This window comes from Rhododendron vialii, chromosome 13a, assembly GCF_030253575.1.
Source record: "Rhododendron vialii isolate Sample 1 chromosome 13a, ASM3025357v1".
Classification (NCBI taxonomy): Eukaryota; Viridiplantae; Streptophyta; class Magnoliopsida; order Ericales; family Ericaceae; genus Rhododendron; species Rhododendron vialii.
The window spans coordinates 12,962,706-13,034,085 of NC_080569.1; the positions used below are offsets into that span (position 1 = coordinate 12,962,706).

The 71,380-nt window shown below is 38.2% G+C and overlaps 5 protein-coding genes across 9 annotated transcripts in view; 2 read left to right on the forward strand and 3 right to left on the reverse strand.

The window, feature by feature from the left end:
• The first annotated feature begins 658 nt into the window (after window positions 1–658).
• Window positions 659–5,576, forward strand: LOC131313887 (uncharacterized). The gene is made up of 8 exons (XM_058342383.1): window positions 659–1,488; window positions 1,588–2,347; window positions 2,549–2,876; window positions 2,970–3,409; window positions 3,476–3,670; window positions 3,821–4,530; window positions 4,627–5,155; window positions 5,484–5,576. The coding sequence occupies exons 1-8, from the start codon at window positions 659–661 to the stop codon at window positions 5,574–5,576; spliced, it is 3,885 nt and encodes a 1,294-aa protein (XP_058198366.1).
• Window positions 5,577–25,201: 19,625 nt separating this feature from the next.
• Window positions 25,202–32,435, forward strand: LOC131312616 (alcohol-forming fatty acyl-CoA reductase-like). Of its 2 annotated transcripts, none has more exons than XM_058340499.1 (10): window positions 25,202–25,377; window positions 25,466–25,572; window positions 26,281–26,486; window positions 29,114–29,214; window positions 29,317–29,509; window positions 29,670–29,831; window positions 31,020–31,101; window positions 31,165–31,443; window positions 31,695–31,822; window positions 32,141–32,435. In XM_058340499.1, the coding sequence occupies exons 1-10, from the start codon at window positions 25,236–25,238 to the stop codon at window positions 32,292–32,294; spliced, it is 1,554 nt and encodes a 517-aa protein (XP_058196482.1). In that variant the 5' UTR covers window positions 25,202–25,235; the 3' UTR covers window positions 32,295–32,435. The 2 variants fall into 2 exon arrangements, with proteins under 2 accessions (XP_058196482.1, XP_058196483.1); XM_058340500.1 differs by having other exon boundaries at window positions 25,242–25,370; window positions 32,141–32,331.
• Window positions 32,436–33,164: 729 nt separating this feature from the next.
• On the reverse strand, window positions 33,165–38,048 carry LOC131312615 (proteinaceous RNase P 2). Its single transcript, XM_058340498.1, has 6 exons — window positions 37,132–38,048; window positions 36,399–36,500; window positions 36,101–36,273; window positions 35,742–35,862; window positions 34,246–34,314; window positions 33,165–33,751 (listed from the first exon to the last, which is right to left on the reverse strand). Exons 1-6 carry the CDS (start codon window positions 38,020–38,022, stop codon window positions 33,485–33,487), a joined length of 1,623 nt encoding a protein of 540 aa, XP_058196481.1. The 5' UTR covers window positions 38,023–38,048; the 3' UTR covers window positions 33,165–33,484.
• A 1,296-nt stretch (window positions 38,049–39,344) lies between these two features.
• LOC131312614 (alcohol-forming fatty acyl-CoA reductase-like) lies at window positions 39,345–51,322 on the reverse strand. Its single transcript, XM_058340496.1, has 10 exons — window positions 51,126–51,322; window positions 50,936–51,039; window positions 50,366–50,568; window positions 50,138–50,238; window positions 46,867–47,059; window positions 41,863–42,024; window positions 41,580–41,661; window positions 40,648–40,935; window positions 39,755–39,882; window positions 39,345–39,674 (listed from the first exon to the last, which is right to left on the reverse strand). Exons 1-10 carry the CDS (start codon window positions 51,202–51,204, stop codon window positions 39,521–39,523), a joined length of 1,494 nt encoding a protein of 497 aa, XP_058196479.1. The 5' UTR covers window positions 51,205–51,322; the 3' UTR covers window positions 39,345–39,520.
• A 10,134-nt stretch (window positions 51,323–61,456) lies between these two features.
• The window catches only part of LOC131312617 (protein HIRA), a 14,539-nt gene continuing 4,615 nt past the window's right edge, over window positions 61,457–71,380 (reverse strand). For all 4 annotated transcript variants that reach the window (XM_058340502.1, XM_058340501.1, XM_058340504.1 and 1 more), the window contains 6 exons: window positions 70,270–71,233; window positions 68,451–68,661; window positions 67,423–67,663; window positions 65,050–65,172; window positions 64,670–64,787; window positions 61,457–62,408 (listed from right to left, as the gene is read on the reverse strand). In XM_058340502.1, coding sequence (XP_058196485.1) covers window positions 61,980–62,408; window positions 64,670–64,787; window positions 65,050–65,172; window positions 67,423–67,663; window positions 68,451–68,661; window positions 70,270–71,233 — 2,086 coding nt within the window. In that variant the 3' untranslated portion in view covers window positions 61,457–61,979. The remainder of the gene's footprint in view (window positions 62,409–64,669; window positions 64,788–65,049; window positions 65,173–67,422; window positions 67,664–68,450; window positions 68,662–70,269; window positions 71,234–71,380) is intronic.

Genomic DNA, 71,380 nt, shown 5'->3' on the forward strand with positions numbered 1-71,380 from the left:
TCGGATCGAACACGATGAAGTCCCTCGGGAAAAGGCCTATGAAGGACGAGCAACAAATTCAGTCAGCGCTCGGAGGCTAAACCGTGAAAGAAGTGTAAGTGTCGTCGTTCGGCAAGACGATCGCCCTAGCCGATGAAGAGTTTACCATACCGAAAATCTTCCAGAAGAAAACTACGGAAAGATCCCCATAGAAAAGAGGGAGAGGGGATTCCAACGTCGGCAGGATGAGAACGAAGGAAAACAAAAAGAACAGGAATGCCGAGCATCAAAGAAGTCTCGAAACACTCGGGAAGGTCTTCCCCCTCGGCCAACCCACGAGTACCAATTGAAAAAGCTGACAGAATCACCCTTCTCGGCAAAGATCCAAGCCACCTTGCCGAAGCTAGGTCTACATCTTCCAAAATTCCAGAAGTTCGATCCCAGCACGACCGAGGCATACACCCATCTCATCAGCTACAGAAGCACCATCTCATGCGTCACCGACGATGATGCCATCATGTGCAAAGCATTCCCCTCAAGTCTTGGGCGCCTCGGCTTGCTTTGGTTCAACCAATTGGAGGCTGGATCGATCCATAGTTTCAAAGAGCTTGAAAGAGCTTTTAACTATCGGTTCATCACTAGCAACAAGCAAGCTAAGGAAGAAGATGCCTTAGCCCAGATGAGAAAGAGGCCCGGCGAGACGCTTCGGAAGTATGCCGAACGTTACTGGCAGCTATTTAACGAGATACCCGGTGTTGATCAATACTGGGCGGCAAGGAATTTTAAGAATGGTTTGGAAACTGGAAGCAAGATCTTGGATGAGCTAGCAATAAGGGCGCCTCATGGAATGAATGAGCTAATGAGGATGGTAGAGCAGTTCTGTTCCTACGAAGAGTTCCTTGCCGAGCGAGAACTTCAAGGAGGACAAAACTCAATTATACCTCAAAGCCTTCATGTCCCCACGCCCCAAATCGCACCACCGAAGCCTGTGGTCGCTGTCCAGCCGAAGAAGCAGGTCAACACAGTCAAGGTGGCAGACAAAAAGGGGCCGAAAGCTCATGACTATGTAGCTGAAACCACAGTTTTCAAAGAGCCAATTTATTTCCTCCTCCGTACGATAGAGAGGGAACCGTTCTTTGTCTGGCCGAACCCTCCCAAATTGAACACCGAAGAAGGAAACAACAACAATCGGAAGAGATGCTCGTATCATAATGAGCTCGGGCATTACACCACTGCTTGCGCTCCCTATAAGGAACTTTTGGAAAATCTGACGGCACAAGGACTTCTTGATGATCATATCGATTGGACAAAGACGCCGAGAAGACAGCCGAACGCTGTCGGACAAAACCTTATTCCGCGTCCAGTCGGAGTAATCAATGTTATTCATGGATCAACAACAAAGGAGGCAGCAAGACAGCTTCGGCAAGAGCTTGTCAAAGCTGAGAAAGTTACCCAAATTTTTTCCATCAATCGCGCTCCAAAAAGAGTCAAAATGCTTGAGCGTCCTTGGTCAATCACCTTCACCGAGCAAGATTTACAACGTGTCCAAACACCCCATAGCGACGCTCTGGTGGTCACAATCCAAATCTCAACTCACTCTGTCAAAAGGGTGTTGATTGATCAAGGAAGCTCGGCAGAAGTAATGTACCTGTCTCTCTTTAAGGAACTCAAAATTCCTGAATCGTGCCTTCTCCCCGCTGAAGTCCCTCTGATCGGATTCAGTGGCACTCCCGTTTGGCCTCTTGGACGGATTACCCTCCCTGTTGTTACAGGCTCGGTTGCTTCTAATTTGGAGTTTGTCGTTGTGGATGCCCCGAGCCCATACAACGCGATCCTCGGCCGAAATTGGCTTCATTCAATTAAAGCCGTCGCCTCAACCTACCACCAGGTGGTCAGGTACATCGGCGCCAACGGCAGACAAGAAGACCTATTTGGAGATCAATTACAAGCCAGACAGTGTTACGTCTCGGCCATTGGAAAGTCATCATGCACCAGAAGAGTACATTGGGTTGAAGTCCCTGACAAACCAGTTCTTGAAGACGTCGGATCTCTTCCTGAAGAGAAATCAGTTGAGGATCTTATCAAATTCCCTCTTAACGAAGATGCATCACGTTATTTCATGCTCGGCGCTGGCCTATCCCAAGCCGAGAGTGAAGAAACCTTGCAGTTCCTAAAAAGTAACATCGAAGTTTTTGCATGGACACCGTACGAAATGCCAGGCATTGACCCAAAGCTTATCCAGCACTCCCTCAAAGTTTCAAAATCAGCAAAGCCTGTAATTCAGAAACCTCGGCGGTCAGCCAGCATTCACGCCGACGCAGTTAATGAGGAAGTCGGCAAACTCCTCGAGGCGGGCGCCATCAAAGAAGTACAATACCCCACTTGGCTCGCAAACCCTGTGGTGGTGAAAAAGAAGAATGGAAAATGGAGAGTTTGCGTGGACTACACCAACTTGAATGATGCTTGTCCGAAAGACTGCCTTCCCCTTCCAAAAATTGATCAACTGGTAGATGCAACGGCGGGTCATGCTTGACTGAGTTTCTTGGATGCTTACCGAGGCTACCACCAGATAGCCATGGATCCCGACGACATGGAAAAGACGGCATTCATCACACCCAGGGGCCTCTTCTGCTACCTAGTTATGCCGTTCGGCCTTAAGAATGCTGGTGCCACATTCCAAAGAATGGTATACTTGTTGTTCGGAATTCTCATCGGAGAAATCATGGAAGCTTATATCGACGATATGGTGGTGAAAAGTCTCAAGGCTGAGAATCATCTCTCTCATCTTGCCGAAGTCTTTGCAATCTTGAAAAAGCACAAGCTACGGCTTAACGCCGACAAATGCGCCTTCGGAGTTAGCTCAGGGAAGTTCCTCGGCTACTTAGTTACTCGGCGCGGTATCGAGGCAGATCCGAACCAGATCTTAGCTATTCAGCAATTAAAACCACCATCCACTCCTCGGGAAATTCAGAAGCTCACTGGGATGGCAGCGGCTCTCAACAGGTTTATCAGCCGCTCGTCGGATAAGTGCCATGTCTTCTTTCAAACGCTTAAGAAGCAAAGCCGACGAAGTTTCAAGTGGACGGAAGATTGTGATGCAGCCCTTGCCGAGCTGAAATCTTATCTTAGTTCGGCCCCTCTTCTTGTCAAACCGGTAGCCTTCGAAACTCTTCATCTCTATCTAGCTGTCTCTCCGCACGCTGTGAGCTCGGCACTTGTCCGAAGGGAAGGCCTTGAGGACCAACCAATCTACTTTTCTAGCCGAACCTTGCTCCCGGCACAGACTAGATATCTGCCGCTGGAGAAGCTTCTTCTAGCATTGGTTACAGCAGCTCGGAAATTGCTCCCTTATTTTCAAGAGCACCCCATCATAGTTCTCACGGAGTTTCCGCTTAAGAACCTCTTGAGGAAGGCTGATCTATCTAGCAGAGTATCTCAATGGGCGGTCGAATTAGCAAATTTTGATATCCACTTTGAGCCTCGAACTGCAATCAAGGCACAAGTATTGGCAGACTTTATTGCTGAATTCACCCCTGGAAGCCCGGACGAGGAAACACTGGTAAAGCCTAATTACGGTATGCTGGAACAACAAGAGGCTCGGAAAGTTTGGAACTTATTCAGCGGAGACGTTTGGAAGTTGCATGTTGACGGGGCATCCAACAGCAACGGCTCGGGCGCAGGGGTCGTTCTTGTAAACCCTTGTGGCGTCCTTCATGAAAGTGCTATCACAATCAACTTCCAAGCTACAAACAACGAAGCCGAATATGAAGCTCTGCTTGCTGGTCTCCGAGCCGCGGCAAATTTACAAGTTGAAGATCTACAAGTATTCTGCGACTCTCAGCTGATCGTCAATCAAATAACAGGTGATTATGAAGCTCGGGACCCAAGAATGATTAAGTATCAAGCTACCGCTCTAGAGCTAATCCGAGGGTTCAAAGGATTCCAAATCGAACAGATCAACAGAGAGAACAACGCTCATGCCGACGCTCTTGCTAGTTTGGCCTCGGCAAGCAAAGCATCTGAATACCGACATATCAGCCTCGGTGAGATCCACGAGCCGAGCTTTGAAGTATCGGAAGAAGTATTCAACATTTCCCTCGGCCCAAGTTGGATGGATGAAATCACCTCATTTCTCAAAGATGATACTCTTCCCTCTGACAAAAAGGAGGCCCACCGCGTACGCAGCAAAGCAGCCTACTACTGGATCTCTGAGCTCGGCCAACTCTACAGAAAAAGCTTCACTGGGCCATACCTTCGGGTTGTTCACCCAACCGAGGTCCCGATTATTTTAACCGAGCTCCACTCTGGCAGCTGCGGTTGTCACTCTGGCGGCCGTTCCCTATGTCAAAGAGCTCTAAGTCAAGGATACTTTTGGAAAGGAATGAAGAAGGATTGTGAAGAAGTGGTCAGAAGGTGCAAGCCTTGCCAACTTTTCTCCCCCATACCAAGGCAGCCCGCTCAGTCTCTCAAACCTATCACTAGTCCATGGCCCTTTGCTCAGTGGGGTTTGGATATAGTAGGCAAACTTCCAACTGCTCTTGGGGGCTTCAAGTTCTTGATCACTGCAACGGATTACTTCTCAAAATGGGTGGAAGCCGAACCGTTAGTCACAACTACCGAAACTGACGTTCGGCGATTCGTTTGGAGGAACATTGTCACAAGGTTCGGCGTGCCTTACGCTATTGTATCGGATAACGGCTCACAATTCGTCGGTAAGGAATTAACTGGACTCTGTGCTGAGTTCGGAATTAGATTCTTCAATTCAACCCCATCCTACCCCCAGGGCAATGGCCAGGCCGAAGCCACTAACAAGACTGTTTGCGCTGGCATCAAACGTCGGCTGGACTCTAAACGAGGAAAATGGGCCGAAGAACTTCCTAGGGTCCTCTGGGCCTACCGCTCCACCCCCAGACGCTCTACCGGCCAAACTCCCTTTGCAATGGCCTTCGGCATGGAGGCTGTCATACCACTGGAATCGAAGTTCCCGACCCTGCGCACCGAAACCTTTGATCTAGAATCTAACAATGATGCAGTGGCAACCGAGCTAATCTTAGCCGAAGAAAAGCGAGACGATGCTCAGCTCAAGTTAGCCAACTATCAGCAAGAAGTCGCTCGGGGCTACAATCGAAGCGTAAGGCTTAAGAAGTTCAGAACCGATGACTGGGTCTGGAGGAAGGTTGTCCGAGCCAATCAAAAGACAAAATTCAAACCAAATTGGGAAGGACCCTACAGGGTGATTAAAGAGGTCGGCAATGGCTCGTACAAGTTAGAAGACAAAGATGGAAGGGAAATTGAAAATCCTTGGAATGCTCTGAACCTCAGGAAGGCCTACCTCTGAACACTCTCATCGGTCGCACTCTATCACACCACCTATCAAGTCTATTACTTTTCCCTTACCAAAGTGCTGTACTTGTCTTGGCAGTCTTTTTAATGAAAAGTATCTCCTACTTCTGAAGTATCAGTGTTCTTCATATTTGATTACAATGATTCAAAATTTCAATCAGTATAAGCTCAATATTCTAAACAGTTACAGCTACGTTCGGATTTCTTTACTACAAACACGATTATGGCTCGGACAATTCGATTTCCAGCCATAACTCGATTAAACAAATTGGTTCGGCAATGACCACCCTTAGAACATTTACTTAACATATTGCCTTGGTACAAGGCTGGCATTTTGAGCCGAGCCTTATACCAAGCATTAGGGCTGTTTCAAGTAAATCATAAACAACTCGGACAACTTAAAGTCCAAACAGAAAGCAATAGATGAACTTGAAAGTTTATCCTTAGTACGGCTATGTTCATAATTTGACTTGAACTAAATGGCCACATCAAACAATTACTCTACCTATTACCTTGGCATAAGACTGGCATTTTGAGCCGAGCCTTAAACCAAAGTAGGGGCTATCATGAGTAACTATCAAAACTTTCAAAGCAAGCCAAGGTTGCTTAACCTTCGGCAGCCAAAATCAGAAAATATTTCTAAGGCATGAAGAAATTTTCAGTGCAATAACAAAGTTGAAAATTTTTCTTAGTCATTCAAACACAAACTTGAACCTGAAATTCAGAATCTCCTACCAAGAGGGCTCGGCTTAGTAAAACGTTCGATGCCGACCCCCTTTAAACTATTACATCTGGCATAGCAAAATCCCAAATGTTCGGTACCATCCAGTCCAAAAGCATAGTTCAAAATACTTTGAAAACAAAATAAAAACCTAGGGGAAATCCTAAACTGGGGTATCTTGAGCAGCCTTGTCTTGAACCTCGGCATGGCTCTCATCTCCTCCAGCCTTCTCCTCAGAATTTGCCACAGCCGCTTCAGCCATCTCTTCATCGTCATCTTCAGGAGGCAACGGTAGGCACTCATCCTCGGTATACGGAAGCTCCAAATCAGGCACGGTCGGCTCCGGAAGTTGCTTTAGAAAGCCAGAATCGGCCTGAATGGCCATTACAGCAGCCATCGCCTCGGCTCCTGCAACATAACCCAGCTTGAAGAAGTCAGGAAGCCGAGCCTCGAGCTCGTCATTCACCATCTTGTGAGCAATCTGGGTGTACTCCAGCGCGGCTCGGTTTATTCCGGCCTCATAGCCTTTGGCGTCGGCAGCCTTGAGCTTCTCTTTTTCCTCTGTCCTCATCCGAGCAACATTGGCCTCGGCAGATGCCTTAATGTCGGCAAGCTCCTTCTTCAGCTTTTCCACCTCTGCTTCAGCATCCTTTGATTGCTGATCAGAGATCCTCCACTTGGTTCGGTAGGAATCTCGATCAGACCTGTATCGCTCTCGCTCGGCAGTAACTTTGGTGGCCTTGTCATATGCTTTCAAGGCAGCTTGCCCAGCCTGGCAAAAATACAGAAGAAAAGACTTTCACTAAGAGGTTCCACTGTTAGTTGACAATAAACAAAACAGAATGCAAATGATACCTGCACCAGATGAGAACACATCTCACCAAGACCCGGAAGAAGGTCGGTTGGAACTTGATCGTAATCCCTCGGCAAAGCCAGCCCTCTCAGAAGAGTGATAGCAAGGTTCGGCTCCTCCTTAACCGAGTCATTGTGAAGCAGAACCCTGCCATCAGGCATAGTGTATGAAGGGCTGAATTGGCGAAGGACAGCGGCCTCGGTGGCTGGATCAGTAAGATCAATGTGGGGTTCAACCAAATTCCCCTGATCCTTTGTTGAAGGGGCTTGAAGAGTGTCAAGAGGCACGGGTTGTGAGATGGTCGGCAGAACAACGTCCTCTGACGTTTTCTGTCTCTTCTCCCTCTGGCTTTGCTGCTCGGAAGAACTTCGGCTTCGGCCAGGATTAGCCGTCTTCGTTGGAATCGCAGGCCTTGGAATGTTCCTTCTTGACATATCTTCGAAAGAGGGCTGGGGAAGTTCGGCAGAATCAAACGGAGTAAGCCACTCCTCTGCTGTAAATCCGATCTTCGGCAATCTCACCCCTCCTTGTTGCCTCTTCTTTCGGAGTCCGACAGAAAGGGAATCTCCTCTCTTCTTTTGAACAGCCTCGGCAGCGGGAGCACTGGATGTCTTCTTCTTGCTCTGAGCTACCTCCTTTCCTTTCTCCTTCCTCCTCAGCACACCTTTGTAGGAGGGTCGGTAATCAAGAAGGGTCGGAGCGTGTCGACAAACCTGGGCAAGCAGCGTCTCGTTTTCCTTCTCCCGAGAGTTGGTGTTGAGTACCTTGGAAATAGGGCCGAGCTCTGCAAAAAAAACGTAGCAATTCAAGAAATACCCAAAGCAGAAGAAAAGAGAAAGTAAAGCGTAATAGATAACTTAAACACGTTCGGTCAAGTTACCTCTTGTATCAGCCACTTTTGGAACGGCGAACCGACGAAGACCGTCGCCGAACTCAAAATTTCCATGCACTTCAAGGTAAAAGTCAGCCCATTTGTCGGTGTCCGAGAGACCGTCTATCAGAGGCTGCTTTTTGGGACGCGTCGACAGATACCGACGGCCAGATTTCCCGTGTCTGGACATGGTATATGTGAAAAAGAGGTCCGTCGGGGTAAAGTCTAAATTGTGACTCTCGATCAAGGCAATCACCGACATAATGATTCGGTAACTGTTGATTGCAAGCTGGTGGGGTGCTAAACTAAATTTCCAAAGAATTTCCCTAAGGAAGGGGTGAATTGGGAACCGAAGCCCGGCCTCACAAATGGCCATTAAAGGCACGGTTATGTGTTCGGGACGGTGATCCCTATGGTCTTTTATGTCTGTGCTTCTGACTCTATGAATCAGAACATCCTCTGGAATGTTGTATTTCGTTCGGAAGGCGGCATACTCTCCAGGGCTGCCGCTGAAATAATGAGCGTAGGGACATAGCAAGCCCTTGTCGAAAAGGTCGGCATCGCTTACAGCCGATGTCGAAGCTTCGGCTCCTGACATAAGTCTTGACTTGGCTTCTTGACCCACTTGTGGCTCGGTTTCGGATTGGATTTCTGGAGAGAAGCTTATCTCGGGCTCCGTAAGGAAGTCGTCGGCAGCATACTCATAATCTCGCTCGGCGTTAGAATCGTCAGATACTGGGGAAGTTGCCGACATCCTTGTTGAAGAAGATACAACCGCTCGGCTATTCCTCAACCTACGCCACTCGATAAGTTCGCTGAGGAATTGACGATCGGATTCGGTCTCCGAGCAGTCCGAGTCTGATGACACGTCGATGACCTCGTGAGCCAGACCTAGGAAAAGAACAAAGGGGTATTAAGCTAGTGAAATCTGCGTCGGCAAAGAAAATCGTTTGGAAGTTCGGTTCATCTTATCGGCTCACGAGTCATGTTCTAACCTATAGTGGGCTCGGTACTCCTACAAAGACTCTCCTACGTTCGGCAAAATAAGAAGGCTGGGGAACGTTCGGTAATTTATCCCCAATAAATCAATCGTTCGGCTGAGCCCCAGATGTCCTATGGGGGCTCGGAAGAACAGGATGAGTTCAGGAATGAACATCATCGTTCTCCCCAGAAATCCACTATTCATACAGTACAAAAAACTCGAAAATCATCCCAAAAACCCAGAAAATAAGCATAAAAAGCGAGAGAAAGACTAAAACGACAAGAATCGATGACATACCTGAAGATTTCAGTTGATTTGGGGCTTGAAGTTGAGGATTTGGATTCAAGCTGAGCTCTGGAACGGAAATGAAGAGAGAGAAGGTCTAAGCGCTAGAGAGAGAAAGTGCAGAAGAACTTTCTCTCTCCTCCTTCACTGGTATTTATAAGCAGAGCAGGCCTTTTCGAATTTCCCGCCCATCATTTCACCGCCGAACCCCTCGCCAACCTCTACGCGACACGTGGCGACTGAAGCCCTTGCCCATGCCAGCCGTCTCCTCGTCTGCCTAGATGTCCTTTCAACTGACACACCCGTTCGAATACTCGACAGCTGTTACCCAATGTGGGGCTCGGATTCTTCTTCCGAAGGTTCAAGCTCGGCCAAGTTTTGAATCAACCCATACCGAGTGAAAAGCTTCGGCATGGGTTGAGGGGCTATTGTAGCAGGCCGAGCAGAATGACTTGTTCCATTCCGAACGTGATCTAGTAACCATAGCCGAGGGTCAGCAACAGTGGCCGAGGGTTCCTGTTGCCGAGGGTTCCTCTAGTTACATCTCCTCTAATACCCCATTCCCTATACTTGCTCGGTAAGGAGGATATGATCATTTTGACAGCCGCCGAAGGTCCCGCAAAATGCTCGGTGCCGAGCAAGGCTTGCCCGACGGTCCAGTCAATCCACATCAGAACAGTGACTATGGTTATGACGATGTTCGTGACGTCATCCGAACGGTTATGAGAATAATGATGGTGGCACGTGAAGGTGCCAGCTCATCATGAAAACGGTTGCAAAACCCTAAACGTGATGCAATAGTGACATCAGCCGACGCGTGTCGAAGCGTTGGTGCAATCTTGGAGACCAAGCGAAGGGTTTCCTATAAATATCCCATTATGCCTCCTTGGAGGAGGTACGCTCAAACAAAACCCTAGCTCCCAATCTCTAATTCTTCCGGGCAAGAAAACTGACTCTCACACCGGAGGGCCATCCCGGAGAGCCTCCGGTGTGGTCTCTTAGTCGTGCTTCGTTTTGCAGGATTGGGCAAAAGAGATAAAAGCTATCCCCAAAGCACCATTCAAAGAGGACGAACCACCCAAAATGGAGCCCCACAAATAGCCATTGACGATTGACTTAACTAATATGATGATCAGTTAATGTGCAAAGCACGTGCCCAGTGTTAGTATCCAAAACAAGCGATAGTCGAACTGCAAAAATCCCTCCTATCTACTTCTCACTGTTTTCCGTGGATACGTGTTGGTTCCTTGCAGCCAACCCTAGATGAATTAGTCTCATCCATTTGGGTAGGGGTGTGCACAGGTCAGGTTTGGCCAGAACCCGTCACTTGACCCGACTAGGTCGGTTAGGCCATTTTTTGACACGTAACCGGTCCGTGTAACTGAAAAAACTGTCGAGAAAATCAATTCTGTATTGTGGGTTGGATCGGGTCGGTTGTTTGCGTTGGGCAAAAACTAGAGGGAAAATGACTGCCAATGACGTGTTTTGATAATTAATAACCGCCAAGGACACTTTCAGTATTAACAAATGTTCTCAGCATGTCCTTGGCGGATATTAATTATTAAAACACGTCATGGCCGTCATTTTTCCAAAACTACAGATTGGGCTTCTTTAATTAGAATTTTGTTGTTTCAAATTCTAGTTTTCATATATATATATATTCTGAGCCCAATGGCCCCATAAAGCCCATTCTTGTTTGGGCTTTCCCATAAAACTTACCACCTCCTTTATTATTCAATTGGCCCACTAAAACTAAAAACAGGCACTTCAACAAAGCCCAACCACAAGTAATTACAAAAAATTCAAGCACATTCCATCAATAATAAAACCAATTAATCTCTTCATCAGACATCCACCAATCTGTCCATTATCCAAATTCCGAAAGCATTCCTCCATATCTTCATAATTCATGCAATTCAGAATCCAACAAGCATTCAATAAAAATAGCAAATCTAGTCCAAAAAAAACTTCGGATAAAAAAAAAAAGAGTCCACAAAAACTATACCCAGCATATCATTTAGTCTCAAACTATGCCCCACTTAAAGACTATACCACTTCAAAAAAACTGTATCCTCCAAAGTTATACCATGTCAAACCCACTTTACTAATTTAAAAACCATTATACCACCAGTCCACCATCCTTAAAAATAGCCACAAAATTAAAGTTCGGCTGCAAAAATATCCCAAAAAACCATTATACCACCAGTCACCATGCATTCTCAAAAAATAGCCGCAAGGAAATGAGGTATAATGAAGTTTAAGTAAAAGGTTAAAAAATAAGAGTATATATATAATGAAGCAATGCAAATGAGGTTTGAGGCAGAAATTTTATACCAAAATCTATATGATGATGATAGTTAATAAACTTGGACCGAGGCTTTAGATTGAGGTTGATCTTAATCCGGTAAAACTAACAAGGAAAAAAAATGAAGATAACTTGAAGTTTGAAAATGCAAGTAATACACTATGCACCTAACAAAACAACAGCATAAAATTTAAAATAATTACTCCCTCCATTCGGATTTAATAGTCCATCGTTCAAGTCTAACCGGATTAAAAATGAGTTATATCTTTAAATTAGTAATGAATTTTATATCTAATACGGATTTTGTTTGATAGATCTCGATTAGTTCTATAAGACAATATTTTTAAAATTACATAAAACATTATAAATTACAAGATATAATCGATTGAAAAGTGACACGAACTCTCAAAAATGACTATTAAATCCGGACAGAGGGAGCACCTAACTCGTAGGATTCATATTGCTCAATCTCAATTGCGGGAGAAAGTGTGTTGCAAAAAGGATCAAGTATGCTTCCTCCTATGCTTAAAGCTGACTTAGATGCAAGTATAAAGACGGAAAATGCTAACACATCACGAGTCACTTGTGACAATACATTATACCTCACAGAATTGTTCTTCCAACACACCAAAATGTCAAAATTTCCGGCTAAGTACTTATCCACTTCAGACTTCGACAAAATTGTTGCTCCATATAAGAACAAAATTGAGTAGCTAAAGCCATATGGGGATCATCAAAATCATCTTTAAGAGTCATAGCCGAGGCCTCGTACACATTAGGCACTTCCACACTATTCCAATCATGTTTAGCATATCCCTCAAACAAACGTGTCAAACAACAATTTTACCTTTCCCGCCATTTCAATAGCCACAACTTCACCATACAATTTTTTGAAGCAAAAATCTACACAGCCTTCTTCCTATACGATCAAGAACCACATCAACAAACAACAACAAATTGATTTTATCTCCCTTCCCTTTTCAAGTTTTGCTTTCATACTCATTGTCATTGAAGGCAAAGAAATTCATTCTTCCTCTACAATTTCTCAATTTCCAATTGAATCACGAACATGTCTTTAAAGAAAACATCGAAAGTGACGTAAAGGGAACCTAAAAACCTCTTTGTTGCAATATAGAAAAGCCTTAAGAAATGGACAAACATTCTACAATCACCGTAATCCTTCTTAGTTGGCTTCGTCTATTCCCTGAAATTTCTATTTTGCTAGCAACCCAATAATTAAGCAGTAATAGGAACAAAGAACAAACGATGAACACCGGATATACGTGAAAACCCTAAACAGGAAAAAAACCACAATAAGACATTAGGCACTATAAAAACCATTGTGTAGTTACAAACAATCTTACCCTACAATTTGAATCATTACAATCGCCCTAAGACCTACTTGTCGAATTCTCGTTCACCACACCCAATGCTTGATTGTCGCCGCCTTGAATCCTCAAGTCTTTCGATTACCCTTCCAGAAATCCAACGGAAGAAACTCAACTGCAAATATTGAATGTACCTTGTACCTCTTGGAGATTACTTGTAAGAGTATTGATCATTGAATCTTTGAATAACTCCAAGATACAAAGCCCACGGAGAATTTTTTCTCTATAACGAACGTTTGGGGGCTGCCAAGTATGAAGCTCTCGTTAGGTTATATAAATCATTGGAAGCAAGTATTTATATGTCTTGTTATTCAACCAAGTCAACTTCGGTCGACCGACTTTTCAAAATCCCATATGTCCCAAACTGGAAAACAACTTTCGATGAATGCCGGATTGATATCCCGATTAATCCATTCCGATTTAGCTTCTTCCATTTGCGAAGTCTTTTTGCCTATAGTCATTTGATTCACTCTCTCTTAATTACAAATAAAGATTCCTTCCATTCTAATCCTATACAAACTCGCTACATTTAAAAAAAGAAAATTACAACTTGATAAAGAATGAGATACAAGAAAAAATGCGTTTTGTCAATTAAATTGCCAACCAAAAAATAGTGCCTCTTTTTGGAGCTAACATTTTCCATTTCGTCCATTCCCTCCATTTCCCCCATCCATCTCTCTCTCTCTCTCTCTCTCTCTCTCTCTCTCTCTCTCTCTCTCTCTCTCATATATATACTAGTGTAATTCTGCTCTGTCGTGTGCTCATTGGGGTAGCTGTTCATGTATGTAAAATAGTTCAACTTAAGATTTAGTTATTATGGAAATAAAGAACTCGTAGGAGTAAGTAATTGAATGAAAGGTCATTTTAAAAAAGAAAGAAAGAAAGAAAGAAGATAGTATTTTATAAGCAATGCAAAAGGAGTTCTTGTACAAAAAAAAAAAACATATAGAACACTATTTTGGAGTACCAAAATATTTTTAATTTTGTAGACTCAAATAATTAATTAAGGCTATTGTAATTTCATAGATCATGCAAGTAATTTAATCCAACTATGCACTAAAACTGAAGAGAGTCACAAATAGTTCAACCTTGTTAAGAAAAGGATTATAAAGAACGGTATTTCTGATTCCATTAGGACAAATTAAACACTGCATAAACATAGATCAAAGAAATGTCTTTGGATTAAAATATAAATTCCTTCTCAAACAATAGTAGCAATAATCAAGATAATGTCATGGATTAAATTCTAAAACTGTGCAAATAATGAGGCTTTTTCGTCTGTTTGTTTTGGAAAATAACTATAAAACATTGCTGCAAGAGAGCCTTTCTCCCAATATCAAACAATATTAGAGCTCGATTTGCTGAGAGCGCACAATAAACTATCAAGCATTAATGCTGAAAAAGACAACCATAAAAGTAAAACAATTAGAAAACCCTAGAAAGAAGAGACCACTCAAAATACTTACGATTTGAAGAAGTTCTAACAAAATCATAGTCTAGGGTTATGAAATCTAAGAGAATCTGACCACGTAGTGTCTTTCTTCGTGTGTTCTTATCTACAATTGAGAAATTGATGCGTCTATCTTCGTTTGAATTATAGAGGGATCGATGAGAGAGGGATCAGGGGAGATCTAGGAGAGAAAGAGAGAGAGAGAGAGAAGGATTTTTTTTCTTTCTAATGGTTAGACTGACAAGATATATAAAGTTTTTTCTTCTTAACAAAACAAAGAGGGAACTAAAATACCCATGAAATGCCTTTTCTTCTTGACTAAGCAAAAAAGAACCTAAAATACCTAAAATACTCCCAAAAAGCCTTTTCTTTTTGACTAAGCAAAAGATGACCTTAAAAACCTAAAATACCCTTGAAAAAGCCTTTTCTTCTTGACTAAGTGGGTGTTTCCGATAACAAAAATCACAAAAAACTTAACGTATTTTTTCATCTCGTTTCCACTAATAAAAAGCTTTCAGCATTTTCACATGTCATGTTCACTAACAAAAAACTTGTCAACAAAAACTGTTTTTGCTACAGTTACTCTACTCACAAACCATCAACAACTTATTCACTACTGGAAACAACTTGACATTTTTCAACAACTTATTCACTACCCGAAACACCTAACAACTTCTCAACCACAAATAAAAACCTACAAATTTTTCACTACCGAAAACACCCCTTAAGCAAAGTAGGGCCTAAAATATCCTCAAAAAGCCTTTTCTATTTGACTAAACAAAGTAGGACCCAAAATATCTAAAATACCATCGAAAAGCCTTTTCTTCTTGACTAAGCAAAGTAGAACCAAAAATAACCTCAAGACATCCAAAAAAAAAATATTTGAAAGACGAAATCTACTAGGGTAATTTTGTCTTTTAACATGGTAGCTTGGCTTGCCTTAAATTAAGGAAAAGAAAGATTTTTTTTTGTACCTATAAAAAACAATATCCCTTAAATTAGGGGAAATAAAGATTTTTTTGCACCTCTTTTTCTTCTTGACTAAGCAGAAAACCTAACATTAAAATACCTAAAATACCCTCATAACTTAACTCCATCATTGACAAACTACAAGGACAAATCGGTAACTTCACATTGTGGCTTGGCTTGCCATCCTACATTCTTTTAGATCTTTCTTTTCAAACAAGGTGAAATGACGACCATATCCTTCAACTCAAACTACAAGGGTAATCTTACGAGGGGTAATTTCGTATTTTCACGACTTGCCTTGGCTTACCATCCTATATTCTTTAATTACAAGTGTATTGATATATATATATATATATATATATATATATATATATATATATATATATATATATATATATATATAGGGGCCAGTTCTAGGGACAATACATTTGACAACACTTTTGACAACACATTTTTCAGAGCCCCACGTGAATAATCGGAGCCGTTCAATTTGTTTAAAATATGTTTTTAAAGGTTCTCATAAAAAATCAACTCATTTAGATATCGACAAGGGCTTGATCGGCTCATTCAATTTTATCCTGTCAAATTTGATAAAAATCAATTAAATGAGCCGATCAAGCCCTTACCGATATCCAAATGAGTTGATTTTTTATGGGACCCCTTAAAAACATGTTTTAAATATATTGAATGGCTCCGATCAATTGTATGAAGGTCCCACGTGGAATTTTGAAAAATATGTTGTCAAAAGTGTTGTCAAATGTATTGTCCCTAGAACCGGCCCCATATATATATATATATATATATATATATATATATATATATATATATAGTCCAGATCCAGTCAGGGATTCCGGATTTGGGCTTTGATGCGGACCTTGCTCTCAAGCGTTGGATTGTGTTTTTAATGGTTCGGATTCGCAGACGATCTGTTCGCGCGAACAAATTGTCCGCAAATCCCGACCATTCAAAACACAATCCAATGGCTAAGGAAAGAAGTCTGCACCAAAGCCCAAATTCGGTATCTCTAACTAGATCCGAATTGTATCTATATACACACTAAGGATCAAGTCAGGATGCCCTGATTTAGTGTTAGGTCCAGACTTTTTGCTCTAAACCGTTGGATTGTGTTTTTAATGGTCCGGATCCACCGAAAATCTGTTAGCGCGAACAGATTGTCCATGCATCCAGACCATTGAAAACACAATCTAACGGCTGAGATCGTGGTCCGAAACTAACTCAAAATCCGAACGTCCTGATTGGATCCGGACTCTGTGTGTGTATATATATATTGCAACAAAGAGGGAGTGGGGGAAACAGATATCCGTTTTCGCTTATGATTTCTTCAATCAACAAGAGAGTAACCAATGGCTCAAATCTAAATTCAAGTAATTAAACCTCACAATGGATGTCAAATTGGAAAAGATTTGAGAGGATTGAAACTTTAATGTTCAAGGGTTTTGGCATAAGTTAGGGCAAATTTCACTGACCTCCCCTGAGGTTTCTGAAATGACACTATCCTCCCTACCTTTATCTGACAATACCAAGGGACCCCCCGCCGTTACCTGTCCGTTAGAAAATGGATGGAGAAGGTGATGTCATTGTACTATACTTTTTACAATACCTATACTACCCTCACCAGACTTTTTACCTCTCTCATTTATAAAATATAAAATACAAACATCTCTACACTTTGTGCTCATTTCACCTTGAGATTTTGTCCTTATTTAAAAGGATTCATATTTGTTAATTTTCTGTCAAGCTTTTGTGAATTATTGGTTCATCTCGATAAGAGAAATTAAAAAAAGTAAAAAATTAAGACTTTTACCAAATATTTTGAGAAATTCAATATTTTGGGTAAAAGTAATAATTTTATACTCTTTTGATTCCTCTCGCTGAAACAAATCAATAATCCACAAAAATTTAACGCAAAACTAGCAAATACGAAAAAAAATTCAAATATGAACAAAAATCAAAAAGCCTAAAAAATCCCACAAACAAGCCCGCACGAAAAAAAAAATTGTGTTTAGTTTTTGTTTATATTCAATTTTTTCATGCAGGCTTGTTTATGTGATTTTTAGGCTTTTTGATTTTTGTTCATATTTGAATTTTTTTCGTATTTGCTAGTTTTGCATTAAATTTTTATGGTTTATTAGTTTGTCTCAACGAGAGGAATCAAAAGAGTATAAAATTATTACTTTTACTCAAAATATTGAATTTCTCAAAATATTTGGTAAAAGTTAATTTTTTACTTTTTTTCAATTCCTCCTATCAAGACGAACCAATAATTCACAAGAGTTTGACAGAAAATTAACAAATATGAATCCTTTTAAATAAGGACAAAATTTCAAAGTGAACGACCACAAAGTGTAGAGATGTTTATATTTTATATTTTATAAATGAGAGAGGTAAAGAGTCTGGTGAAGGTAGTATAGGTATTGTAAAAAGTATAGTACAATGACATCACCTTCTCCATCTATTTTCTAACGGACAGGTAACGGCGGGGGGTCCCTTGGTATTGTCAGGTAAAGGAGGAGAGGGAAGTGTCATTTCAGAAACCTCAGGGAGGTTTCTGTTCGTGTCAGAAACCTCAGGAGAGGTCAGTGAAATTTGACCCCATAAGTTATGATTCGAAGCTAGAGCAAAAATGGGACAGCTGATTATTTGACAAGGAGAAACTATGAAGATTTGAATGAATACTTGTGGTTAGAATCATACATCTGGACACATGTTTGCTAGCTTCTTCTGCTTATAGTGCTTCTGGTTCGTTACCTTCGAAGAAAAGTGCAGTAGTATATTTTAAGATGTTAATTTGTAGCGTCGTATGAAGTCGCACGTCTCCTGATTGTTTTCAAATACTTCCTCCGTTTCAATTTGTTTGTTCAATTGTCGAAATACGTGTCTTTCAAAAATATACTTATATAATACATTTTATAATATTTTTTATGATTTTGAAGATTTTGTATAATAAAACTACTTGAGATCTATCAAACAAGATCCATATTGCATATTAAAAACATTACGAATTAAAAATTATAGGCAATTCTTTAAGAGGTCAAACGTTATCAAAAAGTCAAAAAGTGGACAAACAAACCGGAACAGATGGAGTAGCTAGAAGGGCCCATGCGTCTGGACTATAATTTATTCTTCTTCTTCTTCGTACAGCCAGCTAGCAGCTAAACGATGCGAAGGTTAGAAAGGGTCAGAGATCAGTTAAGGATATTCGATCAGGAAAGAAGAGTGAACAAAATTAATATAGCTAGATGAAGACGTGGAGGTGAAATGTGCTAGCTTTTTCACTTTAATAAATATCCCCTTTTTTGCGGTTATACATTATAATTGTTTACCTGTATATGTTTGTGTTCTTCGTAGATTCCTGGACCTCCTACTTTTGGAGCATTAATATATATGTATATGTCTCTATTGATCTTGTCGAAGAAGTCAAGAACATATTTTCACTTTACTTATCAAAAAAAAAAAAAAACATATTTTCACTTCTAGCTTTTTGTGCAAGGCTGTAAGCATTAATCTGTTGGTTGCTCTTTTAGTATGCATATGAAATGTTCGTAAAACACAGCTAATTCTCGATCCCTTTGCTAATTAAACTAGGCTTACTAAGAGCTTGTTCCGTTTGGGTCTCAAAACACTATACACGGATTCTAATCTATCTATCTCTCTCCGGTACTCATTACTCTAAAAAACCTCTCTTAAAACACAAACCGAACATGGTCTAAATGTAAACTCTGGTGCTAATCCAAATTCGTTAAAGAAATGGATTTGATAAAACTGTTCATGGGTTGGTTACGGAGAAAGCTAGGCCTGTCAAAGGCCGTGATGAAATAAAAGGTGTGTGTGTATATATAGTGCTTAACTTCATGATCAATAATTTTCTCACAGTGGTAGTTGTACTCTTATTTATAACGTTTCATATCACCTTTCATCCATTGCGTCTATACTGCTGGATATGACGAGGATATCGATCGCGCCATGATTGCTTTGCAATTTACAAGGTTAATTGCACATGATATCGGGACCAAACTCTATGGAGCTACCTAGCTAGGACCTCTATTTTTAATAACGTTGTGCAGTTTTTTCTTTGCTTTGATTGCAATCTTAGTACCATTTATCAATCAAAAAAGTTCATTCATTGATAAAAGTAACCATGGCTACAATAGCAATGAGCACATGGTTTCGTGACGCATGCATGCAGAACTCACAGCCTTCAAGGCTTTCCGCATGAAGTAGTTGCCGACACTTTGGAGAATTATCTCGTGTACATAGTGACAAAATCAGGATTTTGTAAACGCAGAAGTCGAACTATGAACAATAAAATTTTGAAATTTCAAGATTCGAAAAATCTAATAGTTTGTCTGATTTGAATTTTGAGGGAGATTTATTGGGTAATGAGTTGAGAGATAGAAGGAGAAATGAGATTAATAATTGAAGGAAAAGCTTATGGCAGACCGTGAGAGAGAGAGAGAGGGGTTGGGTTTAGGGACCCAAAAAACGAGCATATTCTTATGGGCAAAGTATAGATTACCTCCTTGTATTTTAGACCCTTGGCACATCAACTCCCTCACATTTTGCAATGACTAATTCACCTCCTCATGATTTTGGACTAAAGTGCTACCATTATCTTTTCTTTCCAAATTGACGGAAGGAGTAGTTCACACGCCTATTATGATAGTTGGTTTGAGAAAGACAAATAAATAAAGTTCAACTTTTATGTTAAAAGACAACATTGCCCTTCTTCTTCTTCTTTGGGCGCCACCAAGGATGGAACCAGGGGGGGTCTAGTGGCGGCGGCCGCCACGTCAAGAATTTTAGAAAATACGATTATTATATGTGACAATTTTTTTTATCCCCAACTTATATAGTCTCGCCACTGCTAGATTTTTTTTCTTATTTTTTATTATATTCTAGTCATAAATCTTCTTCTTCTTTTTTTAAGAAATGAGACCTAAAAAAGTATTTCAAAACTAAATTCAATGGGCCAAAGTAAAATAATATAAATGATGATGTGTAATTAAGAAAAAAAATTCCACACTCAAACCCTAAAACAACTTAACCTAAAAAAATTAAGGAAATTAATTATTATGCCATTATCAATGCCCAAAATTAAAATTAGTCATTTTTCATACTCCATGTGTAAATGACAAACATCATTTAGTTTAGTTTTTGTTATGTTATTTTAATTTTTTCTGCAGCCGATGACTATTAATATTGTAATGCATTTTTGTATTGAGGATCAATCTTTATGAACTTTATCTCAACTTTAATTGAATCCCCACTAAGAAACAGTGGATGAGATCTATCTCCAAATTAGTCGTTCTATTAGGTTGGATATCGAGTAATGCAGAAAGATACCCCATTGAGTCTTCAAGCCAGTAAGGAAATTAATGAGTATATATATATAGACACACACACAGAGATTTTCCAGTGCTTCGGGAACACAACCACGTGGATATTCTTGTATTCTTAATTTATTTTACTTTTGCTTGAACCCAATCAAATCTACAACTATGACTATTCAACCAAAACTAATGAGCTAACCAAGATTAAGAGTGACCAATCTGATTCAAATATAGCTAGGTGATAGACGCGTAAATGTTCACATTAATGCCCCCTAATTTATCTTTATTAAGTCCCATTTATTTTATTATTCAGAGTTTAATGCTTAATTTTTGTGTTGTAGGTATTTGGAGAGTTTGATACAAAAAAGTGCAAAAATTGAAATATTGAATGGTGTTCGAAGTTGGGTCGTTTGAGTTTAATCTAGTGGAAGATCTAAATTGCAATATGGAGTTGAGAGATACTAGCACTGAAATTAACGGGCATGAGTACCAAGGAGATGGAGCCAAAGAGAAGACTCTCACTGTAAGAAGAAATTAAGACTTGGACTTGGACTTGGACTTGTATTTAAATGGTGGGCCAATGGTTAGAAGTTATACATGTTTTTATAGTGGCCCAAAGGGCTACTATTCATTAGATATTATTTTGACTTGGTCCAATTAGGCCTGGCCCTCGACTTGGACAGGCAGTAGAATAATAGGGTTATATGTTTTAGGCAGCAACAACGAGATCTTGATTCCCACGCACGGATAAAAGAGAAAAAAAGACGAGGCAGCCGATTTAGAAAAGAACGAGGGTTGCCGTGATATAGTTTTATTCCTTTTAAGTATTTTGAAGTTTTGTTTAATTACTTGCATTCCAATAATTCATTTTAATTTCTGTTCTTTATAAAAGTTGTTCGTTGGTACTTATTTAACATAGATATTTCGTTTATTTTCATCTCGCATAATAGAAGCATGATTCAAATTAAGATTTATTCTTTTTCATGCATAATAATCAGTGAGTAGTTGCATAGGTAGGGTTACGGGGTGATTAGCATATCGTGGCTAGTCTGGACACTGTTCCTATTTTCAAACAACGTAAAAATGATTTAAGATTGAAAAATACTTCCCGCGGACGAACCTGGGCATTGTCGGAGCCCATGTAAACGGGAGAATTGGGGGTCCAAAACTCATTCTTCGCTGCCCATGGGTAAACGGCGACCATAGAGTCTTGCAACTTGCAGGGTATCTTTTTCAATCTAAAATTGAATGTTTTTAAGAACACTGATTGGAGCAGGTTAATCTAGACTGGTTGCGAGTGCTATGAACCCTACGACCGTACCTTCCTTTTAATTATTTGAAAAAAACAATCAATTTCGCAGGGTTTAGTTAATCTCATTTAAAATGACAAGGGGTGGCTACCTAAGAGCCCATTTAAATTAGTAAAATCCGAGTTTTTAGTCAGCACACATCACCGTCTTTGTGGATTCGACTTCGGTCTTATCGAATATTATGCTGCGTCGGTCTCCGCCCTACGCTTGGGGCAACCCATTATTTTAGGATTAGAAAATCGTCAAGCACTAGGTTCATTAGAAAACATTATTTGGAGACAGCTGCATTCCTTACTTTTTATAATCACGTATATCTCAGTGTCTCGTGCCACTTTTAATTAATTAGTTGGAGATAGATTTCTTAAATTATCTTTCAAGACTATTCCAACTATAACATTCACGAGATCGAGAATTAAGAACCAAGTCAGAAGTTACTATGGGAGGATTTCTTGACCTGGGAATTATCTTGCTGACAACTATGTATGTGTACTATTCAAATAGTCTTGGTCTCTCTTTTTGGTTTCATGTAATTGAGAATGATGGTTTGGTGTCTAATGGGAGAATATTATCAACTTATTGTTCAACGAGGGAATCAAAAGGACCGAATGAAATTCATTTCAATTCCCACTGAATTGATAGGTTCCCACTTTATCAGCTGGTGGCAAACAAGAGCCTCATACGTTGTTATTGAAGCTGACTGCAGGAGTCTTCACTGAAAGTCTGCTAAAATAAACAAACAAAATGTCTTAATTACACATTGAATGAGCTTATCCCCACACACAGTCATTCTCGTATTTGAGAAGGACTGTGTGTGGAATTTTTTTGCTCAAATCCAATATTAGAAGACTCCGCACTTCATTAATTTGTTTGATTGATTGATTGAAGATTCGTCCATTTGGATTGGAGAAGCAAGTCAATGTTGTTTTTTTTTTTTTTGTGAAAATTAGTATTTTGCAAGACTTGATTTAAGAGAGGGTTTTGGTTAAGAGTTTCTGATTGCACTTTTGGTGAGAGAATTTATAATAAATGGCCATACACTATAATATTGCAGAATGAATGAGCATTGGACCCACATTATAATATTGCATCATTATAATGTATGACCTATAATGACTTGCGCCAGCTGACATGCTAACTAAGGATGGAACAAATGGGGTCTAATAGTGGTGACCGTAATGACAAGAATTTTAAAAAATGCAATTATTATATGTGACAATTTTTTTATCCCCAACTTATATAGTCTCGTCACTGCTAGGTTTTTTTCCTTATTTTTTATTATATACTAGTCATAAATCTTCTATTTTTTTTTTCATGAAAGGAGACCCAAAAAAGTATTCCAAAACTAAATTTAATGGGCCAAAGTGAAATAATATAAATGATAATGTGTAATTAAGGAAAAAAATATTCCGCACTCTAACACTAAAACAACTTAACATCGATGCTCAAAATTAAAATTAGTCTTCTTTTGTACTCTATGTGTAAATGACAATCATTTAGTTTAATTTTTTTTAGAGCCGATGACTATTAATATTGCAATACATTTTTTTTTATTTTTTTAATATACATTTTGCCACTGCTAGAGTAAAATCTTGGTTCCGTCCTTGGGCGCCACCACTTCCAAACCCAGCCCAAAATCAAGCTCTGCTTGTGTGTAATCCAACAAATGAACACAATTAAGCAGCCAATTTGTGCTTCATCATGGATTTGAGGTCTTTCGTCTTCAGTCAGCTCTCTCTCTCTCTCTCTCTCTCTCTCTCTCTCTCTCTCTCTCTCTCTCTAATTTAAGGGTGATACTATTTGTTTTAGTTAGGCCAAGAGGTAGGGTTACTGGTAAATAGTTCGAAAGTTTAGATGGGTTTATGAGGTGTTGGATGTTTTGAATGGGAAACATTAAGCTGGTCCCATATCTCAAAATGAAAAAGAATCAAGGAATCCGCATTTCGTTTACTGGAAAAAATATAGGAAAAAAATTATTGTAATTCAGAGCTGATTTCGGCAGATCCTGTACTGATTCACCGCTGCAAAGAGCACATCAACATCACCATGGCAATCCTTGAACACCGACTGAATTTCCACGGAAAGATGGATTGGGATGAGAGAAAAAGGACACAGGGTATCACAGTCATTTTAACATTTTCCGTTAACGGTGTTAGCGTTGCACTTTAGTCCAAAATCATGTGAATTGGTCATTTCAGAATGTGATGGAGGTGATGTCCTAAAGGCCTTAATCACAATGAGGTAATCTATATTTTGACCGATTCTTAAAGCATTTAAATGTCTAAATAACATCTAATACAAAATACAATATTTAGGTGCATTCTTAACAAACAAAAAACAACTAAAATTAATATTGAAATTTGAGAAGGAAAAAAAGAAAAAACCGAAACTATCCATATGCCGAACCTTAGTTCCGTCGTCTCTGCGCTCACATGGGTGAGGACCAGATCCAACACTTTACGTTTTCAAATTGAAGAAACTTGTTCGAACTGTCACTATTAGTAGTGTATCGTATCGTACCTTAAGCTGCTAACAAAATCAGGTAACCAAAGAGTAATTTATTCAGTGGTTTGAGGCAATGTCACACGATGCCCAAAGACCAATTTTCACTGCACATTTTTGTAGGGGTTCATACACTTACTACTGAATTCCTTCAAAATAGGTAGATGAGAAGGTTGTTGGGTCACCATGCATGAATCACTAAATAAATTTCCTAAAATCAGGTACTCCCTCTGTCCTTATTCTTTAGTCTCAATTATTCCCTCCGTCCATTTTTTAAAGTCCATTATTTCAATTTGGATTGTCCCTTAATAAGTGTCCATTTTGTAAAGTTAGTGGGTAAAAATTGGTATATTTTCCATTTTGCCTCTAAAAATAGATTTTATTTTGAAAAGTTGCGTTTGGTTTGGTTTTTGAAAATATTTTTGAAAAATAGTAGGGATAATAAGTGGCGAGAGATAGAGAGAGAAATGTTGGAAGTATGGAGAATCTAATAGAAATTTTTTGAAAAATTCTTTTTGAAAAGTAAAGAGAACAAGGCATTAGTGAGTAAAAGTGTAATTATGATGTCTTCATAGAGGATAAATAGGAAAACTGGAAATAAAAGTGATGTGAAAAATGTAAAGATGACGTTTTCTTAATAAGTTTGAGTTACGAAATTTTTAAAAAGGAATGGAGGGAGTACCACTTTTTGTGGTCCCCAATATTTTTTCCCACTTCAAAACTAAATGGCTATAAATCAAGGAATTTCTCATTTTACCCTTCCAAAAAATAAGTTCTACTAACAAAAAAGGGGGATTCAAGGGTAAAATTGGAAAATTAAATGATCAAACATTCAATTATTATGTCTCCTTATTAAGTTAGAATTCTGAAAAAGGACTAAAGAACGAAGAACCAACAGTCTAGAATAAATAAGAGATGAGAGAGATCCCATGATCGATCAAATCTTCATCTATTTGATCGATTCTAAATTCCCAATATTCGTTTCTCTTCCTATTGAAATGGGTAGCATAATCCGGTTCTTCGAGGACAAGACTCTTTTAGTCACTGGTGGCACCGGCTTTTTGGCAAAGAGTTCTCTCTCTCTCTCTCTCTCTCTCTCTCTCTCTCTCTCTCTCTCTCATATTATTGCATGAGTCATGACCCTCTTTGAAATATGCAGTTATGGTGGAGAAGATACTAAGGATTCAGCCAAATGTAAAAAAGCTCTTTCTTTTAATAAGAGCTAAAGATGCTGCAGCCTCAGCAACACAACGATTACATGATGAGGTATTGAATTGTGCTACTCTTTTCGTCTAGTAATTGTAGTTCCATTACGCATTTCTTCTCAGAAGAGAAGTAGAAAATTTCGAACGCTATTCTTTAGAACTTTCGTAATCAATTTAAGTAACTTATAAGGTTCTTTAAACTGGTGTAAACAAATTTAAAAAAAAAAAACCTATGATATGTGGAACCGTGTTTATTATTTTTAATCTGAAAAAAAGGAATAACTTTTCGCGATTAACTAAAAATATGAGATGGAGAGAGTAGAAGCTATAGACATAAGAAGTACCCTTCATCATCATCATCATGACGAATTTCCAAAGACTTATCAATATATACCTCTTACCGTTCGGCATACTATTTGAGCCTCGTTAAGAATGGTTTTGTTCCTATTATTGATTCCCTCTGATGAAATAGATAATGAAATTGCAGCTGCTGTCGATCTGAAGATAGTTTTAAGTTTGTATCTTTTCAATTTTCTCCCCTACAGACCGATTTTGTGAAAATACCCATCACTTCATCTATTGGCCAAACTCATCCTTTCCCTTTCCTTCCATCCCTCTGTCATTTGTTGTGGTCACCTTTTTCTTTTAAAAAAAAAAGAAAATAACTTTGAGAGGCGAATAGGTAAGTTGACACTCAGAAAGCATTCTCCATCTTCTAGCTAGCTTGTTCTACATTTCATATAATTAACATACTTCATGTCATACATAGGTCATAGGGACAGAGCTGTTTAAAGTTCTACGTGAGAAATGGGGTGAAGATTTCAATTCCCGTATTTCAGAGAAGGTGGTTCCAGTTTCAGGAGATGTTACTTGTGAAGCGTTGATCAGCCTCGAAGAAAGTGAGCTGAGAGATGAATTGTGGAGAGACATAGATGTTATTGTGCATTCTGCCGCGACAACCAAATTTGATGAAAGGTGAACAACACAATATGAAGATTGATTTTCTCCACCAAGCCAAACGTGAAAATGAATCGAATGAAATTAATTTACGAAAAATCATGTATGGACTGACTTTTATGTGTGTATATATACGTATATGCAGCCACCGTGATGGATGTTTTAATTTAAAATGAAAGGAGTGCAAGGGACATGCCACATCATTCTACATACATATACATATAAATATATATATACACACACACACACACACACACACACACACACACACTAGTGGATGCCCGTGCCTGAAGGTACGGCTCGAACAATCAATACACGGAAACAAATACTGAACTCGCATGCAATATACGGCTCAAACAATCACAACACGCAAATTAATACTGAACTTGCGTGCAATATACCAACCTGTGTCCAACAAATTCAACTATGCTATAAATAATAATGCAACATATCCATTGATAAACATCATAATCTTAATGGAAAGGAAATAAGTAGCAAATATACAAAAAATAAGGAAGAACTCACCTCGGTGGATTCGGTGAAATAGATTTTGGTGGTATTGAACTTCCCAAGAGAGAGAGAGGAGGGGAGAGGTAGAGAAAGTAAAGAAGAATGTGAAAATCTTACGAACGTGTATAGAAAATTCTATTTTCGGAGATTTCCATGATGTATGTTTGATAGCCTAGAAATAAGAAGGAGGATGCTACGAATACCGACCCAAGCACACAAATCATACGTACCGACCATAGGCGGGGCCCACTCCGTACCGGCATAGATGATCCGAGCCGTTCAATAATTTTAAAATTAAAAGCAAGAGGGTATATGAAAAATCAGTTCCATCTAATATGTACAAGTGCTTAATCTAATCTTCTCATTTTTCATCCAATCTTTTCATTTTTTTTCGATTTTTAAAAAATGGGAAGTTTTGTTCAAGCACTTACACATATCGGATGGAGCTGATTTTTCACGGGTCCCCTCGTTATTTTTTTTAAATTATTGAACAGGTCGGATCATCCGTGCGGGCCCAAAGTGGGCCCCGTGTACTGTCGGTGGCCATGGTCAGTGTGCTCAGGTCGGTATCCATAGAGTTTTCGAATAGGAAAAGGAATGTTGGCTTTGATTTTGGTGATCTCGATGGCTTTGATTTCAGTTTTGTACAAAGGTTATATATGATTTTGGTTTTCATTTCAATAATGCCTTAATGAGTGGTTTGAATAGGGGTAAGTATGGTTCGAATTGGTTCAATTTTATAATAAACCAAGAACCAAACCAATACTTATCGATTATGAATTTAGAGAACTAAACCAACCCACAAAAGGTATAAAACCAAACTAATCCAAACCATTAAAGTACGGTTCGAGATCGATTTTAAACCACGGTTTGTTTTGAATTAAGCTATCATTTTCAATAAATATTTAAAGTACTTAAATTTATGAAGATAAATTAAAAGAAAACTTATGTTAAAATCAATTTCATTCAAATTATCAAAACACACTAACATCAACCAACTAATTAAGAGTGGAATACCACAATTGCCTCAAGTCTTGGTAGTGAAGGAATTATAGGAATAGAATTTAGAGAAATTTAGAAATTGGGCAGTGTAAATTGACTCTGGTGATCCTATGTGCATTTTGTGTATGATAAATTAATAATCATAGGAAATTTTGAATGAGTTGTGATATATAGAAGTTTAATCTAAATTATCATGGCAGAGAAGGAAAACTAAATATTGCGGTGAATTTAATATAATTAATAATTGGAAAAGTAGTTGACTAACTGTGAATGTGAATCCATATTTATTTGGTGAATCATACTTAAATTATAAGTGTGTGTGTGTGTGTATATACACACACACACACACGGTTCGGATCAGTTTGGAATGATAACTGTGAACGTAATTCCACAAATCAAATCATATAATGCGATTTTTAATTTTTTTAAACCATGACCAAACCATACTACTAAAAAACAAACCAAACCTTTTAGTTTGAACTAGATTCGCGGTCTGACGAATTTTTTGCTCACCCCTAGTTTGAATACAATGCCTTAATGTGAGTAATTTATGGGAAGAGAGAGATTGAGAGAGCGCTTCATTCCTTTGATTCCAACGGCTATAACCTTATCACTAAGTACGATCGAACGGCTGTAGATGCATCTATGTTTGTATGCCTAGACATTTTTAAAGAAAACCACTCTATTTTAGTAATATAGATAGCACTCTATAGAATTTTTTTTTTTCCTGATAAGCAAAGAAGAAATTTACATTTGTACAAAACAAATTTACGTGTTGCTATGGTCAAAAAGGTTTCCTTTGGCCTAATTTTCATTTCGGTATTCGTCTTTACGAGATAAATCTGAAAAGTAAAAATATGACAAAAAGCTAAAACAAAATTTCACGAAATACAAAAAAGTTTGAAACGACTGACTTCTAATGTCTTATCTGAGCTTTTTTCACCTCGGGTTGATAATTTTATACATTTTTTTTTATTTCTATCGTCGAGATGAACGATAAAATCCAAAAACTAACTAAAAATCACATAATACACATCGTCTTTAAAATAATTAACTTAGTCCAAATCCACTCTAATTAAGTGTGATGCATCTGATCTTCTCTCTTATTTTTACATTGACTATTGGAGATTCAGATATGATATTGCAATGGGTGTCAATGTCATGGGAGCCATGCATGTTCTCAACTTCGCCAAGAAATGTACTAATATAAAGATGCTTCTCCATGTATCTACCGGTAACCAATTTTTGTTCCCAATTGCTAAAAACAATCTTTCATATCTATGTTTTACACTTATGATATTAATTTCCAAGTGAAATATGGTGTAATTTATTTCAGCTTATGTATGCGGTGAAAGGGAGGGAGTCATTCTAGAGAGGCCATTCGCTATGGGTGAGACACTCAATGGAACCTACGGTTTGGACATTTGGGTAGAGAAGCAGTTGGTTGAAGAAAAACTACGCGACTTACGAGCTAGGGAGGCTACCGAAAAGGCAGTTACAGCGGCCATGAAGGACTTCGGAATTCAAAGGTCTACAACAGTACTAGTATTACGATACACACCCTTTATTTGGATTATGTACAATATGAATATGACCGATCGACTCCGACCCGAAGGGACATACAACATGGACTTTCTTACCAGGCGTATGTTATATTGCTAATTTATAAATTTGTTAATGTGAAATTAGGGCAACGCATTTTGGATGGCCGAATACGTACACGTTCACAAAGGCAATGGGAGAAATGGTTTTTGGGCACTTCAAAGGAAATCTACCTCTTGCTATCATACGTCCAAGTATTATTACCAGTACTTATCAAGAACCATTCCCAGGATGGATTGAAGGTTTGAGGTAACTCGTCTATCATAGCTAGGCCTAATTTAAATCATACGTCCAAGTATTATCTTTATATCCTTGTGTGTGTGTTCCGAGCCCGGCTGCGGTGCCCAACTTTGATTATCCTAATTAGGCATAGTTTCTCAAAAGAAAAAAAAAAAAAACTTGGGGCAGTTTTTGTTTTATCTTTATTCAAATTTTTTTTTCCGCATTTAAGAGTTTTACATCAAACTTTTTTGAATTGTTGGTTCATCTTGACGATAGCTGCACTAAAAGTGATAAATTTGGATATTTTCAAAAAAAAAATAGACAAAAACAAAGAATCAAATGCGAAAAAATTTGAATAAGGACAAAACATAAAAAAGCCCAGGCTTTTTTGTTTTTGTTTTTGAAACTAGGCCTTATTTATCTTGGAGGATCAATCGAGCGAATTAATTATGAAAAAATTTATGTAAACAGATGACTGGATATATGTTAGGCCACATGGGTATCTATCAAAATGGACAAAAGTCACAAAACTATTATTTTGAGAATGAAGTTCTCATCATTTTGTTGGAGACAAATGAATATCATCAAATGGCTACCATTGCCACCAACCTAATTTTCGCATGAACGATCTGTGAAGGATAGTCAGTTAATTTGGATCATCAAATTGGGTCTGTTGGTGGGCTTTACACCCTATCTAGGTAGGAATTGAACCAATTAATAAGCTATCTGAACTTAACCGAAAATGTTGCGCCGCCTCAGCTTCGAATTACGACAATTCAAAGTCAAAGGTAGTTAAAACCGTTGAAAGTTGAGGGTTTCCATCAATATTTTAAAACCCGGACCGGACGGACAGTTCAACCGGTTGAACTGTCAACCGGACCATGTGCAAGTCCGGACCAAGCCTAAAACTGCTACAGTATTTTCTAAAAACCAATCTAGTTTTCAAAAACCGCTGAAAATAAGCAGTTGAATCGGTGAACCGGGCACGGGTCAAGTAGACCGGAAGAGACAAATCTTGAACTAAGTATTTTCTAAAAACCAAGTATTGTTTCCAACCTACGTGAGATTGATAAAACACAAGCACACTTCATCTCAAGAGCGCTGGTCTGTTTTTCAAAACATTGGTTTCCATGGCGTTATTCCTCCTATAATTTACTCATTCCCTCAAAAGAAGCATAATGGACTACTGAACTAATTAAAATTGCCAAAGCGCAGAACCATGGATGTCTTTGCCCTTGGGATTGGAAAAGGAAAATTGAGATGCTTGTTAATTGATCCAGAGTCAGTTGCTGACATGGTAAAAGCTCTCTCTCTCTCTCTCTCTCTCTCTCTCTCTCTCTCTCACTGATCATTTTTCCAGATACCTGGGGATATGGTGGTGAACTCTATGCTGGTGGCCATAGCTGTGAATGCCGCCGCAAATCAACATCCCAAAATCATGATTTACCATGTGGGGTCCTCTCTTAGGAACCCATTAAGGTATGACAGCATTCAAGTGTGTGGCTTTCGTTACTTCACCAAGAACCCATGGATCGACAGGAGGAGTGGAAATCCCGTTAAAGTACGCAAGATCAGAGTGTTCAGCAATACCGCTAGCTATCGGAAATACGTGACTATCCATTACTTAATGCCATTGAAGGTACCTACTTCCTTCTCTCTTTCTATCCTCCTGCGTTAACGTCAATGCTATGTATGCTGGAAACAAACAAGATCTCAACTTTTGTTCATGAAATTATAACGACGACGACGTTCAACTGTGGAAATTATAATGCCGGCAGGTGAGAGTATCCAAATTTTGTGCAATTGTTTGGCATTTCTAACATTTTTAAGTATTGTCAAATCCTGCAATTACACTCAACTAAAGTAGTTATTCATTTTGTTAATTATTAGGTATTCAAATTGTTGAATGTAGCACTCTGTCATTGCCCAAAAGCAACATATATCAACCAGGAACGAAAGATGAAGTTTCTTTTGCGATTAGTGGAGCTTTACATGCCATACTTGTTTTTTAAAGGAATGTAAGTACCATTTGAATGCGAATTCTTTATTTTTTTTCTTAATCTATACGATGGGTCACAGATGGGGAGTTTTAAGAGTGGAAAAAAGAAAAAAAAAAAAAAAAAAAAAAAAAAGATAATTTAAATTACTTCAAAATTTTATTATGCACTTTGATAACCAAGAAATTTTGGTAAAATAATGTTTCCAAATTTTCTCGAAACATAAAAAAATGAATTTTACTTCACTTATATTTGGTTTCCTGTTCCACATTTTCCATTATATCCACAAATCCAAGGTCTTGTAATACTTCTGTGTTGGCAATAATTTGTTGTATGCAGTTTTGATGATCTCAACACAGAAAAGTTGCGAATGGAAGCAAGGGAAAGTGGTGGCGAAGAGGGAGGAGTGTTTTATTTCAATCCTAAGTGCATTGACTGGGACCAATACTTCACGAATATTCACTTTCCTGGAGTTGTCAAGTACCTCTTCTAATTATCCCCCCCAAAAAAAATCCAAACTCTAAATATAAATTGCAGTCACGTTTATGTAATAATGGCTTTATGTCAAGAAACTATGATGTGTTTCCTTTTATGATGCTATATTTATGAAATAAAAGTCTGGCTTGTGGATTGAAATGCTAGGTTGTGCAAGCATGCAAGCACCGAAGATGAAACATTTTTGTGAAACATTAATTAAACAACCATGTCACACCCAACTTATATGGAACTTACAATAATCAACAATGATAATACCAAACGGTCATCAACAGTACTACCGCACGCGGCCGGTGTGATTGTAGACTTCTCCTATAAAATCAAACCAACTTGTCAAACTATGCTCAACACTTTTTGATGAGGTTCAAGATGAGACTGGCAAAAGCCTCAGTACTGCTTGGGCTGGCTATGTAGACAAGGGCTACTTGAGAAAACGTACATGTACATGCATGGTGACCATCTGAAGAATACGTACATGCTTGGACATTCTTAACAAGTAAATTATCTTTTTGGACGGGTTGATACTAGGCAAGTAGAGAAGACGACTCAGTACCCAATAGGGGCAGGAATGGTAAAATTTAATTTCTTTAACTTCCACTTCATTTTCAGTTTCTTGTTCTGCTATATTGTTTAATTAACCATGGGTGAAGCTAAATTTTTCTCACTCCAACTTCTAGAGTTATATGATTGGATCGAGTATTTAGGTATCGTACTAAGTTGATTCTATGCAGAGGCACTCGAAAAAATATTTTAAATTTAATGAGCACCTCAGATCATTTTGAGGGGACCCCGTAGTGGGCCCCACAGAGCCGTTTGTGCAGAATCAGTGCACAATGTATCTGTGTGGGTAGACTTTTTGATGCACGAATTAGGAAAAAATATGAAATTACTGTTAGGAGTGCTTTAATGCACGGGCAATCTGCTAGTATCTGGGTAAATTCAAAAAGCATACAAGATAAATCCAATATCCACCGCACAGCCTCCTCTTGCTGCTGCTATTAAAATGAACAGCAGAACAAGGGCCTGAATCCTGTAACGTTGCTGTTACAACAAATGTCGCTCAAGTTGAAAGAAAAAAAGGGTCATGCAAGAAGCATGAGGCTCTACCTTACAACACGATCTGGGACTGAACCACAGATTCATAAATACACAGTTGAGGAAAGGAACCTGCCAAATATCACAAGTTGGCTAACAATCAAGTCTTGATGGTGATACTGACCTTTCCTTTCTTTTACCGGTAGTGGATGTTTGTTTATCTCGAATTGGTGAAGAATCTGAATTCCCATGTAATTTGTCATTTGAGATGCTCTTTGCGTCGCATGACTTGACCAATTTATGGTTGTCTCGGCCAGAAGATTCAAAAGAACCTGGCCTGGTGATGCATAGCCAAGTTCTTGAAGACTCGTCAGTCCATTCCCCAGCTAGAGGCACGTGCCAATTTCCTTTTTCTGATTCCTGAAACAATTGAGTAGCGTCTGAGTGCACCATAAAATGACTAATTGGATCTAATCTCTCTGATAAAGTGAAAACACCCGTTTGTACAAATTCATAATCGATAGAATTAAATGGCAGCAGTCTATATTTTTAGAAGAACAAACTTAAAACTTGTCAGTAAAACTAAGCACCTTGTAAAGCCTTTATGACTACTGGAAACACAAGAAGAGAAATTGTATGATATGTGCTCAAGTAGAAAGAAAAAACATAGGGCACATCCTAAAAAGAAGATTTTCGATAGAACCAGAATATTCAGTCAGAACAAGATGTTTAGTATTATGTTCAAGAAAAAGTACAAAAGATCTTGTTCTGCACTCTTGGACCTAATATTGTGGTTCTATCATCAATGATTTCTCTTCAAATAGTTTTGCTAGAAATGTGCTCTATCTTGAAAGGATTACACATTTCGTACTTGAAATAGAGGAATGGAACAAGGACTGAAGTTAGAAGAAAACCTGAATGACAAGAGAGTAAGAGGGAGGCATTTCAAGTTTGAGGTCACCTTTCAGGAAAGTATATCGAACCTGAGAAAGAGAGAGTGAACAAAATTTATTTACCAGAAATTTTCATGAGAATCCATATCTTATGCAATCGAGTATTAAACATAACAAGTGACAAGACGTGAAAATTGGACATGAAATCCATAGCACAGATAATAACATCAATGACAATATCTGACATGTTAGCCGCGGAAAGCAAAATGAATAACCTAAAACACACAATGGAAAGACACAAAAATCTTACTTTTCCCAAACAAAGACGCATACAAAGTTCTTGAAAAAGTTCAGCTTACAGGGCAATTCCTACTTTGCCTTGTTAGTATGAAATTATGAATTGTTTTTCCTTTGCATGTATAACGAGAAAGATAGTATTCCTTTCAGAGAGGCGTAGATAGACTATATTAACATGAAAGGCACATTTGATGCACTATGACGAATTCCAACCATAACATGGAGGGATCCAGTGCCATAACACATATATGATGAAAACCCAATGCCTCCAACATATTTATTTCTCTTTAGGCGTGTTATACATTAGACCGTATGAACCAAAGGTAAGTCACAGGTGTTCATGAAAAATGTCTGCTGAATACTAAGTAGCCCAACCCCTTCCCTTGGGCTTTAGTATTTTACAACTAGTGATAAGCCAAACGTCATTACAAATTGATGATTTTTTGTTTAAAAAAGGGAAAAAAGTGTCATGTTCAACATTAAATTGTAGATATGACTGACGATATCCATACCAAGAGGAGGGAAAACAAGTCAGTTCAAAATATTAAGTCTAGATATGATGGATGCTGATACATGGTTAAAAAAGGATCATGCTACATTCTGTGACCATTTGAAAGATTAGAAGCTGTTTGAAACTTTTTCCTACCGTGTATTCTAGAACGACATGATTCCATTACCTACCATGGAATTCTTAGCAGGAGAAAGGAAAAAGGGCATTTCTCCCCGTTTGGCATGTGGCCTTCCCCAAAGAGAGCAAGATTTACAGGGACAACAGAGACCACAGAAGGATACAGATTGGGTGGGGAAGAGTAAAATGAAAGGATGTGATGGCTTTTAATCTACAAAATTACCGTCATCAGTCTTATAAAATGGAACATGGAAGTAAGGTCAAAGATTTCCTTTCTACTTCATCACAAAGGTATTTCAATATGACGAAAATAACGATGTGTGTGCATACGGTAAGAGTCGCAAGACACACTTTAGCACTTCGTTAAAAGAGATTTTTACGAAATATCAGCATGTGAAATTCCCTCATGTTGTATTTGTGTACGATCACTTATTTTGCCTTAGTGATCCCGAACTGAAATTCTAGTAGCCAATGCCATACAAACTGCACTTTTGGAGGATTAGACATATAAATATAAAGCTAACTGCAAATGAACCCTTAGAAGTTGGCCTTAAGAAGTAAGTGTGGTATAAAGCTTTCATGCAAAACATACTTGATGTCTTTCTTTCCACTTGAGGAAGAAGCTCCTGCCCAGCAGTTCAAAAATGTGGTCTCGCATTTCATCATTTGTCACAAGCAAACACTTAAGTTTTACAGCAGCATAAAGCCAGTACCTAAACCATGGTGAAGAACCATCATTAGCATGTTCGCAGAGGAGACATCTTCAAGATATGGCAAACATCTAAGCCAAAATAATAAAAAGCATACACTGTTATTTTATATTAAAGAAAAAAAAAACTCCAATAAGAAGATGCACACCATAGTGAACAACATAGAGAAATCTGAGCAGAGAGAGAGAGAGAGAGAGAGAGAGAGAGAGAGAGAGAGAGTTCAAAGGTCCAGAGATTGTACCAATCATCATTGGATCCATGTGGGGTCCCATAAAGCACTCCTTGAGCTATCCATTCCTCAAGCAACTTTCGATTGGAAGCATTTTCTAGAAGTGACTTAACTCGTTTATTGTGCAAGACAACAAGCGGCCATTTGTTGTTCCTGCTATGTAATTCTTCCACCACAGCATCAAGCTGCTCTATTGCAATTTTGAGAAAACAGAAACTATTACTCAAAGTCAAAGAGAATAGCTGTTGTAAGTGTGCCAAACCAAGTAGAAGACAAAAAAGCAACAAATGACCAGCTCAAGGTGTACAACCTGAGAAATACTAAATCCACCTTCTGCAAAATTTTGTTGGTAAAGGCCAATGTTTGCTCCATCCACTATAGCTTCGTATTCAGCATGTGTGTCCAGCCAGTCCTTAAGAAATCATTGATAATAAGAGTAAAATAAGCATCTTTGGGGGGGAGGGGGCGGGGAGGGAGTAAAATCATTGATAATAAGAGTAAAATCAGCCAGTCCTTAACCAATGTTTGCTCCATCCCCTTTCATTGTCTTATATGCGTAATCTTCTTGTATGGCACAATATCAAGAGAATATACAGTTCTACTCTGGACAAAATGTAACTAGCTTTTCTAAACCCAAACCAAACATGATAGCTAAACACCAAGAAACGTTTTAGTTTACACTTTTTCAAGCAGAGATCTTCTGACTAAAAACAATCCATTGTCCATTTGGTAAACCTGAGAACCAAAAATCAGGCCTCAATTCTGTTGGCACCAATTCCATGCGCAAACAAACTATGTCACTCATTTTCCTACTCCACTGATCATTGATTCGTTGTTTGAAACGAACCACACGGAATAAGGAAACTATTAGGACAAATAATATCTTTACAACTCAGTGATAAGTTGATAACAGACAGTGGAAAAGACAGTCCGATAGCAGAAATCATATAAGTTAGAAGCTGTATACACTATACATTCTCAAACCTACAAATACTCTAGTTACGCAAAGTCCTAAAATTTACACTCTACTTAAAACTGCCCACCTGAAAATCCTTGAAATTAGACTGAACTTCCCTCTCCATGGCTAGCCCTGCCACAGCCTGCGCAAACTTTTCGGTCTCATCTCTATCAATATCAACACAAACCAATTGCTCACCACAATATAGACAACCACCACCCACAACCACATTCACCCTTCTCACATCCCACTCCCCCTTCCCAAGCCACCCGAGCCCATGCCACCCACCCCCGTTCCTCGAAACGGCTTCTTCCACCTTCTCACTCTCCCACTCCTCCACGCCCACCTCCCCCGCCCCGGCCCCACCAAACCAACCCTTGATAATCTCCGCTGTGGACTCACTCACACACCTCACTGCCCTCCTCAACTTATGCAAATACCCATAAACCCTCTCTCCCCTCCCTGTATCCGCGCTCACTTTTAAAAGAGCCGCGAGATCCGGCTCCTCTGCGCTCACCCCTACGCTAACCATGTAGTCCTCAACCTCATAAGCCTTATCAGCTTCCAAATTCCTACAATAGCAAAACAACGCCGGCTCGAGCGATCTCAGCTTCGGCGTAACCGTATACTCTCCCATGGTTTTAACGAGCCCAAAGGCCCGGTCCCCATCTCCGACCGCGGCCGCGAGCCTCGCCACGGCGGTGACTGTGGCCTCCGTCGGCTTGACGTCGCCCGCCAGCATGCGGTCGAACACGCGGAAGCCGAACTCGAACGCTGAGGCCCTGTTCGATGGTTCGGTTACGGTTTCGGAGCAGACGTAGAGGAGGGCGTTGAAGTGGTAGTGGTTGAGGCGGAGCTTGTCGGAGATTGCGGTTTCGTAGAGGGAGATGGCGGCGGGGAGGGATTTCTTCTTGGAGCAGAGGTCGAGGTCGTGGCGGAACTTGCTCTCCGGGGTGTGATTGTGATTCTTCCTCATGCTTAGTTTGATGATGATTGAAGCAGGAGAAGAAACCCTAGGATTTCAAAACGAGAAGGTACTTATAGGGTTCGTGATAAGTATGGGCCTAACGGGCTTGGGCTTTGACTGAGAATTGTGGGGTGACGTACTGGGCCAGTCTCATGTGTTGAACTTTGTTTCCAGCTTTTCAGTGACCATTATAGACTTTTGTGTAGGACGGTTACGGACTGGTTTACGCGTATCTCATATTAAGTTTTTGTCTCCGGTCCAGTTAAAGGCATCACACCGAAACTAAGGAATGTATGAAAAATTACTTTCTTGCAGCTTAACTCAAACAGTCGAACCCTGATATGATTGTATTGATAGTTTTTTCAAACATTATGTCGTTTGGATTAGTTGTTTCTAATGGAGCAACTATATTGCTAGTTTTTCAAAAAAGAATTTACAGATAATAAAAAATTCCCCCAAACTGCATATTTTTATGCACTCCCAAAATCCAATTTTTATCCATCTGAATTCAACTGCGTCCTAACTATTAGCCCCACAAATAAGAAAAAGGAAAAATTACCCATGTCCTTTTATCTGCCTATGTCGGTCCATTTTAGCCATATTTATACACATGGAAGTAATAATTTTGGCGAAAGCATATCAATGGTGGGAAGTAATAATTTGGGGGAAACAAAATTTTGGGATTTAGACTCTCTTTTTTTCGATCTGTTTGGGGATTTAGCTAACGTCGTGGGAAGAGGGTGGAAGAGGATGACCAATATGCCCTTTCAAGCTGTCACAAGGATGACACATGGATATTTGCTATCCAAAATTTGGACAGAATTCTATAGAGGAGTCACATTGAAACGCAATTGAAATCGCAAGGTTATTATTGTCCAAATTAAAAATAGAAGGACTAAAGTGAAATTCTCGTGGAAGTCGAATAAATTAATATAAGAGAAATTTATCCAAAATAGAAGTATAACTATTTTATCCTAATCGATAAATTTATCATGATTGATAAGTTCCATGTGATAAATTTATCCTACCTTATTCGGAAATTAATAGGTAAGGTAATAAATTGAACTTCATTTGCTAGTAAATTTTGTGTCCCAATCTTTCCTCTTTCTTTTTTTTTTGGTAACACAGAGTGTCCCGAGGCCAGCTTTTGTGCACCGCGGGACTAAATCTCTACAGCGCCACCAGTCTTTGCTAATCCAAAGGATTTTTACGCATAGGTGGCTCTAAAGATTTTTTCGCAGGGGAGTTCTTCTCTCTACTATTCAAGATCCAAACATGGAGTGGTTTGAAAGGATTACAAAGCAAACAAACAAGCACATTGCAACTCTGTATATTCAAATGCATCTATTTCAGCCATTATTGAGGGCAACTGAATCAACACTTTTGTTGAAAGTACACAATACATTTTGCAGCAACATATTCGAATAACACCTCTAAAACAAATGAAAGTATACAATTGAGAAAAACTTCCCTAAAATCACACCAATAATTTGTATGCTTTTGTTCATCACTTAAACACGTATTTTACTATGCCTGGAAGGTGAGTATTCATGAAGTAATCTTCCCAGTTAACCCTCTTCGGGTCGAAATTAAATACATCTACCTCAACGCCACTGTCTTTCGCTGCCATACGCAACTTTTCCGTGTTAATATCATCGTAGCTGAAACGAAAAAATCATCCCCAATAATTAGCATAATGTGAAAGAAGAAGTGGTGAATTTGCCTCATACTATATACTCACATTCCCTGGAAGAATAAGTAGGGCTGGTAAAGTTCTATCAACCGCATCACGAAGTTGATTTTTCGATGAAGATCACGGTACACTCCTCCGAAATATTGGCAGAATGCAATATTAATTATTTCTAATCCCTGCAAGACAATGAAAAGGGGTAAAATTTAAAAAAGAAACAAGAAACAAGATTGGTGTTGGTAAGAATGTGGACATAATTAGTGAAGTCAAGGGCATGCGTCGTATTCAGTCGTATTGGTGAATTACATGATTCTATTTCTCCTATTGGGAGTTTCGTTGAGTAGGTCTGGACACTTCTGACCATTAAACCAAAAATGAAGGAATAACTCACGTAAAGTCTCGTTTGGTTGCTAAAAAGGGACAAAAGAAAATATAATTTTCTTACTACTTCCGCCTTCATTTTTCGTACTTTTGGATAGTTCCCAAAAACTGTTACCCAAACCACATTTCAAAAACTAAGATGCTCATCATTTTATATCTTCTTTCCTTTTAGAGGGAGAATGTTTACCGAGAATTCAAAAAACATAGTTTTGTTTTCTCAAAAATTAGTTCTTTTTCAAATTGGTCCTACCATTGACCACCAATTGGGTTGTCAATAAGATGAAAACATGCCAAAACAATGATAAATTATTCTCATTTTTCAACAAACTTCATGCATTTCACATGTTACAATACCCCTTTATCACACAAACGGACACGCTTTCAATTTTCCTGACATCTTAATTAGTAGGTTGTTTTCAGCATTTTTCTTTCTAATTTTTTTTTTTAAAACAATTAAGTTCCGATAAATATCAACCAAACAAGTTACTATGTTCAAGTACTATATCTCTCGAGTCTCGATATCGAATCTCGCGAAAGTATATAACCCATGCAAACGTACAGACCTTTAGTGGGAGCAAATAGTGAATGGCCATGTATCTGTGGAAGCTATCCATGGAGCTCAAAACTGTGACCTTACCGACTTTGATAGGCTTCCCATCTTTACCAATCCAAGGATTACTTGTGAAGTAACGGAGTCCACAATCTTGGATACAAGTAAATCTTATCGGGTTTGACACCGAAGAACCCACTTGGTAAATTGCTATCTGATCATGATCATCTGGGTAACAAGGTTGATTTGCATTTGCAGCCATGGCGACCATCATTGCGTTTACCACCATATCTGCCGGTATCTGCATATTATAAACATACAATAATAATCTTGGCTGAACATGTATTGCTCGATCAAGATCTGGGTCGACGAAGGATTAATGTACGAAAAAACTCAAGCAGGATTCATGGCTTGTCATTGATATCTTTGTAGTTATAAACCGCAACATAAAGTTATAAACTGCCATAGGTATGTATATATAGTAAGATAGAATCAGGCTGCGACAACGTACGCATAGGTGCATATTTATCATGTCGAATACTGTTGAATTATATCTATATGTCATTACCGTACGTCTAGCGAATGATCGCATAATCCCTTACTTTTTGTGGTAGTTACCTCTCACCATCGTAAACGATGGAGATCGATGAAAGGGATTGTCAAAAGGGGATGAAAGTAACTTTGGCCACACCACCCAGACAATTGGGTAAACAAATTCCGTAAATATAGTTGATTAAGACAACAGGACAAGTCCAAATCAGATAAAATGAACCCCACTATTGTGATCACCGATAGAAATAGAAACAGAATGTTGTGTTCACCAACCTATCGGGGTGAGTTAAACAAAATGAAACTCGCAAAGTCATATTCTATGAAGTAGCCTATATGCACCTCGACTCTCAAGGTACTAAAATATTACGAAAGCAAGTAGTTTTGATTGCTCACCACATCAATTATGGATTCAGGCTCGCCAAGGAAGCATTTCAATTTCCCTTTGGCATATCCAACGGCTAAGCTATCAATCGTCCTGTAATCGCACAAAAGAATCATAGATTAATGATGAAAGATCAAATTCATAACCTATATAGTACTGTATATTACAAGTAGGGTATTGATCGATTCTGTTTCACCAGCTCGGTCTCAGAACCTGATCACATCACAAAATGTTGCTACACGTCTGGACGGACGGATGCTAAAGTTAAGAGGGTAGTTCTGTACGTCTAGCTACCTGACACCTTCAACCCAGCCGGGGAAGGGTTCTTTGAAAGTACTGGTTACAATGGTCGGACGGATGATGACAAGCGGCAGATTTCCTTTCAAGTGCCCCAAAAGCATCTCTCCCATTGCCTTTGTGAATACATAGGCGTTTGGCCATCCGTGCTTCCTTGCTCTGGAACAATGGAAACAAGAAAATCAGCACGGACAATGAGTTAGTCTAGTGGTTAAGGCCGAAGATTTAGAAATTTGCTCCCCTCCTGGGTTCGAAATTAAATATCCTAATTGCTATTAAGTTTTGAGAATCTGTTTCATTCGAGGCCTTGTTCCGATTTTAATTGGACTCTACACTAGTAAACGAAAGGATTAGCCTCTCAAAAATTAGATAAATATGTGCATAAGCAACTCAAACCTTTGAGTTATTTAAAAATTAAGTGTACTACGACCTATTTTGTTTTGTTTTGACGCAACTATGGGAGGCATCGATTGGTAGTTGGTGCTCATTGTGATCCGATATTTATGAGAGGTGATCAATTTAATAGGATTTGTGCCGATCAATGATGTCAAATTAATGGTTGAGTAATTACGCAGTCGTCTAGCAGATCACCATTGTACGATAGCACATGCCTTGCTTTCTACGCAACCACACATTCATATGAGACATATACATTTAGTTAATTTTGAACCTTTCGTACATGCGCAATAATGTGGTGTAAATGTGTAATTGAATCCACAACCAATACCTAGCTAAATTATAGTGAACAGTATAATTATTTGGTTTAGCTAGTCATCTTTCTTTTTTCAACTTACACTAGGCATTTTACCAATCATCTACTATTAATTAAAGAAATAATCTCTCCCCCTTTCTCTTCTTTTTTTTTTTGGGCTCCAGAGAACAGTGAGAGGATAGGAGAGAGAGAACTAATAAAATAATGGGAGATAGGTGAACAGTAACAAGGAGAGTTACTCAGCGTCAAATTGGAGAAATTTTCCAATGCCGGGTGGGTATCACGTGGCCATGCCAAAAGAAGAGAGAAAAAGAAGAGATAAAGATTAGAGGTGAGAGGAGGGAGAGAATTTCAATCTGAACCATCCAATACATTTTTGAACGGTCCGAATATGACGAGCGTGTACCACATGGACACAGACATATGGTACCCACCCGGGTCCGAAAATTTTCTCAAATTGAGGCTGTTGTCCTAATTTTGGACCTTTTTAATTTCCTCGCCTAATACGAAAATGACAATTTGACTAGCTAGTGCCCTAGGTAGGAGGCACTACTTGGCGGTGCCCAACGCCTCACGTCTTTGTTGGAACATTCCAACAACAAAACCGATACATCTGTCGCCAGAAAGAGTGATGTAACGAAGAGCTTTCACACTACATTTTGTCTTCTTTAGATCGAGTTGTAATTTGAATCACCGGGACTTGTTAGGTTGGGGACTTTAAAACCCTTGCGCATAATTTTCGATATATTTTTTCTATCTCTTTCTCTTCATTTAAGAGCCCGTTTCAGAACATCTTTTGAAAAAATAAGTACTTATTTTACATTTTCAAACTAAAAAATAATGCAAATGAAAAATAATTTTTTAATTTTTTTTTTCACCGTATTAAAGATCTCAATGAGATCTTTCAAAACAGATCCATGTTGCATATTTTTATATTTCAATAAATCTATTATTTTTGAGCTTGAAATTGTCTTCTTAAAAAATAAGTACTTATTTAGCATTGCGGAACGGGCCTAAACCTCCTTCAAAAGTCAAAACGAACAAGCCTTCGAGTGGTCCTTAACATCTCATTTGATCTAGACCTTTGTGTATATTGTCCATTCCAATTTAATGCACAATGAAGTCTCACTTGCCTCTGAGTCAGACCGACCTCGTCAAGAAATGAAAAACTTAGGTATTAGGAAACAACCGTGCTACTTGCACATATTATACACACATACATTTTTGTGGAGCCATATCGAGGTCCCATAAAATAATATAAACCGCTCATTTTTATAAAAAAATATTTTCTGGAGGGTTTCTGTAAAGAATCAGCTCCAACCAATATCGATTAGGGCTCTCTCAGAATTCGTAAGGCAAAACATTTGGAGCTGATTTTTTAAAGAGACCCTCCAAAAAAAAAAATTTTAAATGAGCGATTCGGATCATTTTATGAGACCTCGATATGGACCCTATAAAAATATATGTGCAATATATGAGAAACATCTGTGTGAGAATCATTACTGATTACGAAACAAATGCCAAATGATGGGACATCAAGTTTATAGTTTATGTTGGAGTATAAGAGGAAACAAAAAAGAAAGAAAGAAAAAGCATGGTGACGGGCAGATATGGGGTAATTACTTGTCGTCGTTCTTTACAATTGGTTGTTCAGGGCGGTTTATGCAAAACTTGACTGCATCCAGAATTTTGAACTTAACAACCGGACAATCTTGATTCTTGATGTTTCTATAAATAAATTTCAGAAGTTGAATGTCGCTTTCTTTAACCGTGTGGAAGGAAATAGGAGGAGGGTGCGTTACTAAAGTACTATATGTATTAAGAACTGAGATTCGAATCCGAGTTATTACCTCTGTCCCAATTTAATTGTCACTTTTGAGAGTTCGTGTCACTTTTCAATTGATTATATCTTGTAATTTATAATGTTTTAGGTGATTTTAAAAACATTGTATTATAAAACAAATCGAGATCTATCAAATAAGATTCATATTTGATATAAAATTTATTACTCCTACAAATTTAAAAATGTAATTAGTTTTGAAACTCAGTTAAAATAGAACTGAAACAAGTAAATTGAAACAGAGTGAGTATTACGTTTCGTAAGAGAGTGACCCATGCATGCATACATTAGGATAAGATAAAACAAACATGCAAGTTGAATATGTGTGGTTTGAATTTAAAGATCACAACATATCTTGTGAATTTGAGCCTTCTAGCTAGGTAGCTAGCTCTGAGGCTAAAGGGTCACCTCTAATTTAATGAATTCGTACAGGTTTTCTGGTAGAGTTTAATAACCTCGCATTTAATTAGGTGGGTTCAAAACTCAAACAGTCCATGGATGACATGTGATCACAGGTGTGCAAGGGTGGCCAGGGTGGATGCGAACCCCACCCCAGCTTCAAATAAAACTTTTCTTTTCTTTTTTCTTTCACACTAAAATATAATTGGATTAGGTACCTAATTAATGATATTCGGACAAATTTATATTTTACGTAGTTAATGTAAAGATTTTGCTTTTAAAACATGAGAATTAATGATCAAGTCGGAACATAACATTATTAATGTGTCACTGAACTTTCATTTGGACTGAAAGTTCTTTTTGTTCTTTCTAACAATATAATAAAAAGGCCTACAACAAAATCTAAAATTCTAGAAATACCTCTTCGCGTTTCTACGAAAAAATGTAGAAGAACACAAGTGAGCCTAACTCGGCTTAGAATATATGCTGTCACTCCCGAATCCGAATCCTAACTCGACCATTGCCAACAGAATTCCACTACTGTTTGTTTTTTCCCTTTCTATTTCTTCACACCACCCAGTGTGTAATTTTTATGTCTAAGCCTCTCTCTTCTTCTTCTTTTTTTCTTTCAATTTTGCTGCAACCGCAAACACATTTACACAAACACTTACGATATTATTTATAAATAAATGTGTTTGTGGTTCTGGACTTTTTTGTTTTTCTTTTCTCGTAAGAATAATTTATTATCCAAGAAACTATTGAGAACCCTCCCTTAATTGATATATTTGAAAATTCTTTATAGTTGTATAGGGCTTAAATTAATTAATATCACATAACTCTTGATCAAAGAAATGTTGCCTAAATATACGGTGCAGCCCTATGTTTTTATTGGCTGCCCAATTATACAGAGTTCCAGCTCCTTCTAGTAGTCTTTAGTATACAGGGAGATGACATATATATCTAGTGCATACTGCGCCTAATTTTCCCTACAGCATAATCTAGGACAAATTTTATGGTGCTGGGTGGGTACCACGTGGTGTCCAAGCAACGAATGATGGAACTAAGAGGGTCTAGTGGCGACAGCCACTACGACCAGAATTTTAGAAAATACAATTATTATATGTAAAAAATATATTATCTTCAACTTATATAGTCTTGCCATTGCTAGATTTTTTATCTTATTTGTTGTTATGTATTAGTCCTAAATTCTCTATTTTTTTAAGAAAGGATAAATCCAGACAAGTATTTCAAAACTAAATTCAAAGTGAAATAATATAAAGGATAGAGTGTAATTAAAAAAAAAAAACTACACACTTCAACCCTAAAACAACTTTACCTTAAAAATAAAACAAGTTAACCTAAATATATACTCGGCATTAGTGTTGTAGTGGATTTCTTTTTTATTTTCGATTCTCAGTTCCAAATTTCCGATGGCAGCACTTCGTGGATTTCTCATTTAGAGCAGTGGTGGACTTCTGAAACATTAAAAAACCATTTATCATTTGATGTTTTGTGTGGATTTCCCAAACTTTATTGAAAAAAAGGTTAATTTTCTTCAATTTTTCCATATTCAATTGATGTTAGAGAAATTATTGAATATTTTGAATCCCTTGTCGAGTTTGTCTTAGCAATAGATGATATTTGCACTATATTGAAAAAGTACAACATCATGTACTATAGTTTTTTTCGTACTCCATGTGCAAATGACAAACACCATTTATTTAATTTTTGTTATGTTATTTTAATTTTTTCTAGAGTCGAAGACTATTCATATTGTAATGCATTTTTTTACAGTTGATGATCAATAAGGTTGGAAACCGCAGTCCGATTGGTTGGTGGATTTGCTCTTGATGTACAATTATCGATTAGGATTCGATTCTTGGAATCAGACCGCAATAATATAGTTTATCAAGAATTCCCCTATGTCCCATCGTGGATGTTGTCATTGACCGAACTAGGAAGGATATTAGTTGATATGCACGTGAACTAACTGGCCTAATAACCCTGACCATCGTTAAAAAAATTTTGAAGAAGGTTGGATATATCAAACCTTTGGATGCCAAAGTCTTTCATATCCATTGTAATCTCTGCATCTGTTGCCTCTTTAGTGTGAAGCTCGCTCAATCTCTCCTCCACGACTTTCTTCTCCGCGTCAATATCTAATCCACCACCTCCATCGAGCGTCTCACCCATGCGGTAGGGGTTTTCAAGTATGAGCCCCGCCTTTTCCCCAGATACATAAGCTGAAAACATAGATTACCATTTTCAAGCCTAATCAAATAACTAGGGTTAAGAAAAATGAAATATTACTCCCTCTGACCCATTTTAAATGTCCCCGTTTATATTTTGGGATATCCGAAAATCTTTGTCCCATTTCTGAAAACAAACATCATAACATACCAAACTTCTAGTGTAAAAAAAAAAAAAACCCTTAAAATGTAATCTTTCGATAGAAACATATACTATAATGATAATGGAGTAGTAAAAGACACCAAGAAAATGATAACCGATAGAATTGTCATGCGGTACACCATCTTTGGATCCTATGTTCCCATAGATTTCTACTTCATGTATCAATGCAGTCTCAATCACACATTCGCACCATGTTGAATTTTCGGCACACCCAAAAAGAATGTCTTGACATATACCTAATTAAAAGGCTTGAAAGAGAGAGGCAGAGGAGCAAAGAGTTAGCATAGAGAGGTGGCCCAATTTCATTGAAGGCCTAAGGCGACATCTGAGTGCGAGCTGGCCTTAAGTAATCTGAGTGTGACGCCAAACTCATTGATGTTTGACCTAGTATATTATTTTGATTTTATTTGAATTTTTTTTTTTTTTTTAAGATGTAAAGTTGTTGCTGAAGAAATACTTAGTCTCTATTGTATACGATTCTAGTATTTTCATAAGATCTAAAATATGAGAGATTAATCTTATAGAATGATCAATTGTGACAAAAAGATCTTTTTTAGAAGGCCTTTTACCTAAATGAGGTTCTTTTACCAGTTGAAGTAGTTTTTTAGAAGTTCAAATATACTCTTTCGATAGAAACACATATATAATGGTAATGGAGTAGCAACAGACACCAAAAAAATGATAATCGATGGAATTGTCAGTGTTACGCCCTCTTTGGATCCTATGTTCAAATAAATTTCTACTTCATGTATCAATGCAATCTCAATCACACATTCATACCATGTTGAATTTCCGACGTACACACCCAAAAAAGAATGTCTTGAAATATACCTAATTAAAAGGCTTGAAAGAGAGAGACGGAGGAGCAAAAACTAGCATACGGAGGTGGCCCAATTTCATTGAAGGCCTAAGGCGACATCTGAGTGCGAGCTGGCCTTGAGAAATCTAAGTGTGACGCCAAACTCATTGGTGTTTGACCTAGTATATTGTTTTGATTTTATTTGAATTTTTTTTTTTAAGATGTAAAGTTGTTGCTGAAGAAATACTTAGTCTCTATTGTATACGATTCTAGTATTTTCATAAGATCTAAAATATGAGAGAGATTAATCTTATAGAATGATCAATTGCGACAAAAAGATCTTTTTTAGAAGGCCTTTTACGTAAATGAGGTTCTTTTACCAATTGAAGTAGTATTTTAGAAGTTCAAATGTACTCTTTCGATAGAAACACATATATAATGGTAATGGAGTAGCAAAAGACACCAAAAAAATGATAATCGATGGAATTGTCATGTGGTACGCCCTCTTTGGATCCTATGTTCAAATAAATTTCTACTTCATGTATCAATGCGATTTCAATCACAAATTCACACCATGTTGAATTTCTGACACACCCGAAAAAGAATGTCTTGAAATATACCTAACTAAAAGGCTTGAAAGAGAGAGGCGGAGGAGCAAAGAGCTAGCATACAGAGGTGGACCAATTTTATTGAAGGCCTAAGGCGACTTATAAGTGTGAGCTGGCCTTGAGTAATTTGAGTGTGACGCCAAACTCATTGATGTTTGACCTAGTATATTATTTTGATTTTATTTGAATTATTATTATTTTTTAAGATGTAAAGTTGTTGCTGAAGAAATACTTAGTCTCTAATGTATACGGTTCTAGTATTTTCGTAAGATCTAAAATATGAGAGAGATTAATCTTATAGAATGATCAATTGTGACAAAAATATCTTTTTTAGAAGGCCTTTTACCTAAATGAGGTTCTTTTTCCAGTTGAAGTAGTATTTTAGAAGTTCAAAAGTACTCTTTCGATAGAAATATATATATAATGGTAATGGAGTAGCAGAAGACAACAAAAAAATGATAATCGATGGAATTGTCAAGTGGTACGCCCTTTTTGGATCCTATGTTCCCATAGATTTCTACTTCATGTATCAATGCAATCTCAATCTCAATCACACATTCACACCATGTTGAATTTCCAACACACCCAAAAAAGAATAAATTTTGAAATATAACTTAAGCCTAAAGGGGTTGAAAGAGAGGCGAAGGAGCAGAGAGCTAGCATATAGAGGTAGCCCAATTTCAGTGAAGGCCTAAGGCAACACTTGAGTACGAGTTTGCCTTGAGTAATCTGAGTGTGATGCCAAACTCATTGATGTTTGACCTAGTATATTATTTTGATTTTATTTGAATTATATATATATATATATATGTGTGTGTGTGTGTGTGTGTGTGTATATATATTTAAGATATTAAAGTTTTTAAGAAATACTTAGTCTCTAGTGTATACAATTATATTCTTGTATTTTCGTAAAATCAAATATGAGAGAGATTTCTCTTATGGAATAATCAATTGTGCCAAAAAGATCTTTTTTAAGAGGCCTTTTTATCTAAATGAGGTTCTCTTACTAGTTGAGAAGTAGTTTTTTTGAAGTGAAATTAAATTTGTAATATAAATGTGTACACATGCATGAAAGTGATGCCTCTGATCATAATTAATAGAAGGCCTACGCAGAGGCCTGAAAAATCTAGCGCAACTGGGTGTAGCTTAATTGAGCATCCGTACAGCACCCGGGGATGCTGCCAAGCACCCACACTTGGCAGCGGTGTCAAGCGTTCAATTCGATCGTTCATTTCGACAATCGACGGCTCGGATCATAATCCGAGCACCGGACGATTCAGATTTTTTATGTGCTTGAATTAGATCCGAACCGTTCGTGCCGAGATGAACGATCGGATCAACTGCTCAATAGCGCTGCGAAGCACCCCGATCCCCTTATACATTTCCATAGGGGAGGCGAGGGCCCAATCCTTGCCAAAAGCATCAATTGGTTATTTATTCCTCTGAATCGGGGTTACTTATTGGTTCCCTTAATGGCATATAACTGGAGGGACTTTACTAACCTGTGGATACATGGAGGAGCAGCTGTATATTTGCACATTTTTTTGCAAAGTTTATAACATTCATAGCTCCAAATGTATTGAGATACAACGCAACATCGTATCTACGCAAAAATAGACATAGAAAAACAAAATCTTTCATTGGTAAGTATATTATGAGAACAAATCGATAAAAATCGTAGCCGTCGATCAAACCAAAATAAAATGAAATGAAAATAGTAGAGCGCATACCTTTCGTCAAAATTGGTTGTTGCAGCCAAATTCACTACAATGTCAACTTCCTTCCACATCTCTTCCGCCAAATTAGGGTCATTCACGCCCAAGTTCTCAAAAGTAATGTCACCAGGGACTAAAGTGACTTTTTCCGAAATAAAGGGATTCAAATTCTCACCCAGTTTCTCTTTCAGGACTCTAAACAAGTCCTTAGCTATGACCTACAACAATTAAATAGTCGGTAATTAAGTTAATTATAGTACTCCAACCATATCACAAATATCTATACACTATTAAAAGGACTTCAAATTGAGATTACGCAATTTTGATCCCCTACGGCTATTTTTCTATTTGGTGTATCATATCATAAATTAATAAGTGCCGGCCGAGGTCCGAGTTAATTTGGTCGATCCATCAAGTGGCGTGCGTTAATTTCGGTAACTATCCAATTAATTAAATGGAAGTTAAGATGTGTGACAGTGATGGATTTTGTTCAAATATTCTGTCTTGGAAAAACTGGAAAGCTACTTATGCTTTTTTTTAGTAATTTGGTGGAAGCTACGTACTTTTATGCTTGAGATTAATTACCTCATTATGGAACCTTTGTGAGGCTGACTTAGCATCTTCAGCTCGGAGAAGAAGATAGAGCCTCTTTACATTTGGCTGAACCCTAAGTATCTTCTCCACAAAAACTACATTCATAGAAACCATATGTTATTTGGCAAAACCATCAGTGTACACACACACACACGCACACACAGAGGGGGGGAGATGATACTCTTTGCTATAAAGCCAGTGGCACCAGTGACCAAAATGGTCTTGTTCTCAAGGAATTTGATAATGCTTCCCAACTCCATTGTAAGGAAAAAGGACCAGCAAAAGTGTAAGAGAGACAGAGAGTGTGTGTGTGTGTGTGTGAGAGAGAGAGAGAGAGAGAGAGAGAGAGAGAGAAAAAAGAATGAGAGAGGTGAAGTGGTACTGAAAACTTTGGAGAGTTTTTGGGGCAATATATTAGGATTGATTTTCATTTTGGTGGTGCTACAGTACTGTTTATATAAGAGAGAGAGAGAGAGAGAGAGAGAGTGGGGTGGAGTGAACGCAAGTTGTTGCTAATTTGAATAATTTCCTTGGTAAGATAAGACGGCGGGGTATTTTTAGCTTTATTGATGATGATGATTCTTTCCCTATGTTTTATTACTCCTAAAAGATACAGTAAAATCACATGACCCAATTTGCTTTTTCTTCCAAATCTAACCAGTTACTTCATGACACGTGTCAAAACACTAGCGCTGGACCGGTGGTGCTTGGAATGGGATGTAGGTAAGGGAGCTTGCCTGTGGCCAGTCCCCTTATGGGTTACGGAGACTGCACCGTGAATTCGGCCAATTATCGATTTGTGCTGCGTTTATTTTCATGATCGAAAACGTTTATGTTGTAGAGCTCATTGAGAACTTCAAGCATGTCAAAAATCATGCTAATTAAACACTGTTTAATACCTTATCATAATACATTTATGTTTCTGAAAATGGATGTTGCCACATTGAATCAAACCCATCAAGCCTAATTTAATAAAGCAAAAATTCACTCCCATTAGGTATTACCAAGTATCCAATTAGCATGATTTATGACGTCGTTATAGTTTTGGACGAGCTCTACAACATGAACTGTTCCGATTATAAAAATTAACTCAATACGAGCCAAAATTAGCCAACTCCACGGTGCAAGGGACTGCCGACAAGCTAGATTCTTTAGCTAAAGAAGTTTAAAAGTTTACGGATAAAAAAAACAAAACAAAAAGTCTTGGTATGTGAGCGGTTGTGAATCAAGTTGTGTTTGAACCGTTGTGTATGGAGGCAAAAAACTTAGTGTGTGTTTTTTTTAGAAGGAAAAAAAAAATGAAGCAGTTTAGTCATTAATGCTTGCAAATTGCACTGCTGTACCAAAAAGCTGGCAAGTTCAAGGGTGTGTACTTTAAACTGATAAGTGCTATACCTGTGATTTTTCTACGAGCTTAATGCTGGGTACCGAAAAGGACAATGATACACCCACTGCTCCGCCCACCTCACGCTCTCCGGGCCCACTCCGGCCACTGGAAAGCCAATCCAAACCGTCCAAAAATTCTATAAAAAAAAACCGAGTGGGCCCAGGCGAGAATAAATGGCATCCGAAGTGTGTAAGTGCTCGATCAGAACTTCCAAAAATCAGATGATCCAAGCCATTAAAAAATGGAAGATTGGTTCGAGCACTTACACACGTGTGATGCCGTTTATTCTCTCGAGGACCCACTCGGTTTTTTTTTATAGAATTTTTGAACGTTTCGGATCGGCCGTCCGGTGGCCGGAGTGGGCCCGGTAAGCATGCGGTGGGCGGAGCAGTGGTTGGTGGGCGGTGGGTGTATCATTTTCGTACCGAAAATATACATATATGTGATGTGTGGGGCTCACTTCTGAGTTCGGCAAGAATAATATGAACTATTTATTAAATTCAAATAATTTCAAAACATTAGCTCAATAGGTAAGTGTAGGTAGTTGATCCAATCTTGCAAGTTTTCATTAAGAACTATTAAATTCTAGGGTTTTGGATGGACTGGAGGAGCGTGCTGTGCAACCCCGTGCTGCACAGCTTGTTGTGCACAGTGAATCCCCATTATTCCGGTCTCGCTTTAATGATCGAAATCGTTCATCTCGTAGAGCTCATTGTGCAGAATAAGTGTACCAAAAATCAGCTTGATCGGATATCATTAAGTATCTCATCCGAACATTATTATCTTGAAATTATTAAGTGTACCAAAAAAATAGTAGATTTTATCTAGTGTTTCGGATCCATTCGTTTCAAGATAATAATGTTCGGATGAGGTACTTAATGATATCCGATCGAGCTGATTTTTGGTATACTTGTTTTACACGACGAGCTCTATGAAATGAACGATTTCGATTATCGAAGCGAGACCGGAGCAATGGCTATTTGCCATGCATAGCACGCTGTGCAGCACAGGGTTGCACAACACGCTCCTCCAGTCCGGTTTGGATACTTCGGTGCTTGTATTCAGGAGTTTGTTCCCTATTCTTGATGTCTTGGTCTTTATAATTTGATTGTTTAGCTCAATAATTTTTTTTATTTTTTATTTTTTTACGTACCAAAAAAAAGTAGGTGGTTGATCTAATCTTTTAAGTTTTCGTTTAAAACTATTAAATTCTAGGGTTTTGAATACTTCAATGCTTGTATTCAGGAGTTTATTCCCTGTTCTTGATGTCTTGGTCTCTATAATTTGATCGTTTGGATCTACTACCATTTAATGGCAATGACTATGACTTTGAATCTCAAGGGAAAAATAAGTTGTCAAGAACATCCTATAAGAAATTTGAAGACCCAAATATCTGATGGTATTATTATTAAATCCCGAAATGTTATGATGCATGAAATAGGAAACATGAAAGTGACGGCTCGGATTCGCTCTGTGTTTGAATCCGAGCCGTCCATTCTATTTCATAGACACCTTCATATTTCCTGAATCCACTATCGGTTGACTCGTTCCTGTTTGTACTTTGTGATGAAAATTACCCTTCATGTCCACCTATGTGATTAGGTATAACCAGTACTAAACAAGCCTGAATGCTAATTAAGCCCCCCTAGAGGCCTAGACAAAGCAAATTAATCAAAGTGCATTAATGTTGTTTTTAGGTGTTTCATTTCATCTCATCTCATCCAATTTTCTTAAGCCCCCCTATCGTTTTTAATAAAATCTTTTCTTTGTGCCGAGCAAAAAAAAAATTGTTGTTCGTCAATCAAGTACTCTCTGATTTCTTGGTGAACTGGAATCAACTCTCTCTTTAGTCTTTCCTACACGTTTTGGAAAATAAGAGATCTGATGGAGGCACAAATTTGGTCAAGTTTTTTCAGCCCAAAGTGCATTATGAAATCGGGATTATTAAAGGTAAAAACAAAAAAATATGCGAGTATTCAAAGACTAATTATTGGGTACTCTCGTGACATTTTCACGTGATATTCTCCGAAAATATAAAATCACCACCACATAATGTGAATGATCTGAATTGTTACCGGAACATTCTGATTAGCAGAATTAATTCAAATTAGAGCATGTGAGCTAGGTGAGTAGTCCATTTTTTGAAAAGTGGCAGAAGTTAGCTTTTGGGCTTTAGAGGGAGGAACCCACCACCGCCGACTTCAGTGTCCCGAATTATAAACGTAGCCAAAATCGGTAAAGTAATTTATTGAAAATGGGTGACATAAAAGGGGGTCCAATTAGGACAGTTTGAGTTTGGTTATAGCTCGTAAAGACAGCTTAACAAAAGTTGAATTTTTGTGTTTTGATGTTTTGAACAAAAAAAAACTTGAAAACTAGGACAACTGAAGTAGTACAAGATCAAACCCCACCTTCAACTTCAAGTTTTTACGACGCGACATAAAAGAGGGTCCAATTAGGGCAATTTGAGTTTGGTTATAGCTCATAAAGACAGCTTAACAAAAGTTGAATTTTGGTGTTTTGATGTTTTGAAAAAAAAAAAAAAACCCTTGGAAACTAGGACAACTGAAGTAGCACAAGATTAAACCTCGCCTTCAACTTCAAGTTTTTACGACGCAAAAGACTCAAGTTTCCCCTCCCAAAGATACAAGCATGTGTATACACTACTACAATAATAGATATGCGTCACACTAAGGAGATTTACAAAGATCACGTTTTCAGTGAAAGCGTGATAAAAAGTGGTGCTTAATTTTTTTTTATCTCAGTTTAAGTCCAAAGCTGAGATAAAAAGTGGGTTTTAGCGCGAAATAAAAGACCTCACTCTTGCGGCGAGATAGAAGAAAAACAATCTCACCCTTGTGGCGTGATAAAAGATTTTAGGACGGAAAAAAATAAAATAAAAGATCTCACTCTTGTGGCGAGATAAAAGAGAAAAGACCTCACTCTTGTGGCGTGATAAAAAAGAGAAAAGACCTCACCTTTGTGGTGTGATAAAAGATTTTAGGGTGGAAAAGAATGAAATAAAAGATCTCGCCCTTGTGGCGAGATAAAAGAGAAATGACCTCACTCTTGTAGCGTGATAAAAAACTTTAACGCGGAAAAAAGTGAGATAAATGATCTCACTCTTACGGCAAGATAAAAAGCCTACCTATTTAGGCGCGCAGTCTGAATTTTCACGTGGACGGGTTGGTACTCATTTAGGCAGACTTTGAAAAGTTATGTGAGAAAAGCGATGTCGTTTACGAACTTTGAAAAGTTTTTTTTTTCTTTTTTACAAAAGGTAAGAAGATAAACCCTAATTACACTCATCCCACAAAAAATTTATGTTTCATCTTCATCTTCACACTCAAAAAGATTGAGAGAGAGAGAGAAGGTAAATCCCACAACTGGGTTCCACCAGTGCCTGTTGTTTCTTCGATGACAGGTGGACTGTTCCACTAGTGCCCGATTTTCAAGTGGGCGAGTCGTGATCTTTATGGTTTATTGTAGTAGTGGAATGTAGTTATTTCGGATGTCTTCTAAGTATACGTTTAACATATTAGGTAAAAAAGTAATTATTACTATGGCTTAGCCTTATCTGAAAATGATTAAAATCCAATTGAGAAGCCACCATTGAAATTCAATATAAACACAAAATCCATGTGAAATGGTTAGTTTAAAAAAAAATCTAAAGTTTGTCTATAATGTAATAATCTATAGGTTGTGATAATTTTCATAAAAATACAAAGCATACACTACAACAAAAAACGCTATTGTCTACTAAATTTACTAGCTAAAACTAAATTTTTCGTCCCAAGAAAATCTTTTGGTGACCAACAACTAATTTTGATTGGCAAAAGATCTATTGTCATATTTTTAAAATTTTTAAAACAATGTTTATATATGTATTTTTATATATTTTAATATCATGTTAATTGCATTTCAAAAAATTCAACAAATTTTAAGAAAAAGAAAAAGTTTTCTCAATTTTGGAAGTAAGTATAAATATTTTTGTTTTCCTAATGTACCAGAAGTTCTTGGCTAGCATAGTGGTAAAGGCATGAGAAATCAACTAAGGGTGCAAGAGTTCGAAACTTGGCAATGACAAGAAAAGATGGTCTAGTGATACAAAGAAAAGATCACGCGCAATGTTTTTTCATCTCATTTTATGGTGGTGTGATCATTTTGAACTTTCAATCACGGTTATAAACCGTGATCTAAAATGACATACAATCACACCCAAAAAAGATAAATGATCACGCCCAAGAGAAACAATCACGGTTTATAACCGTGATAAAAGAGAAACGATCACACCTTTTGGCCGTGATTGTTTATCTCTTTCAATCACGGTTTATAACCGTGATAAAAGAGAGTGACTTACAATCACACCCAAATCCATCACAGTAGTAGGAGTGTGATGAAAAACTTACAATCACGGCTAATAGCTGTGATCTTTATGGTTTATTGTAGTAGTGATATATCGATTCTGCACTGTAGTTGGCTTATCGGTCATCTAGCTGAATGAAGTGTTTTCCATGCACGTAATTCGGAAGTCCAAAAAAAAAAAAAAAAAACCACTACGATGGTATCGGTTGCACTAGGTTGGTATCAGTTGGTCATTGTAAAAAGAATCGTCAGTTGTTGAAGTACCGCGTAACAGTTGGACATCGGCAAGTAGCATGCGAGGTTTGGACAATTGACCATCTGATCAATTTATTGTTGGACTTGTATCCTTCATTTGATTGAGATGTGTTCTCTGTCTCCCTGTGTGTAATAGGTCTTTGTAATAGTTGTATTAATTGGAAACGATAGATTGTAATCATCATATTCATCAATGCATTTCTAACATGTTTCCAAAATATCATCCGAGCAGTTTTTGTTTATATTTTATTGAACGATTCAAATAAAAACTGCTCGGATGAAGCCCTTTTCGGTCTTTTTTTTTTGCTAAGTCCTCGTGGGTACTCTTAAAATCACGTTCTGAACACATTGAGCGGCTCGAATCATTGAAATTCAAACGAAAAATGGGAGAAATGGAAAGGTCCTTATTTTAATCATTTGAAAATGACTGTATATATATATATATATATACACACACACACACATACACACACGCATATTGTAATTTCATGTAGAGATTGTGTTACAGCATCTACTTTAATTTCTACTTAAGCAAGTCATTTTTTTTTTCCAAAATAGAAAAAGTTACAACCTTGTCTCTTTTCAAGTGTCCAACTTCGTTATTTTAACTTATTAAAAAAATATCATCATTATACTTTTCACATCAATTTTTATCACTATTTTTTCGACTTACCCTCTATGAAGATATCATCATTACACTCTTATCGGAATGTTTTTCCACCATCTCTCCTAAAACCAATTGGTGTTAGGGAGGGTTTCAATTAAATCTTTTATGACATTCGACACCGCACTTGCAAGCCTGCTTTTAGAACAGTCGCAGAGAGTGGTATTGTGTAACCAAATTCATGGGGGCACTCTGGACCCAACATTCCCTCCCTCATGATGACACTCCCGCGACTCGAACCCATAACTTCATGACTCTGATACCACTTGTCGGACCGCTTTTCCACTATCTTTCCTAAAACTATTTTTGTTAGAGGGAGCTTCAATTAAATCTTTTATGGTATTTCATGACATCGCACCCGCAAGTCTGTTTTTAGAGCAGTCGCAGAGAGTGGCATTGTATAACCAAATCCATGAGGGCACTCAGGGTCCAACAATTTTTACTCACTAACTTTTCAAAATGGAATCTACTTTTAGGGGCAAAATAAAAAATATTTCTAACTTTTATCTACTAACTTTACAAAATACACTTATAAAGGGATAACTCAAAATGAAATACTGGACTCTAAAAAATGGACGGAAAGAGTAATTTTTTTTTTTTACACAAGCAAGTCATATTTTCAAATGCCTACTAAATCAGACTTCCTATTATAACACAATTCTATTTAAATATTATTTTTTTCCAATACTCCTTCCCAAGTAGTGGTTGAGGGAGTTGAAGGGGAGAGAAACAAATAATGAAATAAGAGCTAGGAGTGAAAAGTCCCTCCTCATTTTTTAGGAGGCACTGTATCAAAATAATTTGTTGAAGTGCTCTAGGTAGGGGTGTGCATCGTGCCGTGTCGAGTCGTGTACGTGTCATGTCGTGTCATTTCTTATTTCATGTCTTTTCGAGTTCGTGTTAAAATACTTGTCAACATAAACGTGTCAAATATCTTGACACTAACCCGACCTGCTTAAAATCGTGTCGTGTTCGCGTATAAGACCCTTTTGGTTTTTTAGAGAAATGATAATGCCAAAATTATTTTTGTTGGCGCCAAAACTCTAGTACACAAAAGACTTGTATCATTTGCAGTATACACATTGAAATTTTAGCACTAACAAAAACTATTTTGGTATTATCACTACCCTTTTTTTAATATTTACATAAAATTATATACTTTCAATGTTTTGAACGAACTACTTATTTGATTTGATAACAAAATTAAAGACATTTTCAATACAATTATTGTTGGGAGTTCGTCCGATGCATCGACCCGCCACTGCGTGCTCAAGGCCCAATTTGTGTGGGAGTAACGGTAAATAGTCAACCACAGTACTTGGGCCCAATATACATTGAATGACCCATATCCACTTAAAAGGCTAAGTCTTATAAGTGGCGAGTCATCCAATTGTATATTAAAGTCCAACTCATTTTCTGTTTAACCAATGTGGTACTCAACGTTCACATATGTTCTAACAAATGTCCCCCTCATGTGTTAACCGAACATTGGGCCTTAACCTCTCTCTGCATCCAAGCCATTAATTCAATAGCACCATGCTCCCCGACGAGTCAACTCCATCGACAATGAGCCATCCAATACAGCACTCCAACATCGAGCCACCTTGCTTCATCGGGAGTCACCTTTGGACTTTATACCACTCCACGAGTGTTCTCTGTGCAAGCCCCTTCAATGGTGCGTTGAGAGTTTTCCCATAGATCGTCAGCCATTGGCTCTGATATCATTTGTTAGGAGTTCGTCCGATACATCAACCCGTCACTGCGTGCTCAAGACCCAATTTGTGTGGGAATAACGGTAAAGAGTCCACCATATTACTTGGGCCTAATATACATTAGATGACCCATATCCACTTAAAAGGCTAAACCTTATAAGTGGTGAGCCATCCAATTGTATATTAAGGTCCAACTCATTTTCTGTTTATTCAATGTAGGACTCAACATTCACACATGTTCTAATAATTATAATCATAGAAATTATAAAATCGACCAAATCATGACATTGAAAATTGCCTCAAGTCACAACTAGACATAGGTCTCAAAATTAAATAGTTTTGTACAATTTTCAACTAAAATAATAAAAAACACCAATAACTATAGAATAATTCTATATAAATTTTAAACTAAAAGACTAGGCCTAAATAATGAAAAAATATAATTTCAATAAGGCTAAATAAATTTAATTAATTTTGGACGTCCAAATAGCATACATGTCTTATCTTTCCATATTAATATTAATATTAATATGTTTCTATACACGGTAACCAAACATGATTTTGAAAAATCAAATCTCCTACTCCCTCCGTCCCTTTTTAAGTGTCCTGCTTCGTAACTTCAACTTATTAAAAAGACATCATCATTATACCTTTCACATCAACTTTTTCCTCCACTTTCCATACTTACCCATCATCATTATACTTTTACTCACTTACTTTTCAAAATGGAATCTACTTTTAGGGACAAAATAGACAATTCACCAACTTTTACCCACTAACTTTACAAAATGGACACTTATAAAGAGACAGTCCAAAATGGAATACCGGACTATAAATAAGGGACGGAGGGAGTACTAATTAGGAAATTCAAAAGAATCAAAACTAATCGTGTCGTGTTCGAGTCGTGTCGCATTCGAGTTAGCGTGTCGACATAAAAAATTAAACAGTTATCCGTATCATTATCGAGTTACGCGAGTCAAATCCGTGTTTGACCCATTTAATTGTCGTGTTGGCGGGTCGTGTCATACTCGTGTTCATGTCAAAAAATGATTGACCCAAACCCTCTAACTTCGTGTCATGTTCGTATCATGTTAACAAGTCGTGTCCGGAATTCCCATCCCTAGCTCTAGGGAAGCTGGTAAAGGGCTAGTTTTATGATTTTTGTTTTAATTTAGGTTAGGATGATGTTTAGGGAATGAGAAGCGGATGCTCTAGGAGGTTAATTTTGGAGACCTCCCTGGATTTGGTCCAGGTATTTTCCTAAACATTTTTTTTTTTTTTTTTTTGAACAGCGGAAAAACATTTCCTTTATCTTTGAAGCAATATGAATACGAAGATTAAAGGAAAAAAAGGATACAACTGCATCACTACCAAGAACTACCGAAAGAATGAAGGTTGACGGGAGACCAACTCGACCAAAAGGGGGAGAAAGATGCATTATAATAAAGAAGACAAATCTCCAAACAGGTGGAGAAAAGAAAAGAAAAAAAAAACCCAAAAAAGTCCCATTCAAATTAATCTAATATTAACCCCTTTTGAGCCCATCACCCTGATCTTGTGACTATAGTTAATCAGCGCCAGCGACCAAGGATAACAAGATCAGTAAAGACCATTTGCATTTATTACCAATTCACATGGATATAAAGAACAGTAGCATCAGTTATCCGGGTGACCTAGAAGCACTGCAGCAAGTTGCAATATTTTAGGGGTAAACGGTAGGGTTTGCTTCGGTTTAAGCATTTTTCCAAACCCAAACTGGATACTTCGGTTTTGACATTTTACAAATCAAACCAAATATTAATGGTTCGGTTTGACCAGTTTTTCTGGTTTTCGGATGGTTCTTCGTACAATTTTTCAACAATAACTCATATCTATTTCATATAGGACAAAATTGGTCAGAGAAAGGCGGACAAAATTGATGAAAAATGCGTTCTAGTAAGGGATCCCTACTTTCCACTGGTTTGGTCCGGTGTCGGTTTTCGATCCGGTTTAATGTTCCTGGACAATTCCAAATATAGCAGCAAAATGATACTCCCGTTAACATACCTCAAATGCTTTAATAGGGCTGCACCTCGCGGAAGAATTTACTAAGACAGTAAAATGAACATTTTCTTAGTTTTTATTCGCAATTTGATCAGTGCAATGGGTGTTCTGATTCAGTAATGATGCAAAAATAAAAAATAAAAATAGAATACAGTGGGGAACTGAGTTGCTAAAAAAACCAAAACCAAACCCTAGAAGCCTACATCTAGATGGGAGTTCCAGAAAGGAGGGTACCAAATTTACACCGTATCCAAACGACCAAATTAGGCTTAACATGTTACAGGGAACAACATCCACCAACTAGATTACAGTTACCTATATAAACTGCTAAAATGAGAAATCAAAACAACTTATGCTATTTCAAGAGTTAGAACTTCTGTTACATACCCCCCCGAACTCCTCCTATGTGCCTCTACCGACAAGAAATACACAGAGGTTTAACCAAAATAAAGTTGACTCGATTCAATCTCTCTGTGTAAACCTTCACGGAATGACGCCACACAAGACACAACAGAGTATGAATCCAGGATACGTACTTCCTCAAACACATCAGCAACACCATGCATCCGTGTTCTATATCACAAAAAACATTGCTTCCAAAAGCAGAACTCAGGAACCATCTGTTTCTTTCACCTGTGGGGCCGGATCTAATGGCTTCGAAGGTCGGTCCAAATCAACATTGTTTACTAGGGGCGCCGTGGACTCTATTCCATCTTTTTCAGGCATGGCTGAGTCAATTTGATCCACTTCTGTGGGGGCAAACTCTGTTTTATCACCAGCTGGCTGCACTGAACCCGTTTGATCTGCTGCTGAAAGGGCAAAAGCCATTTGATCAGTTGTTGGAGGGGTGGAGTCCGTTTGATCTGTTGTGGGCAGCAATTCTATCGGAGGGGTGGAACTTTTGGGGTCCGGAATGACTTCGGTTGTTTCATATTCAGATAGGAGATCCATGAATTCATTAAGAAGACGCTGGACTTTTCTGTTTGATGCCATTGCCGGAAGAATATCTTCCCTTAAAAGTTTGTGCTTCTTCATTCCCTGCAGAAGCCCAGAATATGTGACTTGGCAACCCCGAAAGAAACCACATAAACCAGAACATAACGCACACACATATACAGGGAGAGAGAGAGAGAGAGAGAGAGCACTTGGAAATTGTCCACAACCTCCAATTCAGACAATCCCATGTGTCAAATCCAAGAGTAAAGCAGGTAATACAATCATTAGGATTAGAGCTGGGCAACGGACACGATAACACGACATAAACCGGACACGAAGTTAGCGGGTTAGGGTTGAACATTTCTGACACGAAACATGAAAATGACACGACTCGAGAACACGAATTCTAAATGGGTCGGGTTGGGGTTGAACACGCGAGATACGAAATTGACACGACCAACACGGTTACTAATCTGTGTCACCCATTAACACAAACATATATACATAATATATGGTATATCTTTAATTCTATATAGAGTTAGGCAACAAACACGATAACACGACACGAACCGGACACGAAGTTAACGGGTTAGGATTGAGCATTTTTTACACGAAACACGAAAATGACACGACTTGAGAAACACGAATTCTAAATGGGTCGGGTTCGGGTTGGGTGATTTGTGACACAAACCCGACTGACACGACCCAACACGACCTGTTACCCAGGTCTAATTAGGATGTCCTACTTCGAAACAATTTTGAAAAACCAACCCAAACTCCAACTCTAATCCATTCAGGAATAGAGCTTAACATGTTGAATTCCACTCAGAGCAAGTGTAGGTATGTGGGCACAGAAAGACGGTGAACTTCCGAAAGCCATTTTTTTTCAATACCCTTGGTCAAAATGCAACATTGATGCAAGGCCTCCTAAACTTGGACCTCTAAAAGAGATAAAAGTCCACCTTTTAGAAGAGTGGGGTGCTTAATTACCATTGCTAAAAGGTTAAGGGATAGAAAAACAAAATGTTCAAGAATCAAATACAGCAAGATTTACTTTTTCACGTAAGGCTTAAACTTTAAAGCTTCCATTAGAAGTGTGATGACAAAGGAGATGGGATGTCCTTGTCTTAAACTCCATGAACTAGGATGGATGACTTCACCGTGAAAATGCAAAATTTGATCCACCCCACCTCTCTCTCCTTTCGCCATCCTCCAAAGCAAGCGTATCAGAAAATCCCAGCTGCAATGGTGTAGGCTTTCTCCAAGTCCAACTTGCAAACAACCCCAGGACTGATGTTTGAAGCCTGGCATGCATGCACACATAGGCAATCAAAGTTGCATCCAAGACTTGTCTACCACCCCTGGACTTGGCAACAATGTTGTACACTAAGGTAATGTGCCAGAAGTCCTCAATGACCACACCAATCCTATAAAAAAGCAACATTCAAGCTCATCTCAAACTCCCTATAAAAAAAAAAAGAGCTCCTTCAAAAATGGCAATACATACCCCCTCACAAAGGGCCATTCAATCGATAGATATAATCCTCTCCTCACTCCAATTATCTAGGCAAGGTATCCTCCCGTCCGCCTCCAAGTAATCCATGAGAGACCCTCCCAAAAAACCTGCTCCCTGCCAAGGGACAGCCACTGAGGACTCCTGGGGAATGAATCTGAAAACTCCCTCATTGCACTACAGAGAATTTCCCAGTTCCAATGTCTAGTGGGGAACCAAAAAATTGAAACCCAAACACTTTTCTCTTCTCCTATCTTCCCCTTATGGAACTTGTCTTCTTACTTATTCTACTCTTCTTAACATCCAGTTTTCCTCTGGCTTTTGTTTACCATTTTACTAGAACCCAAATGAATCAGATCTATTAGGACGTAAATAAATGCACAACAAGAAGAGGAAATGACCCTGCCAACGAGCCCAAAATGCTACGGTGGATTATAAACCATTGATCAAAGTAATCGACAATATTCAACATTATAAACCATTGATCAAAGTAGACGACAATACTCAACAAATGTTTTTAGGACGTAAATAAATGCACAACAAGAAGAGGAAATGACCCTGCCAACGAGCCCAAAATGCTACGGTGGATTATAAACCATTGATCAAAGTAATCGACAATATTCAACATTATAAACCATTGATCAAAGTAGACGACGATACTCAACAAATGTTTTTAAAAAATTCTTTTTTTATCCTTGGTAAACGAAATATGAAACACATTGAATGAGCAGCCATATTTTCTAAATCATGACAAGTTTATCTGTAATGAAGATTCTTCTTAAGAGATGCTCAGAGTTGCAGTAGCACATAAATATTGATGACACTGAAGAAGAGGTACATCAAATCTTACCAGCACACAGGAATCCCATTTCAGGTCCTTGGGATCTGAAGATACAGCATCAGCCATCCCAGTTGGAGGCCCAAGAAAGTTCTCACAAACTTCCCGCAAACGGGACTCATCCGCCTCTCTGCAATATGAGAGAACAAATTATTCCAAGTAAGAGAACATATAATTAGCAGTTGATATTTCCTACGGCGCTATTGCAAACAATTGTCTGATTATAGAGAGAATGAAGACAGTAACACCTAACCATACAACTAAGTTAATATGACGAAGATAAATTCAACACAACAGCAAAGCACTTCAAGTTTGGAGTACAAAATTAGATTTCTAAGTCACAGTAATGAAGACTTCACTCGCATACACTAGAAAATGGAAACCCAACCAACCTTGCCAGAAATCGCACGTAGGACAGAAGGCACTGGTGATATTCAGACGGGGACTTCAATGCCAGCGCAGATGCAAGTTGAGATTCCAAATGAGCACGCGTTTGCACGCCATCATCGGTTACTCTGTACCAGAAACACCATGCAGTCAAACTCTTGCAGTAGTGAAGATTTTGTCATAATATGTATATAGACACTTGATAGGAAGGATTTCAAAAGGCGTCCAATCAGAACCACAGCAATCATCACAACAGTCTAAATTGAAGAAGATTGTGAGCTTGGTAAAAGCTGACAAGTTCCTAAACATAAATACAAATAGAATCAAACTAGTTACATGACAGATTCATACAAAGGGTTATTATAAGACTGGATTATTGAACTTTGCATGAAAACCCAGTTAAACAAGGGGAGAGCATGAAAGGCCCCTGATGAACAGCAATGGAACCATAGAACACACATTTTCCAGAGTCCGCGTGGGCTCTCATTCGATGGTAGATGCTACATCCCATAGAAGAAGATCTTCTGTCCTATGGTCACCCCCGAAGAAGCTTTTTACTGTTGGCAGCTGCTATGAAGATTCTGACTGCTAAGAATCCAGCTACACAAGGTAGAAGCTTCCTAATTGGTGTTGCATTTTATTTTTGCACAAGCAAGAGGGTACTGAGACAGTTAAATACCTCTAAGGCCATTGTTTGGTTTCAGGGAGCTTTGATCCATTCTTTTTCATGCCATGAGCAGTTCTAGACAGTGTATATACAGAAGGAGACGATAAGGAATGTACATTCTCAAGCTAAAATGCTAAAGCCAGAGATGTTCGGTTTGTTGCTTTAACAAGGTCAAAAATGGATCCTTGGCATTCAATTGATGGATAGGTATTTGGGGGCCAACTCTTAGTAGTAGGATCCTTTTAAAATGGGTGCACTCCCAAGATGAGAGCTTGACGGGAGCTTGCTCCTAACTAAGATGGGAGCTTAATGGGCCGTTAAGGAAGTTACACTCTATTACTTTTAAGGGAGTTGCGCCATTGTAGAACTAAGAATATGAAAATTATATCAGTCAAGAAGTTTTTCAAATTGAAAATAGCTAAATTCCAATAATAAACCTTTTAAGATCGTGAAAATTCTCAAAGTATATTTTTTCCTGCAACAGTCAAGTATCTCTATATAATAAAACACTCAGTATTTGAATCCTATGTATATAAATCTAACTGCCCAAACTTATCCCTCATAAATCCTGCGGTTAAGAAGAGTCTTAGGGCTGGAAAATTCTACTTTCAATCTTCTCCAACCTTTCTTATTTCAACTCTCTTTTGTTATGGAAAGATAGAAAGCAATAAAATTTCTTTGCCAAAAAAAAGAGCCGAATTTTGAAATAAGAAAGGGAAGTAATTTTTGAAATCTTAGCATTCTCTCTCTCCGAAGCAAGGCAAAATCTTCTCTTATTTTTCCTATCACAACTCTCTTTTGTTATGGAAAGATAGAAAGCAATAAAATTTCATTGCAAAAAAAGATCCGAATTTTGAAATAAGAAAAGGAAGTAATTTTTGAAATCTTAGCACTCTCTCTCTCCGAAGCAAAGCAAAATCTTCTCTTAACTTTTCCTATCACAACTCTCTTTTGTTATGCGAAGATAGAAAGCTATAAAATTTCATTGTCAAAAAAAGAGCCAGATTTTGAAATAAGAAAGGAAAGTAATTTTTAAAACCTTAGCACTCTCTCTCTGAAGCAAGGCGAAATCTTCTCTAACTTTTCCTATCCCAACTCTCTTTTGTTATGTGAAGATAGAAAGTAATAAAATTTCATGTATAAAATTAGTGCAAGGTAGATCGTAAACTAAACAAAATGGTAAGAAATATTTTTGTTTATCGGTTGATCAATTTCAATTTTTTTGGTGTGTGTATTTTTTTTTTGTAAACTAAACAAACGGGTAAGAATAAAATCTGTTTGATCCTAATTTAAGAAAAAATCTTCCCGTATAAATCAGTTTTATTGGCGAGGGTGGTCAATAGTTTCGCAATTCATTTTAGTTGTGTTCAAAATGCGTTGCACCGTGCCTTCAGGCACGGGCAAACTCTAGTTTATAGATATTTTATATATGTTAATACGTATTTAAAGAATCTATACGCTCCTTAGACGCTCCCAACCTTAGGAGCTTCTATGTGCCTCCGTTCCCCCGCACTCGCTCTTGTGCTACTAAGGGCCAACTCCAGAAAATATTTGAATCATACATGGCGCACCGCCCCCACCCACCACCCCCCGCGCATGTTTTATTGGCATTTCTTCCACACACAACAAAAACCAAAAACAATGGCATAGTACTTTGTTGAGGCTACTACACAATTTAAGAGAAGGAAAAAAAATCACGATGCATACAAACCTGCTCCAACCTGGCTTCCTTGCCAAGAATTTCCTCACATCCACCTGTAAAGCAGCAACCTCACCACCCTGAATAGAGCCCAAGTTCCATGAACTTGCAAAATTCGATGCAGGGAAGCAATCATCCGCAACCCTAAGCCAACACATGAGGCTCATATCAAAAAGGAAGGCATGACGTGTGGCTAGAACAACAAGAGGAAAACCAGACTTTGATAGCTTTGCAGATATGATTTTGATTGTGCCTGGAAACAGATCAACAAGAAAAACGCCATTCAACATTCACGTAAAAGGTATACCAGTAACGCAATAAAACAAAGTTCAAAACCAACATCTGTTACATTTTGATAAGGTCCATGCAAAAGAATCAAAGCTAACACTTTCTCTAATTGGTGGGCGGACAAGCATGTTAATTTCCTTTCTGATACGCAAAGGAAAAACGGACTTGAGAAGATGGAAAATCAAGACAAACTAGAAATGAGAGGCGGAAGCAGTCATTTATCCATCTATCTTCAATGTCTTCAGAACCAGAACAGGGGGAGAAGAAAGGGAGAGTGAAGTAACTAACTTCAATGTCTTTTGTGGAAGAGACCAAAGAAAGACGCAGGTAAAAGAAAAGGAATCGGGAAAAGAGAGAAACAAAGAGAGCCCAAAGCTCCTTCACATTTTTCTTGGACAAACTTTATTCCTCTGAATGGAGGATATTCCCATTCTGTACATGTATGATGTATGCCAATCATGGCCTTACAAAACACCCTCAAAAAAGAAGAAACATCGAGGTTGTTACGAAAGCTCTTCCTTAAACATTTTAAGAATTCAAAAGGCAGAAAATGCAACCTATCTCTGGAAAACTCCTAAATACAATATATGAGTTAAACAATCTGATGTCTAATTGTCACATCAGCTCATCTCACAATCTTTTTGATCTCATGGAATCCATAACCATTTGAACTGTACAGTGTATTTTGGGGATCTTCAAGTACAAGAAGCAGCAACACATCATTATAAACCATACCCTTAGTATTAAGTTACCTGCATCTTTGGCAGTTGATCTTGGATCTGCAGTAACCAGTGAAGCCAATGAATCATGAAGGAGACATTTCATGTTGAACAGATCCCATACATACAAGGATCCCTTCCTCGTGACAAGAAACAACTTCCAACTCTCATCACAATCAATGAATACCGCCGCAGATCCCATCATCATAGTCGGCATGGCACGTCTCCCACATTTTGTGTACACCTTCAGAAGGACAAATATGTATACATGCTTGATATATCACAAAGGAAAACACAACTAGAACAAAGAATGCTTTCAATCCCCAAATAACTCGTCTTAGTACACATATATGCATGTTTTTTATGTATTGGTGGACATCTGTACCCTCTATGATCTTAAATTCCATCTAGTTTCAAACATCAGCATAGGATCACTGCAAAATGTGTGCAGTGAGAGCCTTTACTGTTGATTAAGAGATTAAAATAATTGTTTTAAATATGAAACGTGATTGCAGAATCAAAATCATGTTTAAAAAACAGTAGTTTAGCAGCATGATAAATTGCACGTCCATTCAACTGGCTACCAACTCAATAGGTTCACAACATGTCGGTAGGCAGAGGAGGGAGAGCTACATTGGTGATGGTGGTGTAGTGGCGGTGCTCCTGGAGAAAGCTGAGGTAGTAGATGGTTCTAGAGGAGAACCACGTGGAAATTTAAATATGAGAATACTGAATAAGAATGGTAGGCAAAAGACAGCATCCAACTACTGCGATGCCTACTGAGACGGAAGTGCTAATTCTTGGCCATTGGAGCAGTAAGGGTGGGATTCAGATGGATCAAGAGAGGAGCAGAAAGCATGGCATTCAGATGGATCAAGAGAGGAGCAGTAAGCGTGGGATTCAGATGGATCAAGAGAGGAGAAGGAGCATTGTAGACTGGGAAGTGCCAAAGAACAAGAGAGCAGCTTTAACTTCATCAGCAACAAACCACTAGTAGCCTAACGAACAGGACCGTGACATATATTACTCTACTGAGCTAGCACGTCAATAAAATGATAATGTCATTAGCTACTTGTTGCTTGCTTTTAAAAACACACTCCTATAAGATAAGACACTTCATCAGCAACAAACCACTAATAGCCTAACAAACACGTGACATATATAACTCTACTGAGCTAGTACGTCAATGAAAAGATAATGTCATTAGCTGTATTAAACTTGTTGCTTGCTTTTAAAAACACACTCCTATAAGATAAGAAGGGAAATAGAAAAGAAAAGAAAAGAAGATAATGATTTGCTAACCAAATGTACAGAATCACTACATCAGTCAGTAAATATTCAGTTTGAACTCTTGTGCAGGAATATATTAGCAACAATTGGGCTACATTTTCTTTAGAATTATAGGCTCATAATTAAAAATTCTCTCAGCAACTCCGTGTGCTCCACAAAGTTTCCTTATCTTACTCCCTGATTCATCTAAGTCTAATCCTTGATTATTGATGAAATGCTCTCCTTACAGTTTTTACATTCTTTTCCTCCATGTTTTGCAATATAAAGTCTTGATTACTTTGAAAAAGCACATAATTTGGCTCCACCAGATTCAAAAACTTCTTTATCGTCGACTATAGATTTATCTGAAACTAGAGGATAGAAAAAAGGATGCAAATGATTTTTGAAAAAAGCTAAACAAAAACATCAAAATGAAACAAAACACGAAACCCACAAGAACAACAAAAAGAGAAAATTACTGATCATATAGTCCACATTGAGCAACGGAATTCTATTTGTGGAGGAAATAATTTGGTAGCCAATCAAAACTAGAAACATTAAAGGTCAAGAACTCCATGCTAACCTGTAGGCATCCATCCTCACACCCAACAGCCCAGAAGTTGGCATTACCAGCCAAAACAGTGACATTGCCAGATACCCTATCAGACCAAAGAGTATCTGCCCCTCTTGTACAAGCAATTTCCGTTTCTCTCATAGTAAATGTGTTTCCCACTCCAACAATGTCATTCACAGCATGTTCGCGAGGACGAGCTTCCAAACAAACTGGCTCGGCATCTTTCCCTTCTTTCTTGTCAAAAACCCTAATTGAAAGCTTCCCAGAAGCAGAAGCTTCCACAATTCCTTTCTGTTCTACACAAACAGTTCCATCCTTACCTTCTGATGCCGGAACCTTCTCAATTACCAGACTCTCACTGACGGTAGCCCTAGCTGTGACTCCTGAACGCTCTTTCAGATCAGAGTTTCCACCTATTGTTCTCCTCATAGAACCCTCTCTAACGCCACTGTCACTAAGAACCAATCCGTTATCTTCCTTTCTGTTATTCACCCCCTTCGTAGGGAAATCAAGTGCTTGAGACTCAGCAGACACTCCAACTGCCTCAGGGATTATCCTCTTTCTCCCATCAGGGCGCCTATATTCTCTTTGCTTTACAGGACTTGCCTTTTGAACAGTGTTTGTCACTTTGTTTAATCCATCCCCATCCTTCTTCCCATCGTCAACGCGAGATTCAGGAGCCTTTGTGGAAACCACCAAATGATTAGAAGATTTTATGGCTGTCGAGTTTTGTGAAACATCTGGGATGGCTTTTTTGCTTGTGGCTTGTTTAGCAGAGGCTGCTTCAAGCAACAACTGTGCTGGTGTTTCAGCTAAGTTTGCCTGTCGGCCTCTGACATCACCATATCGATTTCTTTTCAGTTCATCCAACTCGGTATCACTTAGCTTCTGGCCAAGTTCTTTCTCCTCAAAATGGAAAGTAGCCACTGTCCCATCCAAGGAACAAGCAAATAGTGAGTACCCATCAGGACTCCTGTTTTGAAAAATGAAGACAAGCAGAACTGGGATTAAAGGGAAAAATATTAAACCGAAAAATACAAAAGAAAAAAGGAACAAGGAGGTGGGCAAAAGAAAGAATATATCACTACTATAAAGCCAACACCTTGAAGCTGGCTGACGC

Coding starts and splice junctions, on each gene's coding strand:
- LOC131312615 (XM_058340498.1), bottom strand. CDS start 38,022: ATGAGGAAGAATCACAATCACACCCCGGAGAGCAAGTTCCGCCACGAC. Junction 34,315..35,741: donor AGTGGAAAGAAAGACATCAA/GTATGTTTTGCA, acceptor TCTCTTTCTCAG/GTTCGATATACTTTCCTGAA. Junction 33,752..34,245: donor CTTACTCTCTTGTCATTCAG/GTTTTCTTCTAA, acceptor CAATTGTTTCAG/GAATCAGAAAAAGGAAATTG.
- LOC131312614 (XM_058340496.1), bottom strand. CDS start 51,204: ATGGAGTTGGGAAGCATTATCAAATTCCTTGAGAACAAGACCATTTTG. Junction 50,569..50,935: donor CACAAAGGTTCCATAATGAG/GTAATTAATCTC, acceptor TAATTGTTGTAG/GTCATAGCTAAGGACTTGTT. Junction 47,060..50,137: donor GCTCCTCCATGTATCCACAG/GTTAGTAAAGTC, acceptor CTATGTTTTCAG/CTTATGTATCTGGGGAAAAG.
- LOC131312616 (XM_058340499.1), top strand. CDS start 25,236: ATGATCGATCAAATCTTCATCTATTTGATCGATTCTAAATTCCCAATA. Junction 29,215..29,316: donor GCTTCTCCATGTATCTACCG/GTAACCAATTTT, acceptor AATTTATTTCAG/CTTATGTATGCGGTGAAAGG. Junction 29,510..29,669: donor AAGGACTTCGGAATTCAAAG/GTCTACAACAGT, acceptor ATGTGAAATTAG/GGCAACGCATTTTGGATGGC.
- LOC131313887 (XM_058342383.1), top strand. CDS start 659: ATGAGAAAGAGGCCCGGCGAGACGCTTCGGAAGTATGCCGAACGTTAC. Junction 3,410..3,475: donor AGGCTGATCTATCTAGCAGA/GTATCTCAATGG, acceptor ACTGCAATCAAG/GCACAAGTATTGGCAGACTT. Junction 4,531..4,626: donor ACTGCTCTTGGGGGCTTCAA/GTTCTTGATCAC, acceptor ATTCGTTTGGAG/GAACATTGTCACAAGGTTCG.